This window comes from Muntiacus reevesi, chromosome 15 (genome assembly GCF_963930625.1).
Source record: "Muntiacus reevesi chromosome 15, mMunRee1.1, whole genome shotgun sequence".
NCBI classification, from domain to species: Eukaryota; Metazoa; Chordata; class Mammalia; order Artiodactyla; family Cervidae; genus Muntiacus; species Muntiacus reevesi.
Window position 1 is genome coordinate 7,771,524 of NC_089263.1, and position 72,089 is coordinate 7,843,612.

The window sequence follows — 72,089 nt, forward strand, 5'->3', positions numbered from 1 at the left end:
AGCCAGCACAGATGAGATAAGAGAAGCCTGAGCTCTGATGTGAGTCCGGATGGCCCACCTCTCCCGGCCTCTGCCTTGTCCAGAGTGAGACATAGTATCTGGGGTCCTCTGAGGTCACCAGGTTCTGTGAGCCCGTGAAGGACAAAAATGGCTATCACACACTATTTGATTTAGGACCTAAGGGAAATCAACCCTGAAAATTCACTGGAGGGACTGATACTGAAGCTGAAGCTCCAGTTCTTCAGCCGTCTGATGAAAAGAGCCGGCTCACTGGAAAAGACCCTCATTTAGGAACGACTGAGGACAGGAGGAGAAGGGGACAATAGAGGATAAAACAGTTGGATCACAGACTCAGTGGACGTGAGTCTGAGCAAGCTCAGGGAGATAGTGAAGGACGGGAAGCATGGTGTGCTGCAGTCCATGGGGTCACCAAGAGTTGGACGTGACTTAGTGACTGAACCACAACAACGAGGTAATGAGTCGCAGATATTTGTCAGACAATCCATTTGAATTAAAATAAAAAATGGTTGTAAGAATGAAAAAATATCAGACTAATAATAACTGACATTTGTCAAAAGTTCATAATGTGTCAGACCCTAGGCTTTAAGCTTTTCCTTACTGAGCCTTTCTTTAAATTTCGTGACAACCCAGTGGCAACCCAGTGACAACCCAGCATTATGATCTATTTTCGCACATCCATGGAAACTGAGGCTGAGAAAAGTGATACCACCAGCCAGAAGTGCTAAAGCTGGACATTGGCAGAAATAAGGCTCAAACCCAGGTGCTGGGCTGCAGCTGCTGCGTCCTAAGGAGGGAGCCTCGTAGGAGCAGTTACCTGCCCCAGGAATGGTCTCTGTGAGCTGCGTGAGGGGGCTTTAAGGTCATGGCTGTCTCTCCAGTTGTCACGTGAAGAAGCAGCCTCATAGATCCATCCCCCAGGATGGAGTTCCTGCAGGCAAGCTGAGACCTAACCTTACAGCTGACTGTCAGTTAAACAGAACCACCACTCACCCAGGATTTGGTGCCCTGACAAAGATGCTCAGACATCACCCTTATGGCCCAGGACTCATCTAATTGTCTACTGGTCAATGCCCTAGTCTTTGGACATTCTTAGATGTCTATTCATGTATCAGGGACACGTCTCTGAGATGTAGTATGTAAGGTATTTGGGGGATTAGGTGGTGTTGAAGTGGGCAGCATTTGAGGAAGGGTTCACTGAATGCCAGCCCTGGTGGCAAATGATTAGGTGGGAAACAAACCCCAAGAATGGATTATCTAGAAGAATAAAGTTTTAAAACAAGGGGATGGCTTAAAACAAAAGGAATCTCCTTTAGAAATCTGCAAGGGCTGCAATCATGAAAAGTTCAAAGGCAAGCTAAATTATTCATTCAGTCATCAAACATTTTCCGAGTTTTGTGTGGGGCTCTAGGGAGGCAGAGATGAGTAAGAGAAACTGCCTAGATTCATGATCTAGTTGGGAGATACTGCTTATCAGAACACTCCCCCAATTTTCCTGGGAAATACAAATGATATCGCACAGTGTATGTAACTCTTTCTTTGGAATCAAAGTATCAAACCTGAGTTCAAATCAGAGCTTCATCTCCCACTCTAGTTACATAACCACTCTGAACCTTAGTTTTCTCTTCTGTGAATCGGGAATAATCATTCCTACCTCATTGTATCATCCAGAGGATTAAGGGAGATTCTTTATGGGAAAGTCAGTTGCAGGTGATTGAATGTAAAGGACAGGGAATAAAGTGGGTGCATTTTTGAGCTTGATAAACAGTTTTCCCTCTGCCTTTCATGTTCCAAAATTTTACTTAGCACCCTTATAGACAACGGGTTCATTTTTTTAAAACGTTGATTAATTGAAACTATCTCCCACTTCTGTTCTTAAAATGATACATACTCCAATTTTTATTAATTTATCAGGGTTGCCAAGCTTAGGAATTCTTATGTGAGTTACAGCTCTTGGTTGATAAGCAGTTCAGTTCAGTTCAGATAAGCAGTTAGCGTTACTCTAATCTAAAAGCGCATTTCAGGGCCAAGGCAATGGGGGATTTTGGTAACTTGACTCTTGCAAGAAGAAAGCAGGAAGCAATAGAGCTTCAGGATTAGGGACCAAACCTTTCAACCAATTTCCTCACCCCTGTCAAAACAGAAATAGGCTTGAGTGAGAGACACAGAGATGCTTAGGTTTGCTGTAAGGCACTGTATGCCTCTCCCACCCCAGGAATGATCAAGGGCTGACTCAGTTCCCAGTGCTGCCGGCAGTAGGCATTAAGCAAGTCCTTCTGTTTATGAGCAGATCAGAGTGAGGTGGGCTTGGGTCTAACTGGCTTACTTTGTGCAGTCATATCCTTGGCCAAGCTGAGCCGCTTATCCGCAGAGCTGTCAATCTCTTGACCTTCCTACACCCTGGGTCCTCGTCTGAGCACCCTTTTCCCCGCCTGCCTCCTGATCCTCCGTGCCCATCTCTTACCTGCCTCACCTGGAGTAGACAACTCATCTAGTCCCCTGACTGATAGATTCTGAACGTCTTTGAGTATTCTAGCTTCCAAATATTCTTCAAAACCACAAAGCCCAAGTGCCCTGTCCAGACTTCTTTTTTCTGCTTTCTAAAATGGCAGAGGTAGTTGACAGCAGAGTTTTTCCAAATTTCTGGACTTGTGGAAGGAAAGGTGTGGCGATTCCCTGCCTTAGCAGATCTAAATGATATGATGCATGACTGTCCAGAAATCTGTACTTTAACATGTTCTTTAGGGGAGTCTTATGGTCAAGTGAGTTTGAGAAACAGCTTGACTTCCTATTGAAATGAGAAGAGTTGAAAATATGTTTACTTCTTCAAGTACACCTTTGTTTTGTCCTAGCAGCGTCTGGATTGCTGAAGGACTAACTGTATAGATGGTCTGATCAGTGTGGGGTGTCTCTAATGGAGCAATAAGGAACGCTGTTCACAGAAAGTTGGGAAAGGGGCCTGGATGCTGACATATTCCAGCTTCAACTAATTCTTATGAAGCATTTTTGGTGTTGGAAATATGAGCATGTGTTTTCATGGGTGGTGATTTAGTCATGGAAGGTAGAAAGGGAGAGATTTATGCTCAAATTTATCTCTTTTCTGCATAAAAAGACTGCCTGGAACACATAAAAATAATTAGCTTTATGAGCGTGGAGACAACTACATGCTTCCTACGGTGTCTGGCACACAATAAGCTCTCAATAAAACAACAAATGGATCAGTGAATGAGTGAGTGAACCCATGAATGCCCTCCATGAATGTGACTGTGGCAGAGCTCCTTTCTTCCATCTATATATCTTTGTCTTCCCCTCTGTGTGATACTGGGAAGATCTTAGCTGGACTTGCAAGAGTCGAGAGAGAAAACTTTGGCTCCTAGTACATCATCTGTAGGGCAGACATTCACTATCTGTGGGCTTCTTGAGCTTTATAGATAAAGCGGAGGACTGTCACCCAGGACTCTGGGTGGGGGCCAGTGGAGACTGTTAGGATTATCTTGTGCTTCCTCTGCTCAAATACTTCCAATTCTCTGCTCTTCGTGACACCATCATCATCCCTTAGTTTCATCTTCCAGAGGAGGATCTTTAGGAAGAGTCAGTGCCCAAGATCTGGGAGACACTGGTACATATTTGCTTCTTTTTCTCAGCATATGAACAGTCAATATACCTCAAGTTTATAAAACTAAAGGTAAACTCCAGTATTAGCAGTAGAGGATGGCCAGAGAGGAGAATGTGCTCTGTAACAAATTCTCTTTGGGCCTTAGTACCCTCCCGTATAGACTGAGTCACTGTTTCTGCCGTCCATGTGGTCCCTTCTGTGTCGGTGGGGAAGCCCCCTGGCCAGGAGCTGAAGGGTTGTTCTGTGCTCCGAGGATACATGGGAAGAGGCTCACATATGTAATCATAATAGAAGGAAAATGAAGGTTACGTCCCCTTCACCCCTTTCCACGGTGCAAATATGAAAACATAAGTATTGCTCAGACAGAAATGCACTTTTTGAAAGAAAACAGCAGTGGCCTGATCTGTTTCTCCTCTGTGCTGAAGTGCCCTTGGTCTGCTTCCCCATGTTGTGTGTGCATTTTTATTTTTTTCCTCCTTCGTCTATGTGCTGTGTGCTTAGTCGCTCAGTTGTGTCCTACTCTTTGCATCCCTGTGGACTGTAGCCCACCAGGCTCCTCTGTTCATGGGATTCTCTAGCGAGAATCCCCCAGTGGTTTGCCATGTCCTCCTTCAGGAGATCTTCCCAACCCAGGTCTCCCACATTGCAGGCAGACTTTACTAGCTGGGCTACCAGGGAAGCCTTTAGTTTGTACACTCTTTGTTTATACACTCATTCAAAAAACATTGATTGAGAAAGTAGAATTTTATTGGCCTTCTTATCTGTGCAATCATAGACACAGGCTTTGTGTTTCCTTGTTGCTAAGTTTTCATTTTCTCAGGTGAGAAAATGTGTTCTGGTTTCTCTGCTTGGCGTCTCACAAGGACTGACTGTGACACTCTCTCAGGCGATACGGCCCTGCCCAGCCTTTGCTCTCAGGAGGCTGAGGAACAGCTGCTTGGAGGCCATCAGTCCATGTGTCTGGGGTGGTGGGAGCCCTTCGCTGTCTGACCTACTCCCCTTGTTCAGTGCCCAGGTGGCAAGTGACCCCTGGACTCTACAAGCTGGCTTCCTGCCCCTTGAGCCATTGAGCGTAGTTGGGTGGCAAGATTGAAGGCTGTGAAGTCAAGGAAACCTGGGTTTTGCATGAAGTTCCAAAATGCCTGGCTTTGAGGACTTTGCCAAATTTCCTCTGCAAGCTCTCTGAAACTCGGGCTCCTCCTACATGGAAAGACAACAATCATAACTACTTTACAGAATTGCCTTAAAGCTAAAATGAGCTAAGATATAAAAATTGTTCAAAGAATGGATTGATATTCACTCATGAAATCTCTTCCAGCTCCATGTCCTGAACCCTGTCCTTGCATGATCAATTTCTGTACAACTTTCAAAGTCAAACTCTTTTGCCAATTTTACTGTGAAATATCCAGAAGTACTTCCGCTTTCAGCTGGGTTCTCTTATGGCCCAAATTACATTTTACCATGTATTTTAGGTATTTGTGTTGTTATCATATCCCCAACTAGAAAGTAAACATCTTATTTGCCCTTATTTTGCCCCAAAGCTGGCACAGTTGATTGCCCATGAGATATAGTACTCAAAATCATTTGTAAAATAAATTAGTGAGTGAACATTCAACGAATTACTATCTGAATAGGGTAGGAAGAGAAATTTCTACCTGTAAGAGCCCAAAGAGTTTTGAAAATGGTCTTTCTGTAAGATACTTGAGCCCATATAACTGATAAGAAGTTTAGGATATAAAATACATAAAGAATTCTATAATTCAGTAAGAAAGAAGAACTAATTATAAGAACGGTCAGAGTAGGAACAGAAGATGTCAGAGAAGATAAAATCCTGAATGGGCAATAGGCATATTGAAATGTTGTTAGACCTTATGTGTAATTATAAAGATGAAAATTAAAATAATGAGGGGCCATTTCATAAAGTGGAAACTTTGGAAGTACTAAGTATTAAAGAAGCTGAGGAAACAGCTCAAAAAATGAACTCAGTATTCATAGCAGTACTATTTATAACAGCCAAGACACAGAAGCTAACTAAATGTCCATCAACAGATAATATATATGTATATGCCTAATATATAGATATGCCAAGTTACCTCAGTCAAGTCTGACTCTTTGCAAGCCCAGGTTCTTCTGTCCATTGGATTCTCCAAGCAAGAATACTGGAGTGGGTTGCCATGTCCCCCTCCAGGGGATCTTCCCGACTCAGGGACTGAATCCAGGTCTCATATCTCCTGCATTAGCAGGCAGGTTCTTTAGCACTAGTGCCACCTGGGAAGCTCTCTCTCTCTCTCTCTCACACACACACACACACACACACACACACACACACACGTATGTATTATCCACACACATACATATGTATTATCCACACACACAAAAATGAAATGATGTCATTTGTAGCAATATGAGATGGACCGAAAGATTATTATAATAAGTGAAGTAAGTCAGACAAAGACAAATATCATATGCTGTCACTTATATGTAGAATCTAAAATGAATGATATAATGAACTCATTTACAAAACAAAAATAGACTTACAGACATAGAAAACAAGCTTATGGTTATCAAAGGGGAAAGATTGGAGAGAGGGATAAATTAGGATTTGGGGATTAAAATATACACTCTACTATATATAAAATAAATAACCAACAAGGATCTACTGTATGACATGGGGAACTATACTCAGTATCTTGAAATACTATATAATGGAAAAGATTCCCTAAAAGAGTATATATACATTCAGTATAACTGAATCACTTTGCTGTGCACCTTAAACTAACCCAACACTATAAATCAAATCTATTGCAATAATTTTTTAAAAAATGCATATGTAAACTTGATCATGGCATATTCCTACAGTGAAATACGGACACGTGTGAAAACTGTGAGCCTGGTCTTCATGTGTCATCAAGCATAGACATTGAAAACAGAACAGACAATGATAAAGACTGACAAAGGCTACTTGCAGAGGTCTGGAACAGTATGACCACATTTATGTGTAACGTCCACACACATATACACATACACAAAATGTATGAAAATACAGGCAAGATCGTCACACAATACTGGTGGCCTGGTTGACTCTAGGATGGAGGGAGGGAGGAAGTCATCAGGAGAATATAAGGGTGGAGAAAAACTACATGGTGACTAAGAGCATTTTTTTTTTTAGTCTTGTTTTCTCAACTATAAAGTCCTAATACTGGAAAATATTAAATATAGTATATAACTTTGGGGGACACAATGGGTTACTCAGTGAAATTCAGGTTTACCACGCACCAATCTGTCCCAAGGACTGGCTGACTCTCAAATGTTTATTTCCAAAATGTTCCAGTAATAAGCACAAAAGAAATGATCAGGGGTTTTATTGACCTATACAGAATCATATCTAACGTGATTCTGAAAATCCAGATACATTATTAAAAACATTATTTAGGTCCAGCTCTCCCTTGAGCTGGCCTGCTGTCTCCCACTCTAATAAACTTTATTCTCTTCTCATTCTGCCTCCTGTCTGGAAATTCTTTTCCAACTCACACACAGACTGCGACGTTTTGGTGGCCCATACGGGGATTCTCAGGGGTTTTCTCCTCCCTAATTCTCTTGATTATTTTTCCTCAAACCCCTTGTGAACAGTGAATAGCTGTGGAAGCAACTGAGGAACTCTGGCCAGGGTTACTCCCAGCGTGTCCAAAGGCCACGTAGCCTACTGTGCCCCAGTGGCTGCCACCGAAGCAGGTGAGGGCTCTCCTTTCCCCTTTCTTCCTTAGGCTGAGGACCAGGCTATATACAGTCGTGTGACACTTAAAATTCACTAGGACACCTGCCACTTGAAGATCCTTCTGGCAGGATAACGGGATGATGGAATGGACCAGACAATTAAGGTCTGCCCCAACAACAACAGAGACATTATGCAAAAAGCTTCAATTTTTGCTGAAGAAATAGCTTCTCCTATAAGATGACCTTTGTGTTACTTTTTTCTTCTTTTCTAACTAGGGCTGTTAGTATGGCCACTATTGATAATTCAGTGCTAAATGCTGAGTTTGACATAGACATTTCAGTTCAGTTCAGTTGCTCGTCGTGTCCGACTTTGTGACCCCAAGGATTGCAGCACACCAGGCCTCCCTGTCCATCACCAACTCCTGGAGCTTACTCAGACTCATGTCCATCAAGTCGGTGATGCCATCCAACCATCTCATCTTCTGTCGTCCCCTTCTCCTCCCTCCTTCAGTCTTTCACAGCATCAGGGTCTTTTCCAATGAGTCAGCTCTTCGCAGCAGGTAGACAAAGTGTTGGAGTTTCAGCTTCGGCATCAGTCCTTCCAATGAATATTCAGGACTGATTTCCTTTAGGGTGAACTGGTTGGATCTCCTTGCAGTCCAGGGGACTCTCAAGAGTCTTCTCCAACACCACAGTTCAAAAGCATCAATTCCTCAGTGCTCAACTTTCTTTATAGTCCAACTCTCACATCCATACATGACTACTGGAAAAACCACGGCTTTGACTAGACCAGACCTTTGTTGGCAAAGTAATGACCCTGCTTTTTAATATGCTGTCTAGGTGGGTCATATCTTTTCTTCCAAGGAGTAAGCATCTTTTAATTTCATGGCTGCAGTCACCACCTGCAGTGATTTTGGAGCCCTTAAAAATAAAGTCTGTCACTGTTTCCATTGTTTTCCCATCTATTTGCCATGAACTGATGGGACTAGATGCCATGATCTTAGTTTTCTGAATGTTGAGCTTTAAGCCAACTCTTTCACTGTCCTCTTTCACTTTCAACAAAAGGCTCTTTAGTTCTTCTTTGCTTTCAGCCATAAGGATGGTGTCATCTGCATATCTGAGGTTATTGGTATTTCTCCTGGCAATCTTGATTCCAGCTTGTGCTTCATCCAGCCTAGTGTTTCTCATGATGTACTCTGCATATAAGTTAAATAAGCAGGGTGACAGTATACAGCCTTGATGTACTCCTTTCCTGATTTGGAACCAGTCTGTTGTTCTATGTCCAGTTCTAACTGTTGCTTCCTGACCTGCATATAGGTTTCTCAAGAGGCAGGTCAGGTGGTCTGGTATGCCCATCTCTTTCAGAGTTTTCCACAGTTTATTGTGATCCACACAGTCAAAGGCTTTGGCATAGTCAATAAAGCAGAATCTACATCTGCTTTTTCTGTTTATCTGGAACTCTCTTGCTTTTTCAATGATTCAACGGACCTTGGCCATTTGATCTCTGGTTCCTCTGCCTTTTCTAAATCCAGCTTGAACATCTGGAAGTTCATGGTTCACTTACTGTTGAAGCCTGGCTTGGAGAATTTTGAGCATTTGCTAGTGTGTGAGATGAGTGCAATAGTACGATAGTTTGAATATTCTTTGTCATTGCCTTTCTTCGATATTGGAATGAAAGCTGACCTTTTCCAGTCCTGTGGCCACTACTGAGGTTTCCAAATTTGTTGGCATATTGAGTGCAGCACTTTCGCAGTGTCATCTTTTAGGATTTGAAATAGCTCAACTGGAATTCCTCACCTCCACTAGCTTTATTTGTAGTGATGCTTCCTATGGCTCATTTGACTTCTTATTCCAAGATGTCTGGCTCTAGGTGAGTGATCACACCATCGTGATTATCTAGGTCATGAAGATCTTTATCGTATAGTTCTTCTGTGTATTCTTGCCACCTCTTCTTAATATCTCCTGCTTCTGTTAGGTCCATATTGTCCTTTATTGTGTCCATCTTTGCATGAAATATATTCCCTTGGCATCTCTAATTTTCTTGAAGACATCTGTAGTCTTTCCCATTGTATTGTTTTCCTCTATTTCTTTGCATTGATCACTGAGGAAGGCTTTCTTATAGCTCATTTGTCTTCTTTGGAACTCTGCATTCAAATGGGTATATCCTTCCTTTTCTCCTTTGCCTTTTGTGTCTTTTTAGTGGAAATTGAAAAACAAAAAAACAAAAAAAAACCTCTCCCCAAGGTCCCGTCACCACCTTCTTCTGCCTGAATGGCATGCCGAGGGGGCTGGGTAGAAGTTGACCAGCAGGGACTGAAGTGGTGGCTACACTGGCCACCCCAGAACTGCTATAGGAGAGGGGAGGAGGGTGTGTTTCAGAATTACAAGGTAAGGGGTGCAGGTCGGGGAGGGGCAGAGGAGGAGACTAGATGTTCAGCCTCCTTGGAATGAAATTTAACTCATCTCACCACTCAACCTGGGTTCGATCCCTGGGTTGGCAAGATCCCCTGGAGGAGGCATAGCAACCCACTCCAGTATTCTTGCCTGGAGAATTTCATGCACAGAGGAGCCTGGCGGGCTACAGTCCATGGGGTTGCAGAGAGTCAGACACGACTGAGTGACAGAGCACACCACTGAAGTGAATGAAAAATGCAACTTTTCTGGATTCGTGGCCCATTTATTTAACATCCATTTTGACTTCATGTTTGATGGAATCTATGCTTTGCAGATGTTACCCTGTTATTTCTCTAAATGACCACTGAGGTTTTATTATGATTTCCTTGTGTTCAGACGAGGAGACTGAGGCCCATAGAAACTGAGTGACTTGCCTGAGGGTGTACACTTATGGAGCCAGAAGTTAAAGCTGCTGTCTCTCCCTTAGATAACCCTCTGACTTGATCTGTTTTATTCTCTTGTCTGTTTTCCTCTCTCAAAGTACGATCTCTTATCTCTGTTTCTGGGACAACCAGGAAGAACCAGGTGTCCTTCAGTCACCTGTAAACACACATTTCAAGAATAACATGACACTTTTTCATCCAGTATTCCACTTGATGACCTCACTGGACACAAACATAGAGACAGAACCTCTTTTGTTAACTTCGCAGACCTTTGTAACCTGCTCTAAGTCAGAGTCGAGGCTGATGTTACCCTCAGTGAATGTTTATTCAAGGGCTAACAGAAGAGAGCTTTTGAAGATAACTTTTAAAGGAGAATAACAAGTTTATCTTTCTTTAAAGTGTGTGGCAGCTTGCGATGGCTTGCAAAATGGTTTGTAATCTTTCCCCAGGGTCTCAGAGAAAACACTTCTTTTTAATGTTTTCTTTCATTATCTGCTCATTTATAACTGAGTAGCTTCTTCTCCAAGTCTTGTCTCCTGAAGGCATTAGTCATCAGAGTTGAGACAAGCTATGTCCAGTTGCAGAGGTCCTACTGTGTCTTCTGGGGTTGGACCCACAGGAAGGAAGGTGAGGGTTTCCTGTTTCAGACATTGTTTAAGAGGTTCATGGGTTTCTTTGGGAGTTTATGGAATTGGGGTTCCAAGTTTTTGGAAACTACCTGAAATTTCTCCAGTAGCCCTCTTTACCTGTTTCAGTTTTGCTTTCAAAGGAGAGATCCAGGGATGACTTGAGGGCATCATGAGGCTGGACAGCTTTGAAGGTATTTCTCAGTGTGGACTTCAGCATCTCAACTCTAGCTCAGCATCTGCCCACCCCCCAGATCTGGTGTCTCCTTGCCTTTTGTGTTGTAAAACCCATATGAGAAGCTCTTAAATTATTTCTGTTGCCTAGAAAAGAGAAATATTATCCCTGGTGACAAAATCATCAAATTTTATTATGTGCAAACCAGTGCTATATATTTCAGAGTTTTGCTTTAAAGGATATCATTTAGAAAAATGGCACAGCTTTTCATGGGCTTGGAAGTTTCTATTGTCAAAACATATTACCAGGGAAGTACAATACATTGTAAAATTACAAGAACCGCAATTCAGCCCTGTTTTGACTTTATTTATAAAAAACAGATTAATAGCAAATGAATAAAACTTTTAAACCATTCTCCGGGTAATAATACTAAACAAAACAACTAATAAAACAGCCGCATTCAAACAGCTGTTTAAGAAACCCCAATGATATTTCATCCATTGTCAAACTTGGCATTTGGGCAGAACAAAGACCAAAGTAAATATTTATTGATTCATGGGAGAACACTGAAAATCCCTCCTTTATAAGTAGAATAAGCAAATAAACCATGATTTATAAAAACCCTGGCTAACTAAATCAGCTAATGGGTCTATTCAAAAAATTCTTATCATGTAAACTGTGAATTGACAATTATAATTGAAAATTACCAGTTTCTCTATGAATTTAATATACATATAGTTAACCACCTGCTTAACTGTTATATAGAGCCATTTAAACGTGCAAATGGAAGTACAAATGTTTGAAGGCTTTTGAACCAAACACATTAATTGCAGTGTGTGTTAATGGAAGCAGACAGAATGGATGCTTGCTTCTCTCTGTAATAAATATAAAATTTCCCTGGGCTTCTGAGACTGTGTTGAGCACAAATGGAGGCCTTTCATAAGAGACGCTCATTGGAGAAATTGAGGCCCTCAACCCCAACAAAACAGGTGCAAAGGAGATAGGGTGAAAGCTGCATCAGCAAGATTTAACACAAGTGCCATACTCCGCTCACGGTTCTGTCCAAGCTGGGAGTCGGAGGGCTCCCTTTGAGCCCAGGGCACTGTGGAGTCGGCAGTGAGGACCGAGATGAAGTGTGAAGCAAAGCCGCGGGCCCATCCGTTCCTGCTTCACTTCTACTGACAACCTATCAGCACGTGGCCCTGTGCTTAGCTGGACCTGCCCTCATTGCAATCACCCATGTGTTCAAAAATGCTTCCTCCTCCAAAACATACACCAGTCCTCTGTTCCCCGCATACCTACTGGCTCTGGGATTTTCCAGATAGATGCACGCATGAGAACCTATAGATAATTGGGTGTGTCCCTCAGCCCATCTCTCATTGGATGGGACCACTGGTGCCCAAGACTCTGGGGCAGATGACACCCCGGTTCCCTCCTGCAGCTGAGCTCTGGCTCACCCTGCTTTTCCGTGACTCTCTGGTCACTGCAGCGCAGAGGGAGGGACCCAGCCTGACTCCGAGCTGGAGCTCACTGATGGATGCAGTTGCCTGGGAGATGGTTAGGGAACTTCTGGAGGTGAGGAAGAGCCATCCTCGGGCAAGAGGACACCCAGGAAGAGAGGCCCAAGTCAGAGCTTTAGTCTTAGAGGAGGTCAAGGCTGTGAGGAGTATGGGTCTCCCACCCATGCCAGCAGCCTGGTTCCAAGCTTTCACATTGGGGGTTACAGAGAGGGAAATACACCAAGTCAGAGCTTTAGTCTTAGAGGAGGTCAAGGCTGTGAGGAGTATGGGTCTCCCACCCGTGCCAGCAGCCTGGTTCCAAGCTTTCACATTGGGGGTTACAGAGAGGGAAATACACCAATCAGAAGCTGGAATTGCAGCTTTGATGGAAACTCAGCCATAGGTTCGGGCTCAGGAATCTGTTTTGAGGGAGTGGATTCTTACAAAACAAACTACAAAATGGCAGGAGTGGCTTTCTCTCCATTTGTTACAAATCAACCTCCCTCATTCTGGGTCTGTGAAGCCTTCAGAGCATCACAGGTGATACCAGAGCTGTGAGAATGGACTTACTCCTCGGGACCTTGGGACATTCCTGGGAGTAGGAGAGGGACTTGGCAAGAAGCTCATTTTTTGAAGAGCAAGTTGAGGTAATATATTTTCAATGAGACTGAGTTCTCCTCTACGGGCTGACGGGACCTGGGAACACCTAGGTAGAGGAGGCATGAACAAGGCATCACATTTGGACGTTTTCTTCAGAGCCAGCTGGTCAACACCCAGGAGGGCGCCCTGCGGACTGCTGTCCCTCTCCTCTGCTCTGGGAGGTTTAATCAGTGCCCTCTGAGCCATCACTCAGCTTTACACTCCAGGCTAGCTCCTGGATGGTCTTTGGACAGTCTCACAACATAAATCCCCATCTCAGAAGACAAAGACTTTTCACCTGGAGGATACTGAGAAGACTGTGCCATAGGCTCAGGGGGCAAGTTGCAGGGAAGCCATCCAGACGTCCTGTGGGCACAGTGATGCCATGGCACTTAATGATGGGTCCTCCTGTGCTTCCCAGCTCATCCCAGGGATTACCCAGCAAGGTGACTACTCTCTGAGAAGGCCCAGCTCATCCTGGACCCAGGTCTCTGTTGGGGTTGCTGCAAGTGGAAGAAAAGGACCCCAAAGCTCTTGGGAAATCAGGCTGTCCTTTCTTTGAAAAGAGAGAGACAGAAAAGGAGAAGTCAGCCTAAAAAGCACCACGGCGGCCTCTGACCACATGCATCTCTGCACAAAGCTCACAGCCTGGGAGGATGTGGCTGCAGAGATGTGACCCAAGGTCCAGACACTGGTCCTGGGAGCCCAGAGTCGGCCTCGGGCAGGCTGGTGCCTCTGCAGCAGAGCGAGGAGGAGATGGGGGAGGTGGAGTCTGGACCAGCTGCTGGGCTGGCCTCCATGGGGGTCCCAGTCCAAAACCCAAAGCTGAGCTGCCTCGCCCTGTGTGTCTGCGGAGGACCCTCTGCTGCAGGGAGCTGTTGGGTGACAGGAGAGGGTTTCGGTGCTCGAGGTGCCCAGGCTGTGACTCACGAGGGGGTGCTGTGCTGTGTTCAGGAGCACGGGTTTCCCCCCAATAACCAGGCAAGCCTAGGGGACCCACTGTGCCCTTGTGTCTGTGATTGAAGGGGTCCTGGCACCTGGGGAAAATCCCGGGTCAACAGGACAAGTTGGTATCCCTGGACGAGGACGAGCAGCCGCGGGGCAGGGCTCTGAGGCTCTGGCTGGAGGGAGGGGTAGCATCTGAGATGTAACCTTTCTTCACCAAATTCAGGGGGAAAATCTCATACCCCAAACCAAAACCACCACCCAAAGGGACAATTTCCTGTCAGCGAACTTATCTGATATAGGGAGCCTTCATTTCCACTGACGGCAACCACTTCTGATTTATCTCTGGGTTGAAGGAATTTCTTGTACCTTCCTCTCCCTGGTGTTGGGAGTGAGGTTCTGGGTCTCAGCTCTGCAGGCTGGGGAAGCGCTGCTTCCCAACATGAGTCCAGTCCTACGTGTGAGGCACACAGTTAGCAAGAGGCGATTGAAGAGACGGGATAAACCAAGCTCAAGGCAGATGTGGGGCAGTGAGAGACATCCCAGACCCCAGTATCTGCCTCGGAGCCTGCCGCAGGACAGCTTATCTTGGAACCAGCCAGACAAGGCTGAAAGGTCAAAGACCTGGTGTCTGTGACTGGGTTAACATGTAGAAGGTTAACATGTAGATTGCCCAGCTACCACCGGCTCAATTTTCCCCGTGAGACTTCTGTATTGCAATCCAAAACAAATCTGAGCCCATCAGGAATCCCTCTGATCAATGCAGATATCATTTAAAACATCTTCCTGTTGGCAGCAGGGATCATTCTTGTTTTATCTCCGGGAGGACAATTCTGAAGCTGGTTGGTTTAAGATGGTTTCTAGTACAACACAACTAATTTTCTGAAAAACATCACATTTATCAGATGTGATCCTGCCACTCTCTTAGAGGAACAGCTGTTGGGTTTGCATCCCTCTGTGTTTGAGATAAGCTATCTTTTGACATCATAACTGAGGTTTTTTGTTATGTCAGATGAGATAAAAGTGGGTGTTTGTTGCTACAGTTTCCCTTAGTACCTAGAATTCTGCATTTATTAAAATCTAAAAGTTCCATATGTTGATTTGAGGATGGAATAACAAACAATGTGATTTGCTTTTAAAGCCACAATTTTAGAAGTAGGCTCTCTTAAGGGATTTACAGGGAATCTTGGAGTTCATCCTTTTCTAAAGAAGATAAACTAGATTTTTGCTTGGTATTGTACTCCGGCTATATATACACATACTTGTGTTTTAATTTAGGAAAGAGAAACAGTTGTAAAAGTACTTAGTTCCTAAGCTGTTTTTCCATAATCTCAGATCTCTTGAAACTATTTAAACGAACCTGCATAAGGCTCTTAGATAGTGAATATTCAATGTGTAGTTTCTTACGTATTCTCACATGGGCTCCTGGATCCTTCTGAATTATGCCAGAGACTATTATGGTTCAGTATCAGGGTTTTGCTTTTAACTTTCCGAACAGTAGTGACACAGGGTGTGTATGAAATATGGAATTGCTTAGTTGAAAGCTTCCTTCACTCTTATCAGTTTACTGCCCACCAGTGTATCAGGACCAAAAATAAGGCTAATCCTTTGTCTTCTGGGAGAGGGATACTTGGTGATGGTAACGTGTCCTTTCTTGTGTTCCCAGATACATAAGCAGTATAATTCCTGATAGCTATCTTGCCTGCAGAGGAAGGTTTCCAGGTAAGAAAGTGTGTGTGTGCATGTGTGTGTGTGTGCGCATGCACACACGTGAACACACATGCACACACAACATATTTTGAAGTAAGCTAACTATAGACCATAAACCAGTTTATACACGTGGGCTTCCCTGGTGGCTCAGAAGGTAAAGAGTCCGCCTGCAGTGCAGGAGACCTGGGTTTGATCTCTGGGTTGGGGATGCCCTGGAGGAGGGCATGGCAACCCACTCCAGTATTCTTGCCTGGAGAATCCCGTGGACAGAGGAGCCAGGCGGGCTACAGTCCATGGGGTCGCAAGGAGTCATACATGACCGAGAACTAAGCACCGCACCTGTAGACCATAAACATTTATACTTTATGTGCATCAACTCAAAAAACCAGTCAGGACTGAATATTTGCAGTGAAAGATACTACAAATAAGCTATCATATACCACATGCTTATCATGTGGACTCAGATGGATTCTGGTATCTAAAAGACCAAACTTAAAAAATGGACATTTTTATGTTATGATAAGGAGTGTCTATATGGAAAGTTAGCATTTTTAGAACAGTTTATATCCTTTAGTCATCAAACAGATATGGGGCTGGGGTCCCAGTGGGGAAATGGCTATAGTATCAGGAAGTAAATTTTTAAAGAAGTCTTCCCCTAGATAGTACAAGACTTGTAGAGAGATATTTGTTGTTGTTCATTTGCTAAGTTGTGTCTGACCCTGTAGCCCACCAGGCTCCTCTGTCCATGGGATTTCCCAGGCATGAATACTAGAGTGGGTTGCCGTTTCCTTCTCCAGGGGATCTTCCCCACCCAGGGATCAAACCTGTGTCTCCTGCATCGGCAGGTGGATTCTTTACCACTAAGCCATCAGGAAAGCCCCGAGAGGTTTTGTGAGCTCAGTCATGCCTGACTCTTCGCGGACCCACGGGCTGTGTAACCTGCCGAGGTCCTCTGTCCACAGCATTTTCTGGACAAGAATCCTGGAGTGGGTCACCATTTCCTCTTCAGGCATCTGCCCGACCCAGGGATTGAACCCACATCTCTTGAGCCTCCTGCATTGGCAGGCAGCTTTTTTATCATTAGTGCCTCCTGGGAAGCCCCAAGAGCGGTACCAGGGAAATATTGTTAAATGAATTAATCAAGGGCAGTTGATGCCCTTGTGTTTTTGTATTTATGTTCACAGACTTCATGGATTTTGGCAAGCTGAGTCCCTAAGTTTGTGGAAAGCGGCAGTTATGTATTTTCTGCATAAAAGGTAGTTCTCAAATGTTAAACAAAAATATTTACAAAGGTAGCCTGTGCACATATGCGTTACATATTTTCTTTGAAAATTGCAAGCAAGATGACATTTTAAGCAATAGCCAATTTGTTTCTTTTGAAATTTTGTAGGTAGCTGAAACACAAAGGAAAAAACTCTCCATGTGAGTATGTACAACTTGTATGGATCTTCAGGGTGTTATGCTGAGTGGAAAAGGCAGTTGCAAAAGGTACATATCTAAGCTAAGCATTCTCAAAATGATAAGATTACACAGATGGAGAACAGTCAGGGATTAGGGAAGCAGAGGGTGTGAGTGCCTTAGGGCAGCCCAAGGGAGTTTCCTTGTGGTGATGAAGTTCTTTATCTTGATTTGTAGTGGTAATGTAAACCTCAACATAGAACTATATACAAAACCAAAAATATATATGCATACATCACTGCAGATGGCAATTGCAGCCATGAAACTAAAAGACGCTTACTCCTTGGAAGGAAAGTTATGACCAACCTAGACAGCATACTAAAAAGCAGAGACATTACTTTGTCAACAAAGGTCCATCTGGTCAAGGCTATGGTTTTCCCAGTGGTCATGTATGGATGTGAGAGTTGGAGGGTGAAGAAAGCTGAGCGCCAAAGAATTGATGCTTTTGAACTGTGGTATTGGAGAAGACTCTTGAGAGTCCCTTGGACTGTAAGGAGATCCAACCAGTCCATCCTAAAGGAGATCAGTCCTGGGTGTTCATCAGAAGGACTGATGCTGAAGCTGAAACTCCAATATTTTGGCCACTTGATACGAAGAGCTGACTCATTTGAAAAGACCCTGATGTTGGGAAAGATTGAAGGCAGGAGAAGGGGATGACAGAGGATGAGATGGTTAGATGGCATCGACGCAATGGACATGGGTTTGGGTGGACTCCAGGTGTTGGTGATGGACAGGGAGGCCTGGTGTGCTGCGGTTCATGGGGTCGCAGAGTCGGACACGACTGAGCGACTGAACTGACTGATCCGTGCCCGAGAACAATGAGTGCATTCAGAAACTGGTAAAGTCCACAGGCGGCCTGAACTCTCGTCCTGAATTATCGTCAATGTCAGTTTCCTGACAAGGTTATAGTTACCAGTGGGGGAGCCTGGGTGATGGGCACACAGGCTCTCTTTGTAGTGGTAATGCAACTTTTTGTGAGCCTGTAATTATTTCAAATTATAAAGTTAGACTCAAATGTCTCTGCTGAAGAAAGGATTCCAGCTACCAATCAAAAGTACTTATTTAAGAAGCGATTTAGTCAAAGACTGGTATCCTTTCAGGACACAGGTCTTTAGATATAAATGCTGAGACTCCTCATTTAGTATATGCTTGGTAGTACCCAGGTCTGTAAGTTTTAAACTGTGTCATTTAAAGCAGTTGCTGTTTCCGTAACTTCTATTAAAGCTGTAGAATCAGGAAGTTTTAAGAGTGAGCAGGAATCTTATAGAGAATGTAGGCCAAATTTTCAGGTTACACCTTTGGGTTTTGGTATTCCCATCTTTAATCTGTAGGTTATATCCTAGACTGCAATGCCCTGCCTCGTCCTAAATTTTATAACCCACAACTTTACAAAATAAATGACAGCAACTTAAATAGTGATCTTATAAATTTTTCCTTGATATTTAGTGCATGAGACAAACTTCTCAATTTATGGCTGACTGCAAATGTGGATGCAGAAGAGACTCATTTAACATCACCTCACACATTGTAAACACTTATAAATATCTGGGTTATGTTTGCCACTTACCTAAGGTTTATAATTTTCTAGGACAGAGGGTCAAGGCAGTTTTCTGAGGTGACATATTGTCACATATTCCCTGTACAAACGCATGACTTCTGTCCATTTGCGTACATATGTGGAGAGAGGAGGCTACTGAGACCTACCTAGCAGGTCTGCCACCAGACCGACTAAATTAATCCTGGAAAGATTCTGGCCAAACAAACATGACAACTCAGGAAACTTTAAAGCAGCAGTCATTATCATTTGAGAAAAAATGGAGATAATACTCTCTCAATGACCAATATAGGTTAAGCTTAATCTTTCACATCAACTTCTCTTTTTCCTGGAGTGCTAAAAGCTGATTATCCTTTGGGGAAACTGAGGCCACCAGAGAAACAGGCTCAGAATGCATCAGGGTTGTGTCTGGCCTGATGACAGCACACAGCTACAGAACTATCTTAGCGGTAACACTGTATCATGGTGATTTCCCTTAAGTCTGTAACAACCTGAGTCATGGTCTTACAAAAACAAAACAAGACTAGTAACTCACAGCATCAGTGGAATCATTTTATTAACAAAAGGAACCCATGGGGTTCAGACAAGAGTACAAAATACAATTTTTTTTTCTTGTGGGTTAAATTGTTACATTTTTATAATAAAAATAAAAAGCTTTGATAGTTAACTTATCAAAAACATAACCCCTGCCTATTGAGTTTCTTATTGTGCAAAACAAAACATGAAAGTTCTGCCCATGGAAGAATTTTGTGAGCCAAAAGATGCACATTCGCAATTTCAAAAATTTTGCATCAAAAAGAAAATTCTAAGGCCACGGTTTCTTTGCAAACGAAACAAGAGGAGAAAAAACAAGCAAATAGCAGCTAAATTTTTATCGTCATTCCCAAGTATTTTCTATTCCAATGTAGAATCTTCTACATTCATCAAATAACTTCTTTATTATAAAAAGGTATGCAGTTTCAACCTACTGCTTAAGGTCAGATATACCATATCAATTCAATAAGGCAAATCATACCTTTCAGCTATTCTCGTAAGTGCTAGAAAATCAGCTGTTTTAATTTGATGGGTGCACTTTATGATTTCTTTAAAAAGGTGGCAAGACAATCCAAGTGAAGACCCTAGTAAGCAGCTGCCTTTCTACCTTCACTCCGATAATTAAACTTTCTCTTCCTCTGTACAATTTTGCTGTTTCTTTCACTGTGTTTTGGTATCATGGAGATGGACAATGTCTTGATAAAACATGTAAACTGTAATTTAGAGGTCAAGAAATAGCTGGAGATGATCTTTTTTTAAAGTACAAATAAAACTGATGAGACAACGCATCAGACAACGTGTGTGTAAATTACTTACACACGAAAACAAAGCAAAATAAAAGATCACCAAAAAACCAAAGGAAGGAGTAACAATTCATGACAATTTCAGTACCGCAATTATTGGGAGAACAGCTTGCACTGTGATTTTCAACAGGGGCTTACAACGGAAGAACGGCTTAAGATGCTTACATGATTACAGAGAAGAGAGGTATGCCCAGAAGGATTAAAAGTGTACATTTAGCTAATGCTTGTATAAAAATCCCTGATCAAATGTCCATCTAATTTTTACATACAAAATTTAACCTTAGGACTTTTCTGAGTATACTGATTGAAAGAAAAGCTAATCGTTCAGTTGAGTGAAGTACAGTATTTGGCATGGGAAGCACCAGGGTTTCTAGATAAACCCTTAGGACGTAGAGAAAACCAAAGTACTGGGCTGGTCCAAAATGTCTATCATGGGGATCCCTACCTCCCTTCCACTCAGCATGCAGAAATACTCTTCAGCTCACGAAACCAACAGATTAAAGTAAAAACAAGTGAACGTTTGACTGACTAGGAGGTGAGAGAGGAACATAAAAACACTGCTCAGACTTTTAGCAGCAACACAATCTTGTTGGTCTGAATATCCTGAGGTTAAAGGATAATAAAATATTGCACCAAAATGATTAAAAAAAAAAATCACAGTTTAAACAGAATTACTAAAGAAGTTGAATAACAATGGACAACACAGTGACTGCCATCGTTATCAGTACACTTATGTCTCTTGAGAGGAATTAACTTTATGACTTAAAAAAAATGGTATTTCTGCCTTCTTGATTTTACATTAACTTGAAATACCCTTTGGTATACACATACTAACCTTCATCTAATGCTAACCTTACAAGTTTTGCCCTTAGTCCAGTTTCAGGTTTGGGGACAGGAGACTGCTTGCTATAGACAAATGAGCAGAAACTCCAGAGAAGACTTCTCAGGTCTGGAGCTTTAAACCGAATCGGATTCTGATAACACCGTTAGAGGTAGGTAAGAAAGGGCCTTTCCCCCCCCACTGTGCAGTTATCAATGCATCCTAAGGATGCAAGCTTTTTTGTTTTTTTTAACCCTTTTTAAACTATGCTCCTAGGTAATTAAGACATGAGGAAAATCAAACATGTACCCTGCTAAAGTACTTAAAGGGGGTTAAGAAGTGGCAACTTCAACAAAATGTGTTCTCAAGTTGAAATTCACCTTTCCCCTTTCAACTGACAAGCCTTTCAAGGAACTCATTCTTGGTTTCATAATACTGTAGAGCCAATTTATAAACTACTTCTTAGACTATCACTAAAAGAGTGAAAACTGTACTTCATTAGTACCTCCAAAGATCCTGACCTCAGAAAAGGATTCTTTTAAGGACCTTCAGTCCTATCGAGTATGGTAAGAAACCATGACAACCCTGACATGGGAGGGTCTCGCTTAGTATTTAGAGTGGGCCCCCTTCCGGCTCATGCACATTCTTGTGCTGCTACATTCTCTAAAGTCAAGTTTCCTCCCAATACGTCCACCTTGCCTCAAAGCTTAAGATACAGCTGCTCCACTTTGAGAAAACCTTCTAAAGACATGCTCACAGTGTTTCCACTCTTCACAGGCACCTTTCTTCCTCCTGGGTTGACACAGGCACCCCTCCAACTTACTCTATCACCATCTGGACTTTCAGTACATTCTGAGACTTTTCACATCATATCTTCATCCCACTGTTCAAAGGGGACACAAAACCACATCACAAACTTGCGCAACAATCCTGTTGGCCCACTGGAAAGTTCTTGTCGCATTTTTTTAATTTCTTCCACCTTCGGTCTTGACGTTATGTTCTTAAGCTAATCTTCCCTCCCTATTCTCCAAAAAGGCAGGGGGAAAGAATTGGCATTCTAACTTGATGATGAACACAGTGATTCCTGAAACATGTTCAAAGAATGAAGGAAACAGGCTGGGTCTCTTCTACGTCACTAGGATGCGGATCAACCTGCAAGAATGAGCAGACCAAGGTTACTACTGTGATGTTCTTTAACACAACTAGAGAATCTATTTCTAATTACATGATGATAGTTAAGCCAAACTGCTTAAAGCTACTATTAAGAAGTCCCAAAGACTTCTAAATTCTAAGAATACTATTAAGTTCTCTATATTCCAGGTCCTTAAAGGCAATTCATGCTACTCTACATGCATGCTAGAGAGTACCAAGAAAATACTGCAAAATATGGTAAATGGACCAGTGATAATCTATCATCATCATCATCATACAAAATTGTCGTTATGTGTCTTTTAATAACTGGGACTCAACAACAGACACAAGATTATTTACAAACAGAAAAACACAAACCTAGTTTTCTTTTAATGTGTTTACCTCTGAATAAAGTGGCGGAGGCTGAAATCGGAATTCCTGGATGCAGGCGAACATAGGACAGCATGACTCTCCCTCACAATTAGGGGGCTGAGGGTAAGGAGGAACGTGTCTAGAGAATTCTTCCTCTGACACCACGTCTGCATAATTTGGTGGTGCTGAAAAAAAACCAAAAAACAAACAAAAAAAAACAATTGGATCTAAGAAATTCCCAGGCAGAAATTAATTACATTAATGTCTTCTCAACTCTGATAAAAATACGAAATTTAGCTTAATTTGAGAATAAAACAAATGGTATTCTTCCCTCTAATCGGGAAGCTTTTATGCCCATTACAACAAAAAATATTCAGTAGATTCTGCTTTTATTAAGTACTACTAACACCGATACTATTCTACTCTTTTGAGTTGTGTATGTTACAGTCTCGGTAAAGAAAAACAAATCATGAAATGTGACTACAAAAAACACCTACATAACAAATCATACCCTGATTATTTTTCATTATTTAATTATTATGAACAGGAGTCGGGAGATGTGGATGGTATTCCTGGACGTGCCATTGGGAATTCTGTGTCTTGGGTAGGCTAAACTCTTTAAGTCCCTGCCTAGAATAATGTTTGCTGATTTTCAGTAATAAAAAGAGTGAGGACAGTCATAGTGGCAGTGGTGAGTATCATCTGAGCACTTTCTATCTCATATGTGTTCTTACGTACTCTGTATGTATGACTTCATTATGAAAGAACCTCAGACGTACTCTGTATGTGTGACTTCATCATGAAAGAACCTCAAAACATCTTACCTTCGGGCTGTTCTGGCAGAGTCAGTGTCAACCAGCTCATATCCATAATGAACTGGCTGGCAACGCTGGAGTTTCTGCTGCCAAAACCATTGTATGGAACTGTGCCAATCACTAAGGGCAGCTCGAGCATCAACTTTTTAGCACCAGGAATGTGAATATACACCTAATACGCCAAAAACCAAAACAACGAGAGAGAGAGGCACAAATGTAAGTGAACCTCAGAGTGAGTAGCCCGGTTATTTATTCATAAAAAAGCTCCTTTGTCTGCTACTATTCCCGACACAACCGCAAACTGTCCTGACAGAATAAAGTGCCCACACTGAATGAGGAGCCCACAAAATACAGCGCACACTCTGCGCTGGAGAACCGTGACCTGGACACACGTCACCATCGCACAAAACCACAGGAAGCTGGGGACGCATCTTCACCGCAACGAGCGGCCCCGGCGGCACCTTCACCCTCCCATCTTAATTAAACCGCTCGGGGGCTAGTTTTTGATGGAAAAACAGAGGCCGATCCCGTGCGTCACAGTTTGCTGTGACCCTCTCGGGGGCACAGCGCCCGGCGTGGCTCCACGCCACGTGCCTCACAGCCCCCGAGCGCCGCACTCACGGCTAAGGAGTAGTCCACGCGGATGATGCAGCAGTCCAGGATGGACGGGGTCACGGGCGGGATCTTGAGGGTCTTCCCGTTCCAGGTGTCGGTGCTCCCGGAGGCGATGTGGTTCCCGCGCACGTTGGCCACCATGAGCCGCACGGTCTTTGTCTTCCCGCTGGCCAGGTATGTCTGAGTCTGGAAAATGGCAGCTTTGGGAACAATCAGACGCGAGGAACAATTCTCTATTTCTGCATAGATCGGAATAGCTTCTCCTAAAAAGAAAACAGAAACACCTTCAGAGACTCTTCAGGAAGTTCTCACCGCAGTGGAACAGAGTTCCCTGAAGAAGGCTGAAATGTAGCAATGTGACTTTAAGAAATTGAGAAGCCTCATGGAAAAATCTGAGTCAGAGAAAAGAAAATTCACTGCAGCTTGTGCAGATAACGTTTTCTAATTATTGCATGATTCACTTTTCTAACGTAGTAGTATTAGGCTACCAGTTCTAAAGATCTATAAATGACCATGATCTATAAAAATTGAGAGAAGATATACAAATAAATGATTTAGTACTATCTTAAGTACCAAACTCATCAATGCTTAACAAAATCTGCCCACAAAAAGAACAAGGTTTGCATTTTAGGAACTGATGTTAAGCAATGGATGGCGTAAACAAGTTTCACACCCACATTACACATCCACTGTCATACTATCCTATACCACCCCCGTCTCCAACAAGCCAGAACCCAGGGGCAGGGCCAAATCCACTGGATGGGAATGGGCCTTGCACAGATGGTTGCTCTGGTATCAGTCTGACTGTTAGAAGTGTCAACGTTCTACGTTTTAGCCCTGCGTGGACAGTTCCCAGCGTGGAGTCAGAACGCCTAACAGTATTTTCATTTTCAGTATTTCATTTTCATTCAGTATTTCAGTATTTCATTTTCATTTTCAGTATTTCAACTGCAGAATATTCTTCTGCATCATAACATAAATGCTGGCATCTTCCCATTCTGGTGTCAGTCTTAGTTATGAACGTACCAGGAACTGAGGTCAGAAATATTAGGATTGTTGGGATCTACTCATCTATTTACAAATATTTAAATATCAATGATTTATACTAGAACCAGAAAATTGTATTACTCATGTTTTAAAATAGTACATACTTCATTAATCACAAAACATACTATTAAAAATTACTTCCAACTAGCTAATTAATGAATCTTGCATTTGGAATTTTAGACAGTTTGCTTACCATTGCAGTATCCCTTTCTTTCAATTTTGGCACTCAGCGAGACTGGACCAGAAGTGAAAAACCAACAGCCAACCATTTTCTCTTGAGTTTTCAATACAGGGGTCTTTAAAAGTTCAAATAATAAAATTACTTAAATTGATCTAGAAAATTCATACAACTTATGCCATTTTTTAAAATAAAATAGTTATAAAAAAAAAAAAAGTCTTCCAAAAAACAAATCAACCTTTTTTATCTTCCTGTGACATTTTATGCAACATACTGAAAGGAAGTATTAAAAATCACTCCATTTTCAGGAAAACTAAGTGATCTTTCAGATTTAAACTAGGACCTATTTTATTCTATATTTTCATTGTGTTTCTGGGAAATGATACATCATCCTTTAAAAAAGCAATCAGAACCTAACTGTAGCAGTACCTATTAACATGATAGAACTACCTTTTCTAAAAAAAGACTTTAGGTAGATCAGGAGAAGAAGAAACGGCATACAAATCAATAATCAGAATGTTCTATTTGTCTTGGCGTTTAAAATGTTGAATAAGCAAATAGCCTTTTGTCCTTATTTCAAATGCAATATTAGGCAGAAATTTCAAGTGTTCTTAGAATGATCTGGGGCTTTTGACAGTACAACACACCAGTGTAATGGATCTAAAGGATTATTAAACTCACCACCCACTTTCTACTCTATTTCAACAAAAGAAACAACACAAGGTTTAAAATACTCAAGTTTACAAGAGGCACAAGCCAAAATTCACTGTAAAACCCAAACTTGCAAAATATAGCTTTTTAATTGTTGAAGGATAGTAAAGGATAATTAGAATCTCTTTTTCCAAAAAAAAAAAAAAAATACTTTAAATTATTTTCCACAAAGCCTCCAAAAATAAATTAGAATTAGTTAACCACCCAATTCTAAGTAGTTTTTAAAAACACAAGGCAGTTATTAGCATCATCAATTTTCAAAATAGGTGTTGAACAGGTGATAAGTCACAGCTGGGTCAGGCTATTGCATGATTTTGGCTGAAAGGGATCATGTAGCTAGGGCTTATCTGTTACATTTTCATAATTTCACAACAGAGTAAATTCTACTTTATTTTTGTGTGAAAATAGAGTTTAGCAACTTCTCACTCCTGTTTTTTTCTCCCCTGATCTTTAAAAACACTGGCTAGAAAGAGGAACCTCCAGTACTAAAAATACATCTCTGCAACATCAGTATCATGATGGAAAGTTTAAATTATTAAGCAAAAAAAAATCATTCATTCATATTTAAATGAAGAACCATTAGGTCCTTACTAGCTATCATGAAAGTACAAGGTATAATTTTATATTATTTTGATAATATGGGTCTAGATAAAAGAATCTACCTCATTAGCTCCCATCTTGCCTATTCTGTTGTTACTTACAGCCTGATCTTTCTTATCAGCCTACAGTATTTCTGGTGATTATTAGAAGTTCAAAGCTTTAATGCAGCCAAATCTGTCATAAGGAAATGAGAAGTGAAAGGAAGTCCAGAGCAGCTGCACATCCTCACTTAGTGTTAGAAAATGACATGCAAAATGCACGGAGACACAGCATAATGGCCTGAGCGTCAATAACAGGCTGAGCGTGATTAGTACTCTTCCATAATTACTGTTCCTCACCCTGCTATTAGGGAAGAGTTTAGAATACCACAGCCCTGTGACTGTGGCTGCTCTGGGAAAAGTAACTACTCTGTGTGTGCGTATTATTATTATTAAGCCTTATTAATGCATTTCGAGCCCATGTAACTTTTTGGCAAAAGCAGCCCTGAATAACAGCGACACAATCAAGAGTATTACCGCACACAATTTGTAATTTGCCCGACTTAGAATCACGTATTTGTAGTGAATGCATAAGGGTTATAAGATTACATCAAAAAGTGACAGGACAGGCGGCCACTAGACTTGCTAAATGCAGGGATGATGGCTGAAAGCAAAGAGGAAGAGGGACGGGGCAGGGAAGGGGGAAGAACGTACTAGTAATGCTGGTGTGTTGACATCGATGTGACTGACGACCTGGAGTTCCCGCTTAACGCTCTGATCAGGTGCCTGGGGTCGCTCCAAAACCGCTCTCACACAGTACTGAATGCTTCCATATTTCCCAGTGAAGGAGGTTACCAGAGGTCTGAAAGAAACCAAAGATGTGATTTTTAAAGTTTCTTTTTCAGTTCAAAACAGGGGAAAGCTCTTAAAGTGTTATAGTGGTGGTTTTTAGTCGCTCAGTTATGACTCTTTGTGACCCCCATGGACTGTAACCTGCCAGGCTCCTCTATCCATGGGATTTTCTGGAGTGGGTTGCCATTTCCTTCCCTAGATGATCTTCCCCACCCAGGGATCAAACGTGCATTTTCTGCTTGGCAGGAAGATTCTTTACCACTGATCCACATGGGAAACCCCTTAAATTGTCAGTTTTGCTTAAAAAAAGAAAGGTGAAAGGGGTGGGGTCTATCAGGGGTTAGTTAGGATAAATATTTACACCTGAGTGTTAGAAGGTACTCAGTACTCATACAATGTACAGACATATTCCAGGGAAAGAAAACCCCCAAAGCTACACAGTTTCACTTACTCAGATGGAAGCTGAAAACTAAATGGAAATTCATGTTTTCCAGGCTGTAGTAAGAGGATACCTTCCCCTAAAAAAGACAATATATTTTTATTTAAGTTTCATATTAGATCAAGAATTTTCAGTGTAAACCATAATTTTTTTTAAAGGGAGGTTTTTCTGGCTGTACCACTGAATATACTTCAAAAAGTACATTAACCTGAGATTTAGAGAATTACTGATAAAATCTGAATCAACTTTTACCAAATTCAATCAATTTCAAATCACATATATATGTGTATATAGTATACTATTAACCTAAGATACAAATATTACATAGGACCGAAAACTAATTTAGAAAAAAAATAGATCTACTTATTTTAGGTATACCACGAAAATCAGACAATATACTCTTTGGGCAGAGCTCGAAAAGGAGGTGAAAAATTTCCTTGGTGTGTTATGAATATTGGGTATAATATGTAATAGCTAATTCAACAGGGCCAGTTATTAGGCAGGAATCACTACTGATCAATAGAGAATGTTGCTTCACTTGGGATAGAGAGGTGCAGATGGCCAAGCATGGCCACAACTCCTTCCTCCTGCTCTGGGGTCAGCCAGCCCCACTGCAGTCATACAGAAGCTTATCTCTGACAGTGAGAAAGCTGGGAGGCAGGCCGTGGATGGGCCAAGCAAGGCCAGAGGCACTGCCGGAGCGCCAGCTGAGTGCAGACTCCCGGTCAGCTTCAAAGCCAACGTCAGTGTTGGCCGGGTGGCCACCCAGAGACCTGTACACATTCTCTTCCTTCTGTGTGCACAGATCCAAGCACAGAACTAAATCCCCTCAAGGGTGGGGTGACTGAGAGCTTTCTCTGAGATCTGCCTGGTCAGCTGATACTAAAATGGAGATTTCTATTGTAGCCATTCATAAAAGAAATTTTAAAGGCAAGAAATCACTAGTGAAATGGGATAATTTTTTACTTAGTTAATAGGTCTTAGAACTTAAAAGTCTAAGCCCTTCATCAATTCAGTTAATATTTCAACCCTGTACTTTTCAAAGTTAAAAGTGTTAAGTCACTTGGTCATGTCTGACTCTTTGCCACCCTACGGACTGTGGCCTGCCAGGCTCTTCTGTTCATGGGATTGTCCCGGCAGGAATACTGGAATGGGTAGCGGTCCCCTTCTCCAGGGGATCTTCCCGACCCAGGGATCAAGCCTGAGACTCCTGTACTGAAGGCAGATTCTTCACCATCCGAGCCACCAGAGGCCCTTCTCCCTTCCGACCTTGTACTTTTAGAAAAAGGGAATGCATCATTGGCTCATTAAATCTCCTCAACCTATCTCCGATTTTCAATGTGTGATATATTAGAGGGAAAAAAATCCTAACAGCATTTGCCACTTAAGGTCATTCAAATAGAAATACTCAACAGGTGGTTAACTTGGAGGCAGAGTGATAAGCCATAGGGACAAGTTAAATGACATGCTAAATGACAGTGACAGAGTTAGTCCCAGGGCTCAGGTGTGTCTGGGGCCACCCCACAAGCCCCAGCACCGGAAGGCGGGAAAGCCGCTCCACTCTCTAACTATCAAGCACTAGGCTCGAGGAATCCCGATACTCCTGAGAGCTGGGCTAAAGTTCCAATTTGTAGTCATCAGATAACTGAAGATGACAAAGTACTTGGAATGTTTAAAGATGTGGATTTCATTACATCCAAAATTTACAGTGATTGTCAGGTACAAAGCTGATACAAAGCTAAGTAACTTCAACCTCCAAATAGACCTTGGGAGGAAAGATGGCTAAGACACTTGTATGCAAGTAATGACCCTAGGATGCCGAGTCTATTGGTGGTGGTTGGGGGTGGGGTGGGGCTAGCATCTTTAGAACCATCTCGGCAGTTGATGTAAGGGGCTGGCATGGAGACAAGGGTTAGGTGAAGGGAAGGGCATGGCAGGCAAGTGTGAAGAACAGAGTTGTGCAGGATATTGGAAGAGGATGAGAGAGAGATGAAGTTCTCTCTTCAGAGAAAAAACAAATAGGAACCAGAATATTTAAAATGACTTTGAACTACCTCAAAACATAAAGAGGGAAAAAAAATGTTCAGAAAGTTGGTAAAGAATCTGCCTGCAATGCAGGAGACCCTGGTTCAATACCTGAGTTGGGAAGTTCCACTGGAGAAGGGATAGGCTACCCACTCCAGTATTCTGGGGCTTCCCTGGTGCCTCAGACGGTAAACAATCTGCCCACATTGTGGGAGACCTGGGTTCAATCCCTGGGTTGGGAAGATTACCCTGGAGGAGGGCATGGCAACCCATTCCAGTATTCTTTCCTGGAGAATCTCCAAAGGACAGAGGAGCCTGGCAGGACACACTCCATGTGTCCATGGGGTCACAAAGAGTTGGACACGACTGAGTGACTAAGCGCACAGCACAGCACTGGAATAAAATCTTTGCTTGCTTTCTTCTTCTTTATTAATTTTTAATTAAGAAGGTCTATAAACTGAATCATGTGTCCATTTCTGCTCTCAAGGTTTATTATCTTTGCCTTATGCAATGAGACCTACAATGTCACAAGATGCTTCATTCACTCATGGTTCCTCAGCCCAAGCTCATAATTCAGGGCACTAGTGAGTCCTGGGAGCTGCCAGACCAACACAGAGGCAGAGCCTGGAGCTCAAAGGTTGAGGAATATACACAAGGTCATCCTCCTGGTGTGCTGCCAACACTTGAAACCAGCTCTCTGATGTGTCTTGTTTTTCTACCACTATTACTGATAAAAATATGAAGAAAATCAACCACCAAGATAGAAAGTAGGTAGATTAACAAGGCTAACAAATTATCCAGTAGATTTTTTGAAAACACATCCCATAGCCTAGATTTCTAAAAGTCTCTTCACGTGACTGAAATTCAGCTAGATTTTGAAATTAAACAAACCTAAGAATCTATAGCTATATAATGTTGTTAACTTCTCCCAGGCTGTAGATATTAGGAGTTGTTTTTTTTTTTTTTTCTCCATGAAGTCAACTAAAATAGACTTATGATTCCACTTTTCGCCAGTGTTTGTAATGGCATGTTCTAAAACAAGCTAAGATTTCTCAGGCGGTCTAGAATGAACCATTCTATTCCATCAGAATGACAAAAAATCAGACTTGTGAATCAGAACACTATTTGATAGTCCATATTTTGCCAAAGTGTTTTCCCACTGCAAATCTAACTTCTATTAATCTTACATCTATTTACTCAGTAGTTATGGGCACAGAGAGTCTAAAGTCCTGGACAAAAACCAATTACTTCCCTCTTCCATTGCCCTTGACTCCAGTCAGCCATCTTGAAAATCTGTGTTGTCTGTTACCTTTGGGGAAGGCCTGTGTGGGTTGATTCTGGAAACCATACTGATGAAAGGGCATAAAGCAAGAAAGAACTGTCACCTAACATACTGCATTTATTAATCCCAGGGAGGACTTTGATTCACATGTGCTTTCCTCACTGAAGTTTTGGAATTAGTTGATTCTCACAAACCTTGAGGATTTAACTAACAGTTTACTGCTCCATAGCAGGACAAGGAAAAACTGCATTTACTATTGATTTTTGTATAATACACAGCAAACAGTAAACACTGATACACTGCATTTTACTCTTCAAGGGTGGAGAATCTACATCACTGTTTCATTTTACAGATAAACGCTGAAGCTGATGAGGCAGAAAGGTAAAACAGTTTAAAGGAGCTCCTCAACTAAAAGACTAAGATTCACACTCCCTGGTATTTTAAAGGAATCTATTTTTGCACCGAACATTGATGGAATCCACGCTGTGAATTTCCAGAAGTACATGGGTACTTCTGGAAAATCCTACACTATTAACGACTTCACAAGCAGGGTCATCATTCCTCCACAAACTCTCTCAGTGGCCAGATCCCGTTGTCACTCAAGGTTTATAGGGGGTGCAAGGAAGGAAGAAGATGCAAAGAGAACAAAAAGAAGCGAAGGATATAGACAAAGGTAGAACTCTTAAACCCGCTCCCCAAAAGGGGGGAATCCAAGGATGACGGATCAAGTAAAAAAGCACTTCCTTTGAACTCCTAATGCTCAGGGAACGACTTCTCTCCTCCTAAGATTTGAGTTTTTTGCTAACTCATCATGAAGCAAGAAGGATGCGAGTTGTGGGGGTTGATGGCGGGGCAGGGGGAACGCAGGTGAAGGGAAGGCCCCTAAAACACCGGGCACATCAGGACACTCTGGTTCTGCCCTCCATTCCTTAGGCCACAAGGAACAGGGCCTAGAGCCCCAGATCCTTGGTTCCCATGGCAACGACTCATTCCCACAGCCTGCCTAGACGGTCCTGGGACCCCGATGCAGCTCAGCGCCCAGCGAGGCAGGGGCGGGGCGCCAGATGGAGAGCAACACCGTCTCCCCGGGGTTGGGAGGTGGGGGTGCGCAGGCATTGTTGCCCGCCCGTCACAACCCCAAGGGGATGCTGGGTCACCCCGCGAGCGGACCCCACCCCCGGAAACCTCCTCTCCGGCCCCCTGGCCGGCGGGCGTCCCCCGGAGCGCTCCTTCCCCGTCCCCCTTGGCCCCTCTCCCAGGACGGGGTCGCCGCTCACCGGCCGGGGGCTCACGCAGGCTGAGGCGCACGTTGAGGTACTCCACCTCCGAGGCGGCCGCCGGGGCAGCGGCACCGGCGCTCGGGCCCCAGGCGGCGGTGGCGCGGCCCTGGGCCTCCAGGCGCAGCGCGCGCAGGGCCACCGGCTCGGCCGCCTCCAGCAGCACGTGTCCAGCCACGGTCTCGCCGCTCGAGTAGCAGCCCTTGCGCTCGTCTTCGAACACCAGACCCAGGCTCTTCACGCGGCCCTCGAAGCCCGCCGCCGCCGCCGCGGACCCCGCCTCGCCGCCCATCCTGCCGGGCGACGCGGCCGCGCCGAGGCGGTCGGCAGCCGCCCGAAGCCGGGGTCGCGAGCCGAGCGGCGCCGCTGTCACGGGCGCCACGCGCACGCCCAGGGGCCCCGCGGCCGCCCTGCGCTGCCCAGTGGAGCCACGGCGCGCCGTAGGGCCTGTCGCTTTAACAAACCCAGCTGGCGAAGGCGAGGGGCCGGGACAGCCCACCCCCGGCGCGCGCCCATAGGCCGGCTGGGAGCCCTGCGACGTGCCGATTGGTTGTAAAGGGCTACTGAGTTATTTCATTGGCGCCCCCGCGCACGGGCTGGCGCAGGCCGGCAGTGCGTGATCAAGGAGTGGTGACCAATCAGGGCACGCAAGGGTGCACGTGCACAGGCCGCTTATTGGCTGGGGCAAGGCACGGTCCTGGGGCCCTGACCAATAGAGAGGCGTTGCGCCCATGTGGACAGCTAGTGGGAAACAATATTTGTTAGGGAGGGGGCGGAAACAGGAATCTCCGGCTTTCGGCGTGTCAGCCGTTCCCATGGTTACAGGTGGAGGCGGGGTTTCTAGTAGCCTGGGCTTACGGGGATTCACACTGGGACGTGAGGTGGTGGCTGCAAAAGGCTTGTGGTTCTGGTTACATCTGTATTACTTAAGAGGTTGTACGTGTCCTGGAAAAACGAACTCAACAGTATATCTTTGTGAGATCTGGGAGCCGGCCGCCTCGGAATTTAGTTTTCCGAGCCCCAGCCTCTCCCGCGTTTCAGAATTGCCCGCCTAAGATAAAGCTGCACATAGGGAGACTGAAAGCTGAGGTTCTCAACCTGAAAGGACCCTCTGGAGTTCAGCTGCCCATCTCCTCTTTCAGCCTCTTTAAACTGAGAATGCTTGGAATGGTCATTCTTCCAGCTGTGAATAAGGTCATCAACCAGGTTGTTTGTAAACGACGTCTGCCACCCAAGTTTCTGTCCAACCCTAAAGGAGTTCCTGACCTCCGTGTCGTAATTCACGAAAATTTCCAGTTGCCTTGATGACTTGTTCTTCTTGTCTGCAGCTCCTGTCGCCTCTCCTTAGTTTCGTTTTCTTCTTTCATCCTTCATTCCTTCTCAATTCTAATTTTATTATTGTTGTTATCTAACGTCTCTGCCACTATCTGGCCATCATTTTCTAAGCCTTATAAATTCTTCCCTTATAAAAAATACCAACGTTGTGAGCGATCACGGAATGACCAATCATATATTGAGATTTAAAAATCTTCCCCGATATCGGTGTTTCTTTTGTTTTTTAAAATAATCCCAAACTAAAGGTTGATTTTCTGCTGTAAATTTAGCGTGTTAACATGGAACTTTAATAAGGATTTACAAGGTTTACAACTTTTATCTCTTCCTAAAGAACAGGAAAACGGCCCCAAATCCATCTCTGCATAAATTCCTGAAATAACTGCTCTTCTCTTTTTTTCCAGTTTATCTAGATTTGCCCCCAGCATGCTCTTAATCTACCACTTTTCTTTATATCCTAACCTAACCTTGTATACACGGGCTTCCCTGGTACCTCAGCTGGTAAAGAATCTGCCTGCCATGCAGAAGACCCCAGTTTCATCCCTGTGTGTTTCGACCAACACAATCATTAATATGGTTGGTTTTAGGGTTTTAGGTGTATTATTTTATTATTTGCTTTAGTTTGTGCCTGTGGTGGGTGTTTCTCTATTACACTTTTCCTGTCTTTTCAAATATTCCTATATCTTTTAGTAATCTATTTAAATGTATCCACTGATTTTGAACTATATCTCTTTGTAGTGTTTTTGTTTTTTTAGCAGTTGCTCCAGGGGTCAGTAACCCTTTGATGCCATAGTTGGCATGTATATTACATCCACATATATTAACAACTCCATCAGACAATGTTTACATTTTTGCTTCAGGTAATAACATGTATTTTAAAGAATCTAAGAGAAAAATTGTCTAATATCATTTCTGTTACTCTTTCTTTATTCGGAAGTTCCAAGTTCCCACAGGGAATAGTTCAGGTTGAAGGATTCCTTCTAGTATTTTAGAGAAGGCCTGCTGCAATGATTTCCCTTAGTTTGTCTGAGGAAGTTTTATTTTGACATCATTACTGAAGGATATGTGTGCTAAATATGGACTTCTGGGCTGGCAATTCTTTTCTTTCTTTTTTTACATTACCACATACCTTATTTTTAAAATTGAAATACAGTTGGTTTACAACATTATGTTGGTTCCGGTGTACAATGTAACGTTCTTTCTTTTAGCACTTTACAGATGTTACACCATTGTCAGAACCTTGGTTTCTAATGAAAAACCAAACAATCCTTCCAATTCTTCTTCCCATGGACATACATAGAGGGAATTGTTTTTACTGTCTACTTTGAAGATTTTTTCCTTTATCTTAGTTGTCAGCAGTTTGATTATAATGTGGATAGGTTTGGTTTCCTCTGAGGTTATTTTGTCTTACAGCTGTCTATGTTTTTCAACAAATTTATGTTTTATTTGATAATGTCTACCTTTTTTTCTCCATTTTTCCCCTTCCCATCTCCTGCTGGGACTTAAATATCATCAATATTAGACCTTTTGATATTGTCCCACAGCACCTTGAGGGTGATTTTTTTCAATCTTTTTTTTTCTGCTATTATAGAAATTGGATAAATTCTGTTGATCTGTTTGCAAGTTCACTGACTTTTTCTTCTGTCACCTTCATTGTGTTATTGAGATCATCCCATGAATTTCTTTGTTTAAAATATTGTATTTTTTAGTTCTAAAATACTTTAAAAAATAGTTTTTATTTCCCTGCTAGGAACATCAATCTTTTTGTTTATTTCAAGAGTGTCTACCTTTGTCTCATTGATCATGATGATAATAGTTGTTTAAAGGTCTTTGAAAAAGTTTCTATATCAGGATAATCCTGAGCTTGACATCTGATTGTCTTTTCCTTTGAGAATTGGTCACATTTTCGTGTATTTTGTATGTTGAGTAATTTTAGATTATACCATAAACATTTTGAATCTTATACGATTATGAGTCCTGTTAAAATGCTCTGGAAAATGCCAGCTATTTTCTGTTGACAGGTAGTGACCCTGTGTATGTTCAGACTGCCCTGTGCTCTCCTTCTGTGGGCAGAAGTTCCTACATCAGTTCAGTTCTTAAAAGCTTTGTTCTCCTGCTATGGGTCTTTACCCTACGAAAGCAGCTCAGAGTGAGCCTGGGACTCTTACCAGTTCATACACAGAATTAGGGGCTACCTTACCCTATTTCTTTCCCCTTTATTATTTTCCCCATTTCCTGTGGCTCCCAGGGGCCCCTTCATCCAACCCTCTGGGAAGTAAATCTGGTGTTCTTCTAGGAGTTTTAGCTACAGTACTGCTGTGATTGGAGTTATGATCAAGACAAAACAGTGAGGGAAAGGAGAGAAGAAAGTGGGATCTTCACACTGCAGGGTGTAGGGTACTCCATCCAGATGGATAGGTTTTCTCCTTGGGTTTAGGTTCCTGTGCCACCACGGCATCCTCAGGGCAGGGCCAGGAGGAAAAAAAGATAAAGAAAATCCGAAATCGATGAGACTCAGTGCTGATCACAGCAGTTATGTAAACTAAAATATGGAGAAGAGACAAATCTTCCTTACAGAATTCCCAACCACTGCCGCAGATTCTCTTCTCTCCCCTTGAGCGTGCTCTAGACTTAGTCACTTGTCTCCAGCTAGCAAACACATTAGCCAGGTTAACACCACCAGTGATTCATTATGTTGACAGAAGTTACCCTTGATGTGAGAGCATGAAAAGTATACTTCACTTCTTTAATGTTCTTTGCTAAAACCCAGAACTCCAGTCTAAACATGAACAAAACATCCAGCAAACCCAATCTGAAGGACATTCTACAAAGCACTTGATGAGTGGGCCTCAAGACTCAAGGCCAAGAAAGCAAGAGAAGACCCAGAAACCCCCAGAGAACCGTGGAGACATGATGACAATGAAATGTGGTGTCCTGGAATGGCGCCTGGAACAGTAAAAGGACACAAAGCCTGGAGTTTAATCATAGTTAGATACCAGTATTATTTTCTTGGTTTTAAAAAATGGAACGTGTTAACATGAGATGTTAACCATGGGCGAAATAGAGTGAGGGGGGTGCTCAGGGACTTGATACTATCTTTGCAGTTTTTCTGAAAACCTAAAGTTATTCCAAAGCGAAAGTTTACTGGAAGCAACAATGACAGCAACAAGGATTTCCCCCATACTTTCCGGCTTGTGGAAACACCTTTTCTTAGTTCTCTGACTAAAAGCTAAGAATTCTCTCTGAATTTTTGCTGCCTGCGTTGTCTTTGTTGGTTTGACATAGGGGCCACCCTTGGTTTCAAGTCAGGAGATTAAAAAAAAAAACCCTCCACAAAACTCACTTTTAATATGGTTTGCTTTTTAAGTTTTGACTTCCCTCCCTAAGCTACTAACTGTTATTGGTGCTCAGACACTTGCTGTTATTATTATTGTTGTTGTTATTTTAACCTCATCAGAGTTTTAGTTGTCATCACTGTGAGAAAGGGTATTGTATGCTGACTCCAAGTTGCCCAGTATCTTTCCTGATCCTTCAGGTCTTATGGTGGCTGTGGTTTAGTCTTTAAGTCATGTCCTACTCTTGTGACCCTACTCTTGTCCTACTCTTACGAACTGCAGCCCACCAGGCTCCTCTGTCTGTAGGATTTTCCAGGCAAGAAATATTGGAGTGGGTTGCCACAGGGAATCTTCCCAACTCGGGGATCAAACCCACATCTCCTGCAATGCAGGTGAATTCCTTACTGCTGAGCCACAGCTACCTTTATTATTACCTTATGCTGCTGCTGCTAAGTCGCTTCAGTCGTGTCCGACTCTGTGTGATCCCATAGACGGCAGCCCATCAGGCTCCCCCGTCCCTGGAATTCTTCAGGCAAGAACACTGGAGTGGGTTGCCATTGCCTTCTCCAGTGTGTGAAACTGAGAAGTGAAAGTGAAGTCGCTCATTTGTGTCCGACTCTTAGCGACCCCATGAACCGCAGCCTACCAGGCTCCTCCATCCATGGGATTTTCCAGGCAAGAGTACTGGAGTGGGGTGCCATTGCCTTCTCCGATAATTATCTTATAAAGGTAAATAAATCACTGCGTAAGTACCAGCTCCCATTCATTCTTGTGTCATGCACACATTCATCTTGTTTTTGCCTAGTAAATTCAGTTTATGCTCACCCATACCCGGATCTTAATTTAGGGGTGGCACTGACAAGGTTGCTGACATTTGAAATCTGCTTGCTGTCTGAATTCCTGTTTCAGCACTGGAAATTGAGTTCACAAAGCAAAGATGTCTAGGAAGCAGGAGAAGGGCCTAACCTTTATGGCACACCATTGAATGCCAGTTGGGATGCTCAATGTATGCAGGCCCATTCAGTCTCACAGTAACCGGGTGGAAGGGGCGCCTTGGAATGAGGTCCAAGTGTACAGGGTGGGAGCCCGAGGTTCAGAAAGGTGGAGTCGCCTGCATCATTCCACAGCCAGTAAGTGCAGGGCCAAGGTCAGAACCAAGGCCTTCTGTCTTCATTAAACTGCCTTCAGTGTAAGTTAAGGGAAAAAGATAAAGGAAGGGAAGAAGGATGGAAGAGAGAAGAGAGGAAAGATGAACTTACTTTGGTAAGGAATGAGATCAGATGCTGACCGCTCCCGGCCGGGCTTCCCCCCCATCACAGTGTATGTGCGCTTGACTGCCGCGCTCCGCGCTGTTAGTGAGACCCTTTGGACGTGGCCGGCACTGTTCTGGGGCACCCTGTCCGTACTTGCATATTCAGCTGCTTCAGTCGTGTCTACTGTGTGACCCCGTGGACTGTAACCCTCCAGGCCCCTCTGTCCGTGGGATTCCCTAAGACAGGAACACTGGAGTGGGTTGCCATGCCCTCCTCCAGGGGATCTTCTCGACCCAGGGATCAAACCTGCAGCATCACCTGTGTCTTCTGCATCGCAGGCAGATCTCTTACCGCTGAGCCACCCAAGAAGCCCACCCTGTCCATCCATGGACCTAAATTGACCCTCTGCTTTCTTCCAAAAATGATTTGTGGCAACTGCAGAGGAAGTAACTGAAATGAACCTTTTTTGCTGCTGTTTGTTTGTTTCAAGGAAAGTTGGACGGGAGAAGGCATATGAGGGAAGAAGGCAACTAAGGACAGGGATATAAGAGAAAATAAAACACAATTCCATAAAGAAATACTGCAGACAAGTTTTATTTGATTCTCCATTTTGGTGGAGAGACTGGAATTCACATAAGGGCAGAAGGACTGTTTTGCTAAAGATATCTTATTCTAAACAGCGTAAGGATCCTGCCTTCTTTTTGCATGGTTTACACACAGGTAATGTAGTTGTGTTGTGATGACAACTGAATAGGCAGAGCCTGGAAAGTTGTCTCCTGTGGATGAACTTAATAGCAGATTACAATTCCATTATGAAACAGGCAGATCAGAAAGCAAGGCATGTGAGATAAGTAACCATTAACGATCTTCGGTAAATATAATTAGATCTATATTGAATGCAGGTTCAATGGGACAAGCTCATCGTGACCCAACATCATTCGTTCTACATGACTGCCCCGTACTCTGCCTTGGAGAGTCACGCGGTAACAGACTCTATTATTGATTTCACAAAACACCTCCTTGCAAATATTTGATGCTCAGGAAGAATTCTAATTAAATTAAGTAATAACATTATCATGAAAGCAATGTAAATGGTAATAACATTTAAAAATCACTTTGTGAACTGAGTCCAGAGAATCAAGGCTGTTTTCCAGTGGATTTGTGCTGTGAACTTGTGAACGGGGGCCCGTCCCATGCCCCTGCTCTGGTCCCATTCAGACCCTTCCGCCACCGGAGCCCTTCTCCCTGGTCTGAAGCCACACCCACTGTTGTCAGCTTAGTATGTACATTTGTCAGCTTCCCTGGTAGCTCAGGAGGTAAAATATATACCTGCAATGCAGGAGACCTGGGTTCAATCCCTGGGTCAGGAAGATCCCCTGGAGAAGGGAATGGCTATGCACTCCAGTATTCTTGCCTGGAGAATCCCATGGACAGAGGAGCCTGGCTGGCTACAGTTCATACGGTTGCAAAGAGTTGGACATGACTGAGTGACTAAGCATGCACGCATAGTGTGTATATTTAGTTTTATGTGTTTGTCTTGCACACACATACATAAATTATCTTATAGTTACGGGTCTACGCCTTATTTTTCTTCATGTCGAAGTATCCTGAAGCTTTTTTTTTTTTTGTCAGTACCTAAAGGCCTGCCTTTATGTAACTCACAGTTCCATTTTGTAACAGCACCATTGTTTGTATAATAGTAGTACCCCTAATAGGCATTTAGGTAGCTTTAGATTTGGGGTTATTAATAATAACAGTGCTGAACATCTTGTGTAATTCTCTTGTATATGTGTATAAGTATTTCCCCTAGGATAGAAACCTTTATAGTGTAGTTGCTGGGTCAAAGGATGTGTCATTTTAAATGTAAATAGATGCTGCTAAAATGTCCTTCAAAAAATTATATCCTCTTAATGAGTGGATGGCATCAATTTTTTATCTTGCCAACACTAGACATAACCAGTCTGAAATATTTTCCAGTCAGATGGTTGAAAAATGGTATTTCATTAGGGGTTAAATTTACCTTTTTTATGAATATCAGTGACAGTGAGTGAAACTGCATATTTTCACATGGCATGCTGTTCTGGGAGATGGCAATTCATCTTGTCCTTTTTCTCACTGAGTTGTTATTTTTTATGTATTTTGAATATTGAAATTTGGTGTTATATATTGCAAACATTTGCTCTCATCTTGTGCATTTTAGTCTTTTATAAATATTACAGATACTTTTAATTTACACTGAATATGAATTCATTTGCTGTGGTCACATGTATCAATCATTACATTATGTTATCAATTGTTTTATTCATAAAAAGACCTTCCCTTTCTTGCAACTATAAAGCCTTTCTCTATATTTTTTTCTAATTATTTTTTATCTTAAGCTCTTAAATAATCTGAGTCTCTTGTCAGGAAAAATACTTATTTTCCCCCCAAGAAATAGCTAATTCCTTCTACATAATTTATAGTAATTGATCTATCCCCATTCTTCAGTAAGAGAATATGTCTTTCTATCACACAATGAATTGACAAAGTCAATCAGTCTGTTTAAAAATAAAAATTCTCTCTTGTACTTCTCTGTTGGCTGTGCCTACACCAGAGCAGCATTTTTATTTCAGATTTTTCTACAGTATGCTTTGGTAACTAGTAGAGCAAATATCACTTCCTTCATGTTCTTTAAGCATTTTATTTTGGCTATTTTCATGCATGGTTTCTTCCAAAAGAAATTTTAGAACCAACCTGTCTGGTTTTCAGTAAAAACAGCAACAACAACAACAACAACTGTATATTCAATGGGGATAGCATTGGAGAATATTGAAGTTATGTTAAATTGTTGGGAATGAGCAAGTGTAAACACCATCCAGGAACTTATGTGTTCTTCAGTAAAATTGTATCTTTTCCTTCATATGGGTCTTACACATTTTTGGTGAGGTTTATTATATATATTTTCTCTGCTATTTTGATGTGATAGGATTGTTTTCCTCCTGTATATTTTCAGATTGCTTATTGCTAGTGTGTGGGCTTCCCCTGTGGCTCAGCTGGTAAAGAATCCGCCTGCAATGTGGGAGACCTGTGTTCGATCCCTGGGTTGGGAAGATCCCCTGGAGAAGGGAAAAGCTGTCCACTCCAGTATTCTGGCCTGGAGAATTCAATGGACTCTGTAGTCCATGGGGTCACAAAGAGTTGGATACGACTGAGCGACTTTCACTTTCTTTCAAGAATAGTAATGCAGATGACACCACCTGTATGGCAGAAAGCAAAGAAGAACTAAAGAGCCTCTTGATGAAAGTGAAAGAGGAGAGTGAAAAAGTTGGCTTAAAGCTCACCATTCAGAAAACTAAGATCATGACATCCAGTCCCATCACTTCATGGCAAGTAGGTGGGGAAACAGTGGAAACAGTGAAAGAATAGGATTCAAACCTTATTTCTAGCATTTGCTGTGTAGAGTTGAGGAAGGGACTAAGCTCTCTGAGCTTCAGATGCTAACACCTTCCTTGCTGTGGGTCACGTTATTGCATGAAAAGTGTGTGAAGGTGAAAGTGAGAGTTGCTCAGTCGTGTCCAACATGGAATTCTCCAGGCCAGAATACTGGAGTGGGTAGCCTTTCCCTTCTCTAGGGGATCTTTCCAACCCAGGGATCGAACCCAGGTCTCCCACATTGCACGTGGATTCTTTACCAGCTGAACCAGCAGGGAAGCCCTGAAAAATGCCTGCTATCCAATAAATGCCCAACAAATGGTGGACTTTGTGTTCCTTGGTAGAGACGGCCTTTGAGTCTGACAGGGCTGGTTTTGAGCCCTGGCTCTGCCACTTCCTCATGGCATGAACTTGGACAAGCCATTTGGACTATTTAAGCCTCAGTTTCTTCAAAGTCAGGCTGGTCATAATTAAAAGATTCAATGAGAACACATGTGTGTCAGTACTTTGTAATCTGTTTTGTAATATTTCATGTGACAGTAGCTGGTCGTCATGTCACTTCTGACAGTCTTCCTTCTCAAGGCAAGAAAAACAAATGCTCTTGTTGAGATGTAGAAGAGAAATGTATTTTACTGGTTAACATTAAAATCATATTTGTAATTAGAACATTTAAAGGAAGCTTCAAATACTATCTGTAACCAATGAAGAATTTCAGAATTTTGGGTGTCTGGAGCTGTGGGTGTTTTAAAGACATTCTCACCTAGGCTGTTTTCCATAAAGGTGTGTAATAAAAATCCCAGGTAATAATCCAAGCCATTTGCTCAGAACCTCATGTCTCATTTCTTTCTTGGACCTGAGCCACACAGGATGCTGCTTTTTGAAGACATAATGACGCTGACTTACAGCCTTGACTTCAGGTCTAAGTCACACCATCAAAGATTATTTGGGGGGGGGGGGCGGGCAGTGAAGACATCTCAGTTGCTTGGGTTCACTATTCTTTCTAACTAACAGAGTAGAAATAAATAATCCTTTTCTTTTATTCATCAAATGTAGGCTGGCATAAGAGGCATTTTGATTACTGTAAATAAAACGGATTAATTATCACAAATGTTGATTCTGAGTCAGAAATTCTTTAAAATTGGACACAGTGGGTCACAGTGTAAGAACATTTGATTGAAGGAAACCTTATTGATGAGACTTTTTTTTTTCATAATATCATATCCAGGCAGATTCTGTAATCAGGCAGTGGCTGATTTGAACATCCTAGAGGTGAAGCCCGATAAACCACATCCACCAACGTGACAACCATCTATTCTAACCTTGAAACAAATTATTTTGTAAAAAAGCTGTTAGAAGTAATGAACTTTTCCAAGTAGAACTTTTAAGACTGCCAATTAATTCCTCACAATTGTTGCCAATACCCTTGAGCTTTACATTTATTGCTCAATGATTTTCAGAGAAGTAACACACTTTACACGTTGACTGGAAAAATCCATGTTCTCGTCAAATGCACGTGGAAAAGATTTGCATATACAGACCAGAGGTGGAGTTATAGGAAGGTATCTTTGGGATACTGACACTTGTTTACAAAACACCAGATGACTCACCTGAAATTTCTCAACTGCTAGTGGTGATTCTGAGAGAGGTCAGAGACACGTCCCCACCCTGCTTGTGGAAAACCTTTGTACATCATATAGAGTGGGGGTGAAGGCTAAGATTCACGACTTATTGACAGGTATTTGTTTAACTTGGATTTTATATCACTGAATATAAACAGAAACAGACTCACAGACACAGGAAATAAATGTGGTTACCAAAGGCAAAAAGGAAACGGTGGGGGGGGGGGTGGTGAATAAGGAATATGGAACTAACAGATGCAAACTACTATGTATGCAATAAGTAAGGAACAGCGATAGAGCACTCAGTATCTCATAATAAGGACTTCCTAGGTGGCTCAGTGGGAAGAAATTCTCACAGGCGGTTTCAGTCCCTAAGTCGGGAAGATCCCCTGGAGAAGGCAGTGGCAACCCAATCCAGTATTCTTGCCTGGGAAATCCCATGGACAGAGGAGCCTGGAGGGCTACAGTCCATAGGGTTACAAAGAGTCAGACATGTCTGAGCGACCGATTTCTTTTTTAATCTTGTAATGATCTGTAACGAAATATAATCTGCAGAAGTATTGAATCACTATGCTCTACACCTGAAACTAATACAATATTGTAAACCAACTACACTTTAATAAAAACTTATTTATATTAGCATTTTTTCAGGTTTCATGTTTAGGATGTAAACAGGATTCTACATGAGGACAAAGATGACAGATAGATTTTCTTCATCTCACTTGACCCGAGGTTGCACACATGTGCTACCAGAACAGAGGGGTTGCTGAGAGTGGCCGGGGAAGGTACAGTAGGTAGAGTGACTGCTGATTACCCCAGATCCATCGTAGGTAGTCAGCCTAGAGCAGTGGTTCTCAACTTTGAATGCACTGTAGAACTTTCTGGGAGCTTTAAAAATACAGGTGCTCGGTGTATCGCTGACCCTGCTCAGAGTGGCAATTGTCTTGCTGTTCATACTGTTGGCTGAACCCAGGGTAGGCAAGGTGTGAGCTCAGAGGATGGAAGAAGCTAGGAGGAGCCCCAGGGACTGCAGACACGTTTCTTCTCTCCTGGCTGATGCAGCAGCCGTAGCAGCAGCCATAACATAGCCATAACGGAGCCATAACATAGCCTCACATGACAGAGTCGTGGGGTCACTCCAGTGTAGCCCCAGCACAGCAGGCAGGGCTTTCATGTGAAGTTCATCCAGGGGTACTGCACACACACTAGCCCACAGCCGAGCGAGCACCTCGTGACGTGCATGTGCAGTGCTAGAAACGATCTCAGCTGCTACATAGTCATTATTTACAAAATGTGGAGCAGGAGAGCCTGAGCACACCATCTTGGCTCATTTGCTCTCTCCCTATACTTGGGTTCCACCCAAACAAATTGAATCAAAGCCTCTGGCCTCGTCACTGATGTTTATTGTGAGCTTTCCCAGAAATCCCAGCTTAAGTAGCATATCTGGTGCAAGGACCATGGCTCTGAATATTTGTTGTCTGAAAGGTGAGTTCGTTCTCACTGGAAATGGAAAACAACCTGGTAATCCTTATTTGTTTAGGAACAATGGTAGTAACAGGGCTTAAAGTTAGGGATTCAAAGAAGAAATAAAAACGTATGGGAAGTGCCAGACTTGAGCTCTTAACCTGAGATCCCTGAAATCATAGGAGTTCTGTAAACCTCTGAAATTATGTGCCAAGTTTGGAGCATATGTGGATGTCTATGTTTAGGGGATAGGGTGTTAGTCACTCAATCGTGTCTGACTCTGCAAACCCATGGTCTGTAGGGACCCAGGCTCCTCTGTCCATGGAATTTTCTGGGCAAGAATACTGGAGTGGGTTGCCATTCCCTTCTCCAGGGGATCGTCCACATTCAGGTATTGAATCTGCATCTCTTATGTCTCCTGCATTGTCAGGCAGGTTCTTTACCACTAGCACCACCGGGGATAGGGAGAGAGGGGTAAAGATCCATCCCTTAGAGTGGATTCTCAGAAGAAGCCACAGAGGGAAAAGGCACTTTCATGAAATTCATACCCACACAAAGATGCACAGTGTTAAAGAAAATGTGGGAGGGTCCTGAGTACTTCCCCAAATTGTTGCTTTTCTTCTGTTTCTTTCACCTGCTCTGATTCCTTTGGTCACCAGTTCCTTGTTCTCAGGGGCTGCTGTGGCTCCCATCTGCCGTCCTGCCCTAGAGAAAGTCATCTTTCCTTAGAGCACCTTAGCACAGCTGAGTGGGTTCCATCTCAAAACTACAAATGATGAAGTAGACAGACAAGATGAGTCAACAGCAAAGACTGTTGACAAGATACTTCATAACACTCAAGGGTCACATGAAGCGTCTTCTAATTCTTACCATGCTCCTGCTCCAGATTTCTGTTCCACTTTCCAGAGATCTTAATATTTGACTTCCTCCTGATCTTCCATCTCCTCTTGGCTGGGACAGTCTTAGTTCTGGATACCGGCAACCTTCTCATGAGCCAAAAATCTCTGGCAGACCACTTGGAGATTCCCATCTTGTTTCTGAAATAAGGGATGTCTTCATGCCTTCAGCAACCCTTGATTTCAGTCTTTTTTCAAAGGGAGGATGGCAAATAGGTTTGAACTCACATGCTAAACCCCACCAATTGGTAGAAGCCTCCTCACAGAACTTCTTAAACTGAAACACGTGTGGGCATTCCGTGGGCATCTTGCTAAAATGCTGATATTGATTCCCTCTGAGGCCCGCTGTGAGTAGCAGGCTGTGGGAGAGTTCTGTTGAGAATGACTCATCGGCTGGGATCTTTTGAGCACATCTGTCCAAGGGTCAGGGAGAGGGTGGCGGAGGGTGCCCTGAGTTTGCCAGATGAGATAACAGCTCCCACTCAGGCGGGCAGCCCTGCTCCCGCCTGGAGTGCTCTGCGGCTGCAGCAGACATCCTGCTCCATGAGCCCCAGTTTTCCTTTTCCTTATTGACTTTATTCCTTCCCTTAGCACAGAGAGGGGATCTTATTGTCCCTACAACCCAGGAGCAGCTCACATTACAGCCCTGCCGTCACTGTGCTGGAGATCTGGCCTTGGCAGCCCTGTAAGGACTGGCTCTCTTCTGCCGATTGGATGGGTCTGGAGAGCTCTGCTGCCCCAGCTGGCCCCGTGTGACCAGAGCCCTGGGTGTTCCCGAGCTTCAGTCAGACCCTTGCAGTTGTCTTGTGTCTTGCCCAGGTTGAAGCATCCACTCCGGTTCTCTGCTGAGTCCGAAGCCCAGCCCTTCTGAGGGTTGGCTCTGCTTCAGATATGGTTAATCCAACCCAGACGGAGTGCGAAGGTGAGATGCTGACAGCATCTCAGGATGGAACTTGGACTCTGAGCCACAGCATTTCACCCTGCCTCCCTGGATGCTGCCCTTAGGGGCTGATGCCAATCCTGCCTGGGCCAGCATTAGCTCTGCTACTGCAACTTGGTGAGTCAGATGTTGTTGGGACTTGCTGTTCCAGTCCTGGAAGCTGCTGGCATGCTAGATTATTGCTATTAATAGTAGTGGTATTAGTATTAATAATAATGTTACAAGCACTGACAATTTGCATTTATTCTTTTGTATGTTGCAAGCTATAGGCTAAGTGTATTACACATAGTTTTTCCATATAATTCTCAGAAGAACCCCATGACATAGTTTCTCTTTTTGGCACAATCTTTGTAACAGAGAAACTGAGGCCCAGGGGGTTAAGGAGGTTGCCCCAAATCACTCAGGTAATGAGAGGTGGAGCGAAGACTGGAAGGCACAATTTTCATTCAGTTTTAAAACCTGGACTCCTAATCACTAGGCCACACTGTCTCCTGCTCACTGCTAAGTGCTCAAGCCCATCCCTGATTGACAGCTGCTATAACTTCAGCAGTGAAAACCCACTCATGAGTTTCCTTTAGAAACTGTTGAATGTCAGAGGGAGAAATGTTTGGGGGAGGCATCTGATTCTGCAACCTTTATGCGCTGGAACTCTGCATAAGCGACGTTCTTAAAAGTTCCTGGGCACACTATTTGCATATAAATGACTACTCACAGTTTAAATATTCGGGAAGGGAGTTGATACCTTCTGTCATCCCTGATTGTTTAGCAAATTAATAAGGAAGCATGACCAGCTAAAAGTGGAAATCATTTCGGGCTGGAAGTGACTATAAAGCTGTACTGCAGTAGATGGGTGGAGCCAGCAGCAGCCTGAAGCAGCCATATGTCAGTGAGAAGCAGGAGGTGCAATGCCATCGCCTTCATAGCCTGAATATGAGTATTTGGTCCAAGTGCCAGAAACTTTGACCTCTCCTGCTCCGTGATTTCCCTGGCAGACCAGTCACACTGCCGCATGGAAATGCTGCCAGGCAATGCAGTCAGCCCTTGCCAGATACAGCATTTCTTTACTGATACACAATCCATCAGGCTTTTCTGTATTTTTTTTGGCTGTGCCATGCAGCATGTGGGATCTTAGTTCCTTGACCAGGGATTGAACCCACACCTCCTGCACTGGACTGCGGGAGGTCCCCAGAAAACACCATTTTAGGGTAGTTTCTATACCATTAATTATGATTGCTTTGCATTTTTATTACATTTGTCCTTAAGGATGTTTAAAGAGTTTTCAAAGATATTTTTTGAATGCCAGTGATCATCTGAAGGATCCCCCAGTGCTTGGTCTGTGGCATCTTCCAGCCCCTAACTTTGGAAGAAATACCGGAGCTAGTGTGGTCCTGAGCGGAGTGCTGCCAAGGTCACTGGGTTCCTTGCCTGGGTTTCTTGATGGTAAACAGAAACTGGCTCCAGCTAACGTGGGCAGGAAAGAGTGAGCGTTTATAAGAAAGCATCTACTGGTTTACAGAAGGAGTGACTGAAGAGCCAGACGGGACAGGAAGTAGGAGAGCTCCAGAAACCTAGGTGTCAGGAACCAGTGCTCTGCCTTGACAAACTGCTCACTGTCAGGAAGGAAACCATCATTTTTCCTCTTGAGTCATACAGTCCCAGGGCGGAGAGCACTTGACAAACTTGCTGCAGTCAAGAGCTCGCTCCTGGGACCAAGGCAGGGAAACACCTTGGCTGACAGACAGTTCTGTTTGGGTAGCTTGACTGACAGTCCGGCCCCAATTATTACCCTCCCTTTATCTATGGCCCTTGTAATGACTTCACAGCTTTTTCCCTCAACGGGGAGGTATTGTTTCTTCACCCTTGAGCCTTGGCTGGCCTGCTTTAGCCAATAGTTGGTGATGTTTTGGGCTTCCTTGGTGGCTCAACAGAGAAGAATCCGCCTGCCACTGCAGGAGAGGCAGGTTCGATCCCTGGGTTGGGAAGATCCCCTGGAGAAGGAAATGGCAACCCACTCCAGTGTTCTCACCTGGAGAATCCCGTGGAGAGAGGAGACTGGCGGGCTGCAGTGCACGGGGTCGAGAAGAGCCGGACGCGACTGAGTGACTAACACAGCAATCACAGGTGACATCCCTGGGGCTGGCCACAGCGGGCTCAGAAGCTTCTGCTTTCTCCTTTGGGAAGCTTCAAGTCCCGGGAACAAGTCCGGGCCAACATGGCGGGCATGAGAGGCCGTGTGCCGTGCAGAGGGGCCGTCCCGGCTGAGCCATCCTGGCCAGCGCGTCCACTCACTCCGCTGGGCCTCGGACGGCTCCCCAGCCTCAGCAGTTCAAGGCGGGGTCCACATTTATTCCCTCACACGGCCTCTGAAGGTCAGGCGTCCACGTGCCACTTAGATGCGGGGGTTCAGGCTGGGAGTCTCTCACGAGGTTTGGACAAGACTTTGGCCAGCCCTGTAGTCATCTGAGGCCAGAGCTTTCTCTTCTGGTAAGTTGCTCTTACAGGCCAAGTGGCTCCCTCACTTGGCTGGCAAGTTGGCATTTCTTGTTTACTAGACACCTTCGTTACTCCTTGTGGGGGCGGCTCTCCACAGGCTGCTTGTATGTCCTAATAACAAGCCCACACCCCTCCCCAGAGCAGACAGTCCGGGAGAACAAGCTGCAAGCAACAATGCCTTTTGTGACCTCAAAAATCCCACACCATCTCTCTGCCGCATTCAATTAGAATGTAGAATCTCTACATCTGGCCAGTATCCAAGGGGAGGAGAATTATGCTCCACCTTTCAGAAGAAAGAGTGTGAAAGAATTTCCAGACACATCTTGAAACCAGCACAAAAAGCCAGCCTCTAGTCACCCGTCCAGCTGACCGCAGAGGCATGGGCCCGTGGGATCAGCCAGACCAGCCCACGTCAGCAGAAGTTTCCAGAACACCACATAAGCTTAAAAAAAAAAGTGTTTTAAGCCACAGACATTTACAGTATATGGTTTGTGATGTGTGTGTGTGTGTGTGTGTGTGTGTGTGTGTGTGTATTAGACTTTCAGTCCTGTCTGACTGTGCTACCCCGTGGGCTAGAGAGCCGGTCCAGCTCTTCTGTCCATGGAATTCTCCAGGCAAGAGTTGGGCTGGCATTCCCTTCAGGGGATCTTCCTGACCCAGGCATTGAACCTGTGTCTCCAGCATCGCAGGCAGATTCTTTACTGTTTGAGCCGCCAGGGAAGCCTCACAGTTTGTTATGTAGCAATCGTTAATTAATACACTTAATAAGACTGCATGCAGTGAGATGACTTCCCCGACGGCTCAGCAGGTGAATTCGCCTGCAGTGCAAGAGACACGCGGAGAAGGAAATGGCAACCCACTCCAGTGTTCTTGCCTGGAGAATCCCAGGGATGGAGGAGCCTGGTGGGCTGCCGTCTATGGGATCGCATAGAGTCAGACACGACTGAAGTGACTTAGCAGCAGCAGCAGGAGACCCAGGAGACACAGGTTCAATCCCTGGGTCAGAAAGATCCCCTGGAGTAGGAAATGCCAACCCACTGCAGTATTCTTGCCTGAAAAATTGCAGAGACAGAGGAGCCTGGAGGGCTGCAGTCCATGGGGTCACACAGAGTCAGACGTGGCTGAGTGACTGAGCGCACGCAGTGACAGAGGGCCGGCTCTCCAAAGGAATGTCAGACTGAGGTCTGCTGGCACACCTGTCTTCAGGAATGCGCAACTCTGTGATGGAGAGGCCCCGGCAGGTGTCATGAAGTGAGAGGACCACAGAGGAAGCATCGCAAGGCCCAGAGTCCTGTCAGACTCTAAGCTCCTACTCCAGGTGCTGAGTGATCCTGTTTTCAAACTTGTTTATGGAAGTAGAGCTGGTTTACAATGTTATGCTAATTTCTGCTGTGCTTTAAGTGACTCAGATATATATATGTATATATATGAAAAGTGAAACTGAAAATGAGAGGCAGTCAGTCGTGTCCGACTCTGCAATCCCATGGACTATACAGTCCATGGAATTCTCCAGGCCAGACTACTGGAGTGGGTAGCCATTCCCTTCTCCAGGGAATCTTCCCAACCCAGGGATGGAACCCAGGTCTCCTGCGTTGCAAACAGATTCTTTACCAGCTGAGCCACTAGGGAAGCCCTATATATACACATACACACACACGCACACACACATATATTCACTCTCACTCACTCAGTCAGTCATCTCCAACTCTTTGCAACCCCATGGATTGTAGTCCACCAGGCTCCTCTTTTCATGGGATTGTCCAGGCAAGCATACTGGAATGGGATGCCATTTCCTCCAGGGGATCTTCCAGATTCAGGGATTAAACCCGAATCTCCTAGGTCGCCTGTTTTGGCAGGTGGATTCTTTACCACTGTACCATCTGGGAAGCCATATTCTTTTCCAAAATGGTTTATCACAGGATATTAAGTGTAGTTCCTTGTGCTATACAGTAAGACCTTGTTTATCCATTCCATGTATAGTAGTTTGCATCTGCTGATCCCAAACTCCTAATTCAGCCCTCCCTCCATCTACCTCTTGGCAACCACAGATCTGTTCTCTGTGCCTGTGAGTTTGTTTTTGTTTCATGGATAAGTTCATTTGTGTCATATTTTGGATTCCACATATAAGTGGTATCATATGGTGCTTGCCTGTCTCTTTCTCACTTACTTCACTTAATATGGTCATCTCTAAGTCCATCCATGTGGTTGCAAATGGCATTATTTCATTTTTAATGATTGAAAACTATACAAAAAAGATCTTCATGACCCAGATAATGGCAATGGTGTGATCACTCACCTAAAGCCAGATACCCTGGAATATGAAGTCAAGTGGGCCTTAGGAAGCATCACTACAAATAAAGCTAGTAGAGGTGATGGAATTCCAGTTGAGCTATTTCAAATCCTAAAAGATGATGCTGTGAAAGTGCTACACTCAATATGCCAGCAAATTTGGAAACTTCAACAGTGACCACAGGACTAGAAAAGGTCAGTTTTCATTGCAATCCCAAAGAAGGGCAATGCCAAATAATGTTCAGACTACCTCACAATTGCACTTACCTCACATGCTAGCAAAGTAATGCTCTAAATTCTCCAAGCCAGGCTTCAACAGTACATGAACTGAGAAATTCCAGATGTTCAAACTGGATTTAGACAAGGCAGAGGAACCAGAGATCAAATCGTCAACATCCACTGGATCATAGAAAAAGCAAGAAAATTCCAGAAAAACATCTACTTCTTTTTTATTGATTACACCAAAGCCTTTGACTGTGTGGATCACAACAGACTGTGGAAAATTCTTCAAGAGATGGGAATATCAGACCACCTTATCTGCCTCATGAGAAATCTGAATGCAGGTCAAGAAGCAACAGTTAGAACTGGACATGGAACAACAGACTGGTTCCAAATTGGGAAAGGAGTACGTCAAGGCTATATATTGTCACCCTGCTTATTTTGCTTATATGCAGAGTACATCATGCGAAATACTGTGTTGGATGAAGCACAAGCTGGAATCAAGATTCAGGGAGACATATCAATAACCTTAGATATGCAGATGACATCATCCTTATGACAGAAAGAGAAGAGGAACTAAAGAACCTCTGATGAAAGTGAAAGAGGAGAATGAAAAAGCTGAGTTAAAACTCAACATTCAGAAAACTAAGATCAGGCATCTGGTCCCATCACTTCATGGCAAATAGATGGGAAAACAATGGAAACAGTGAGAGACTTCATTTTCTTGGGGTCCCAAATCACTGCAGTTGGTGACTGCAGCCATGAAATTAAAAGATGCTTGCTTCTTGGAAGAAAAGCTATGACCAACCTAGAAAGCACATTGAAAAGCAGAGACATTACTTTGCTGACAAAGGTCCATATTGTCAAAGCTATGGATTTTCCAGTAGTCATATATGGATGTGAGAGTTGGACTATAAAGAAAGCTGTGCACCAAAGAATTGATGCTTTTGGACTATGGTGTTGGAGAAGACTCTCTCTCTTTTTTTTTTTTTTTTTTTTTGAGAAGACTCTTGAGAGTCCTTTGGACTGCAAGGAGATCCAACCAGTTCATCCTAAAGAAAATCAGTCCTGAATATTCACTGGAAGGACTGATGCTGAAGGTGAAACTCCAGTACTTTGGCCACCTGATGCAAAGAACTGACTCATTAGAAAAGACCCTGATGCTGGGAAAGATTAAAGGCAGCAGGAGAAGGGGATGACAGAGGATGAGATGGTTTGATGGCATCACTGACTCAATGGACATGAGTTTGAGCAAACTCCGGGTGTTGGTGATGGACAGGGAGGCCTGGTGTGCTGCAGTCCATGGGGTCACAAAGAGTCAGATATGACTGAGTAACTGAACTGAACTGAGTATTCCATTGTGTGTGTGTGTGTGTGTGTGTGTGTGTGCATACGTGCATAACATCTTCATCCATTTATCTGTTGATGGACATTTAGATTGTTTCCATGTTTTGACTTAACTGTGAATAGTGCTACTATGAACACTGGGGTTCATGTATCTTTTTGAATTATAGTTTTGTCTTGATATGCTCAGGATTGGGGTTGGATCATACAGCAACTCTATATTTAGTTTTCTGAGGAACCTCTATACTATTCTCCTGAATGTTCATCGGAAGGACTGATGTTGAAGCTGAAATTCCAAAACTCTGGCCACCTGATATGCAGAACCAACTCATTGGAAAAGACCCTCATGCTGGGAAAGATTGAAGGCAAAAGGAGAAGGGGGCATAGAGGATTTGATGGTTATCCAGCATCCCTGATTCAATGGACATGAATTTGAACAAATTCCAGGAGACAGTGAAGGACAGGGGAGCCTGGCACACTGCAGTCCAGGGGATCACAAAGAGCTGGACTGAACAACAGAATTCTCCACAGTGACTGGACCAATTTGCATTCCCACCAACAATGCAGGAGGGTTCCCTATTCTCACACCCTCTCCTGGATTCTTTATTTATAGTTTTTTTTTTTTTAATGATGATCATTTTGATCTGTGTGAGGTGGTACCTCATTGAGGTTTGATTTGCATTTCTCTAATAAGCAGTCATGTTGAGCGTCTTTTCATGTGCCTGGTGCTCATCTGTATGCCTTGTGACTGACTCTTAATTAAGAGACTGGTCAACCCTAGAGGGACATTAGCCTCAATATTTCCTAAGAGATGCCATCTAAGCAGGGTTAAAAGCTTCATAGGAATTTCTGAAGTACTGAATTTTAAATACTGAACTATTCAGAGAGCTTGAATATGCAAAGCCTTAATGGTGTGAAGCAAGATGGCACAGTTTAGAAACCAGAAGTAGTTCAGAATTCCTAGAACCTGAGGTATAAGGAAACACTGGTGGAAATGCAATGTAAACAGGTAGAAAAGAGGCTGACCATCAAAATCTTCATATGGGGATGATCATCCATCTTACTGTTCCCAGGGCAGTCCTGGAGGAAGGCAGTCCTCCTGATACTGCCAGTATGACTCCCTTTCAATATCAAGTAACTCCTGGTTTGGATGATAAGTTATATGGTCAACACATCCCTATGCTGGGATAAGAAGAACCAGCTTTCACAGTTTAATCAGTGATGGTGCTTTTCACTCTATGATGAAATAATGGGGGGGGGAGGAACATAACTTTCTGTGAGTTGAGAATAAATTAGACAGAAAACTAAGAATTAAGAAAGTTATTTTTGATGAGTGATTAGAAAGGCAAGATTTTCCAAAAAGTCTTCTTAATCCTGTTTTTCAAAAGATGATATTTATTTCTACAGCTTCCTATTAGAAGTGCAAACTTACTGTTTAATAGGAACTGAAAGTTTTCTTTTCCTAGATTTCTACCATGTTTTCATGTTGGCTGTCTCTTCTTTTTAAGAAAACTGCTGATAATTTTAGTGTAATTTAAGGTAAATATACTATGTTGTTAATGTTCCCCATTAATTACTAAATTTACATTATTCTGAAAATAGAATTTTTAAGTTATCTTTTTCTTTTTATGTCTGATCACTAGTCTTTCATCACATACGACACAGATAATCATATGTGCTAAAACCAAAATACTTTTACACTGACTGAAAAAAACTTGCAAGCCTCTCTCTCCAAGGAAAGATTTTAACTCAGAAAATAGCAATTTTGTGATGAGCTACCAGATAATTTACATTATCTGTCAAAGGTGGTATTGCTTATACACTTCCTTTCAGATCCACAGTTACTAAAGATAGAATTCAGTTAGTGACTGGTTCTTGGGAAGCTCTGGCATTTATGAGTCAACTAAAAAAGATAGCATTACATGAACAGCAAGTGATTATATAGCAATACTTTTTAGTACATCAGAGGAATTTCAACAGTTACTGAAAAGAAAATAAACTTTCTCATTTCTGCAGGTTATACATTTAGATGTTTTCTGTCTTTAAATCAAAGATTTTAATGTCTCTTCAATGTCTCCAAGATATTAGTTCTTTACCTTGGTCAGACACTTTTATGGTTGTTAACTCATTTGTAAGTTGCTTATATAATTTTTGCACTCATAGTTATTTAATATTTATCTTAAAATTTTAGATTGCTACATCCCCCCCCCCCCCTAGGTTCAGTGTAAAACTAAAGCAGAAACTAAAGGGATAAATACAAATTAATGTAGTCCAGTATGATTTTATTTTTAATCCACTTTGTTGGCTTAATGATTTTACAGAGTTTTACCAGCTGAGCTACCAGGGAAGCCCAGTGGTTTTATAGAGTATATCTTTATTACCACAGTCTACTTTTAAGTGCTGTTTTGCCAGTTCATAAAATAGTTAAACAACCTCATGTTAGTATACTTTCATTTCTCTCCCTGCAGCCTTTGTTGTATTATCGTGATGAATTTTGCTTTTTACCTATTATAAACAGTGACCTACACTGTTACCAGTTTTGTTTTAAATAATCAGCTACCTATTAACAGTGGAAATCACTCGCCTCAGTGGAAATCACTCGCCTATGTATCCAGGCAGTCAGTTTCTAGTGCTCATCATTCCTTTGTGTAGACCCTCATCCCATCAGGTATCACTTTCTCCCTGCTTTGAAGGAAGTTCATTTTGTCATTGGCCATCATTTTTTTTTTTAGCCTTCGTCAGCCAGAAAACGTTTCTATTTCAACTTGGGTTTTTCAAACATGGTATTGGCGTACGGTTGATTTTCAGTGTGGCGTTGGTCCCGAGTGCATGGCAGAGGGATTCGGCCGTGCGAGCACACACAGCCGTCTTGTCTGGATTCCTGTCTCTCGTGGGTTGCTGCAGAGTCCCGAGGTCTATCTGTGCTATACGGGGAATCGTGGCTGTCTGCTACTACTTACCTATACCAGTGTGCGTGCGTCCCTCTCAAACTCCTGATTTGTCCCCCAGCCGCCACGACATTCCCCCTCTGGTTATCTTCAGCTCTTGAAAGCCGTTTTCATAGGCTATAGAAGTCTAGGTTGGCAGTGTTTTCTTTTGCTGCTTTGAAGATATTACTCCACCGGCTTGTTTTTCACATTGTTTCCTTGGAGAAATATGCAGACATTTCCTTCTGCTTGCTTTACACATTTTCTCTCTGCCAATGTTTTTGGGCAGTTGATTATGATGTGAGATGTCTTGAGTTCTTAGATCAATGAATTTAGAGTATACATCAAATTTGGGAAACTTTTAGCCATTATTCTTTTAAAATATTTTTCTGTTTATCCTCCTTCCCCTCGGGCACTGCAATTGCTGGCATACTAGGCTGATTGAAGTTGTCCTGTGGCTCCCTGAAGCTCTGTTCACTTTTGAGTCTTTCTGTGTCTCTTTTTAGTTTCTTTTGTTATGTTTCTAAGTTCACTAAATTTTCTTCAATGTCTAACCTGCCATTAATCCCATCTAGTGTTTTATTTTTTAATTTTATCTCACACATTGTAGTTTTTATCTCTTGACCTTTTATTTGGGTCTTCTTTATATCTTCTGTCTCTGTAATTTTCTGAACATATAGAGTAGAGCTATTATAAATGTTTCAATGTATTTTTTTCTGACTGTAGCATCCATGTTAGTTCTGGGTTGGTATCTGTTGAACTTTTCTTTATTATGGGTTATATTTTTCTGCTTCTCTGCATGCCTGGTAGCTTTAATTAGATGCCAGGCAGTGTGAATTTTATCTTTTATGGATGTTGTATATTTTTGTATCCCTATGGATCTTCTTGAGTTCTGTTCTTGGGATAAAGTTAAGATAATTGGACAGAATTTGACTACTTCACATCTCACAGTTTTAGGCGTTGTGAGAAGGGTAACGGTCAGTCTACAGCTAATCATTCCCAGCTGCAAAGCCCTCTGAGTACTCCACCCCATACCTTGAGGACCATGAGCTTTTCCAGTCCGGCCACTCGGAACAGGCGTTATTTCCAGTCTTGCGTGGATACAGACCCCTGTTGCCTCTCATCCTCCCCGTGACACTTCCCTCCGCTTTAAGCAGTTTCTTCACAAACCTGCATTGCTGTCTACACAGCTGAGTCCTGCAGGGAGAGCCTCTTCACACCTCAGTTCTGCCCCGCCTTTCGCCTTCTCTCTGTCCCTCTGTTACAGACTCTGGCCACCTGGCTCACCACCACCCCCCCCCCCCCCCCCACCGCCGACGGTTGATTGTGTCTCGTTGAATTAGGAAGTTTGCGTGCCTTCTTGTGGGTTCCTTGTCCCTGCTTGTTGAATTAGAAACTCTTCAGGCAGTGAGTATCAAAAGTGTAAGGGCATTCCAGAAAAGCATCTACTTTTGCTTCATGGACTAGGCAAAAGCCTTTGACTGTGTGGATCACAACAAACTGTGGAAAATTCTTAAAGAGATGGGAATACCAGACCACCTGACCTGCCTCCCGAGAAACCCATATGTGGGTCAAGAAGCAACAGTTAGAACCTTACATGGAAAAACTCAAAGTTGGCAAAGAAGTTATGTCAAGGCTGTATACTGTCATCCTGCTTATTTAACTTCTGTACAGAGTACGTCAGGCAAAATGCAGGGTTGGAGGAAGCACAAGCTGAGATCAAGATTGCCTGGAGAAATATCAACAACCTCAGATATGCAGATGACACAGTATGCAAATATGCAGATAATGGCAGAAAGCAAAGAGGAACTAAAGAGCCTCTTCATGAGGGTGAATGAGGAGAGTGAAAAAGCTGGTTTAAAACTCAACATTCTTTCTGGCTTACTTCACTCTGTATAATGGGCTCCAGTTTCATCCATCTCATTAGAACTGATTCAAATGTCAATGTATGACCAAAACCACTACAATATTGTAAAGTAATTAGCCTCCAACTAATAAAAATAAATGGAAAAAAAAAAAGAACATTTCTCCTTTTAAAAAAACAAACAAACAAAAAAACCCCTCAACATTTAAGCAACTAAGATCTTGACATCTGGTCCTAACACTTCATGGAAAATAGAAGGGGAAAAGTGGAAGCAGTGACAGATTTTATTTTCTTGGGCTCCAAAGTCACTGTGGACAGTGACTGCAGCCATGAAATTAAAAGACTCTTGCTCTTTGTAAGAAAAGCTATGACAAAACTAGACAGTATATTTAAAAGCAAAGACATCACTTTGCTGAAAAAGGTCCATATAGTCAAATCTGTATGTATAGAAAAGGATCTCTTAAATAAAACCAAGGAAATAAGGGGATTAAAGAGAGTAATTAAAGTGTATTAAATTTTGAAAAAGTCTCTTCATTACACAATAAGATGTATACTAGAAGAAGCTAATTTCAAAGAACATAACTTTCAAAGGGTCAGTATCAAAAATATGTTTTAGAAAAGCCTTCTAAAATCATTGAGACAAAGTTTATTAGTACAAATAAGGGCAAAGTCAGTGATTCTGATAAAATGTTTCTTTTAAAAAAAAAATCAAATAACCATAATATACCTTACTAGTTAGAATGTAAATTCACACAAGCATTTTGTAAAATAATTTGTCATTTTTTAAAAAATTGAAAATGCATATGCTAGTCTACAGCCCATTCCTAGGGATATACCCAATGCATTGAGATGTGTTTAGAAGTGTTCATAGCAGCAATATTTGTAATAGCAAAGTTTTAACAACAAGAAAAGTCCATTGATAGGAAGATGACTGGGTCGTGGTATATTCACGTAACAGAATTCTATTCAGTAACGAAACTGAGTTGAATACAGCTCTATATAACTCAATCAGGACAAGTGTCGTGATGGTGTTAAAGGAAAAAAGCAAGTCACAATAAGAACAAAATAGCATAATACTTTTTATATGAAGCTGAAAGGCACAGGAAGTATAAATAACGTATTATCAAGGGATTCATGTGTTATGACAGTAAATAAGAAACAATGTATATAAATTTTAGAAGATTAGTTGCTCCTAGGAGGTGATGAAAAAGAGAGAGGACAGTTGGTACAGAGAGGAAAGTTCAAAAGTATTTCTAATGCTCTATTAACCTTTGTGGAAGATTTGAGTATTTTACAATTATTTTTACACCTTATACCTTTATATTATTTATTTATAAATACTTATATTTATACTTATATACTTATATTTATAAATACTTATACTAATACTTATAAATATAAATATCTATAAAATACATGAAGCATTTTATAATAATAAAAATTAGTGAAATAATTTTTTATTCATACTAGCTATAGGGACCAGAATTTTAATTGTTTAACTTAATCTTATTGAGACTCTCAAAAGAGCTGTCCTTAAAACTATAATTTATTCAAATACATTATAAATTAATTGAATTTTAAGATAGTATTTGGAGGTCTCAAGTTCTTGAAAATAATTGTGTCTGTTGAAAGATAACTTATGAGCAACCAATTAAAACATTTAATTGAAAATATTAACCTTACATTGACATAAAGTGTAAACACAATCAACTTATTTTAAGATTCCTGTTTGAAATAATTAACACATCTTTTGAAAATGAAAGTTATAATTTTTATTCATTTAAAGATGAATTCCTAGCAATAATATTAAAATACAAATACATTTCAAACTGTTTTAATCATTACTTTTGTTTTTAATTGTAACATTACATTAAAAAAAAACCTCTTTATTGTTAGAACTGACAAAATTACCAGAAAATGTACTCATATAATAATAAGACACAAAATGAAACAAATTTGGTGTGAGTCAGTGTGTGTTTTACATGTAACATTCTCCAGAAGTTAACAACTTAAGGGACAAAGCTATCATTGTGAGTCCAGGAAGTCACCGTTTAGAGTTGAGAGGAAGAACTCAATCTTCTCTCACATCAGGCATGCTGACCCCAGGGCCTTTTCAGATGTTGTTGCCTTTGCCTGGAATGTTCTCTTTCCTTAGGTATCTTCATAGATACCATCTTCACTATATTTAGATCTCCATTCAACTTTTCAGAGAGATTTTTCCTCGTCATTTTACCTAAAATAATAACTTCAGTTCAGTCGCTCAATCGTGTCTGACTCTTTGCGACCCCATGGACCGCAGTACACCAGGCCTCCCTGTCCGTCACCAGCTCCCGGAGTTTACCCAAACTCATATCCATTGAGTCAGTGATGCCATCCAACCATCTCATCCTCTGTTGTCCCCTTCTCCCCCTGCCCCCAATCCTTCCCAGCATCAGGGTCTTTTCAAATGAGTCAGCTCTTTGCATCAGGTGGCCAAAGTATTGGAGTTTCACCTTCAGCATCAGTCCTTCCAATAAATATTCAAGACTGATTTCCTTTAGGATAGAGTGGTTGGATCTCCTTGCAGTCCAAGGGACTCTCAAGAGTCTTCTCCAACACCACAGTTCAAAAGCATCAATTCTTCGGCACTCAGCTTTCTTTATAGTCCAACTCTCACATCCATACACGACCACTGGAAAAACCATAGCCTTGACTAGACGGACCTTTGTTGGCAAAGTAATGTCTCTGTTTTTTAATATGCTGTCTAGGTTGTTTATCCCATCCTTAATAGTTCGTACCTCCTTATTTCTTTTCATTTTTCTTCCATTTCATTTACTGTATTCTAAGAAAAACTTTTAATTGTATATTGGAGTATAGTTGATTAACAATGTTGTGTTAGTCTTAAGTGTACAGTGAAGTGATTCAGTTCTACATATATTTATTTTTTTCAAATTCTTTTCCTATTTGGTTGTTACATAATGTTGAGCCGAGCTCCCTGCGCTGTACAGTAGGTCCTGGTGCAGTTGTCGTTTTCTAACATGCTATTCATTTTACTGTTTTTTACTGTCTGTCTCCAAAAGAAAATTTAATTTAACTTCTCAAGGATAGGGATTTTTGTATTTTCTTTCCCATCCGTTTGTCTATCTATCCAACCATCTGTCACTACATCACCGATATATTAATAAATACATTAAATATTTGTCAAATGAACACAAGATGAATGAATGTCATTATAAAATAAGAACTATCCATCTTTAGAAGATCAACAGTTGAGGTTAAAATAAACTTAAGTAACCGGGTTAAAGTATACAATAGACCTGTATCTTTTACAAGTTCATTGGAATCCAAATTGTTACAAACAATGCAAAATGCTAATTTCATCATAAAGTATTAAGAGATATACGTAAAAATCGTCACAAAAGAGTTTAGTGGCAAGTCTTATATATCACAGTTCTACCCTGATAAGTTTTAGAGATACTTTATTGTTGGAGAAATAAATAAATGTTTATATTTATTTTAATTAATATTTTATTTAAAGCCATATTACATGGCTTATCAATTTAGAATAGTTTAGGTAGAGAATTAAAAATGCAATTAAGCACACAATGCAGAAGGGTTAACAGTAAATTTAAAATACCAGTTTAAGCTCTACATTTTCTATCTCTGTCACGATATGGGAAAACATCACCTGTGTTCACAATAAATGACGTGATTTACACCCCTAACCCTAGGTTTGGGCTCTAATGCTTTCAATATACCTTATCTGGGCTGCTTGGAGAAAGTTGAATCCATGTATTGGAGTAGGGAGTTTTCAAGGTGGGCTGGGGTTTTTGTTGTTCAAAAAAAAGCAAAGAATGCTTTTGAAGTTTTAGTGGCAGCATAAGCAATTTTCAGAAACTGCATGAGAGGTGGCTTTCACTGGAAAGACTGTAGTGAAAAGTGAACGTGTGAGTGTGAGTTCACTCAGTCCTGTCCAACTCTTTGCAACCCCATGGACTGTAACACTCCAGGATCCTCTGTCCATGGGATTCTCCAGGCAAGAACACTGGAGTACATAGCCATTCCCTTCTCCAGGGGATCTTCCCAACCCAGGGGTTAAACCCGGGTCTACTGCCTTGCAGGCGGATTCTTTACTGTCTGAGTCACCAGGGAAGCCCAGAAAGACTGTGCTAATTTGGCTAATTCAGATAAGAGTAAATTGTAGATTAGACAGCTTTCATCTGTGAAAAGTAGGGGCCAATAATGATATTGGAAATAAAATAAATTTCTTTACAGATAACTAGTACTAAAGTTTGTGTGATTACATTCAAATAGAAAACTCTTCTTCAGTTTAATCGTATGTGACCACCTGCATATACTCCTGTTCTGTGACCCAGGGTGTGCCCCGGATTCTACAGAATACATTCCTTTTCTGTCAGATGTCTTCACGTCAGGATTTTGTCACTCAGGGCCCTGATGAGAGCCTGCAGGCTTGGTGGAGGGAGACTTAGCAGATTCCTTCACCTTTGCTCCTGTGGGTTTTGCATCCAGTTCCTTCTCCTGCCCTTGTAGAAGCAGTTGATGAAGTTTGCGCTTTTTCTCAGATGTGAAGAACAGATGCCGTGGCACCCCTCAGATTCATCAGCTGGCTAGCATCTAGTCCTGAGACATGGGTCCCAGGTCCACAAGAACCCACTTCTGAGCAGTTTCCTGCGATTGCTCCCCTGTGATACCTCAGAGTTCTCTTTCTGCCTTTTCAATTAACCTTATACCTAGTTAACATTTTTTCATATTGCATTCTTTAAAATAACTTATGATTCTGTCTTCTAACTCATCCCTGACTGATATCTCTCATCCATTCCTACTCTCGTCTACAAGGTAATATCCATCAAAAGTTGCTGTGAATCCTTCTGTACATTTCACCCTGCTTTTTGAATTACACGTACACACACACACACACACACATGCACGCAAATATAGATACACACAGTGTGTAATCTGCAGAGCCTTGAATATTTTATCATATAATGTTTAGAGAAGTCCAAACTTCTCCCAGATTCTTTTTAACTTCTTGGCCCACCTCTTTCATCTATCTTTCTCCTCTGTGGCCCATGGTTTTACTGCTTGACTCTGGACCATGTTAACCCAATGCAAAGTCCAAAATCTCCCCGAGTTCTCCTTAGAGAGAGAGTGAAGTCATACAAAAGCACCAGTGGGCAACAGACTTTGCTTGTGATTCCACATGGGGATGAAAGAAAGGTTTCCAGTAGTTTATACTAAAGATTCTACTCCCGAAAGTTTCCTCTAATTTGTTTTGTAAATGAAGGTTTCACTTTATAAGTATGTGTAAAAGCTGTATTGTTCAGGGCATAGAGATTCATGATCATTACATGATTTTGGTGGGTTGTACCTTTTATCTGTTTTAAAACATTCCTTCCAACGTTCTTTGTTCATGCTAGACATTTGTGTCCGCATGCCCATTCCTTGCCCACCTCTGCTCTGTATTACGGTAGCTGGTGTGTGAGTCCATGTTTCCCACGTTCCCAGGTTTTCAGGGGGGGTTGTCGGTGGGAGAGGGACAAGAACGTGCAGGAAAAGAAGAGTCAAGGTGTTTATCCCCCTTCCTCCTCGCCTGCTGTCTAGGCTGCTTCTCCCGGTGACTCCAGCTTCTGCCCGCCAACCCACAGCGGTTTTAGTGACAGGGCGCTGCAAACATTTCCTCCTTCCTCTGTCCCTCAGTCTGGGGTCACCACACCCTCTTCCCTTTTGATGCCTCAGCAATTAATTCCACACCTATGAACCGTTCTCTCCGTTAAACTCTCTATACTGAAAATATTTGCAGTGATTTCTATTTTCCTAATTAGACACGAGCAAAACACCCTTTCAAGGCTTCTACCTTGTCTGACTTGAACATTGCTGTTTTCTCTTGTTTTTAGTATTTGCCTGACTTATCTTCATCTGCTTCTGTGTTATGTCTGTCTTCCTTTAGTGCTTTTCTTTTAAACAGCACAGAACTGGGTTTTACATTTTAGCTTATTCTAAGAGGATTTTTACCGCTAAAAGGTAAAGTTAACTCTTTTGCATTTATTGTGATCACTTTTTTTGTTATCCTATTTTATAATCTTCTTATTACTCCTTCTATTGTTCCTTCAGTCCCTTTCATGACTTTTGACTGTTTAATCAAAATTTTTTTTGTTCCCTTTAACAGTTTGAATTTTCTAATATTGTATTTAGGCATTGAGATTTTTTTCCAGACTTTATTTTTTAGAGCAGCTCTACATTCACAGCAATATTGAGAGGAAGGTACAGATTTCCCATATTTTCATGCCCCTATATATGCATATATTTCCCCCATTTGCAGCATCTGCCAGTAGTACATTTGTTATAAAAGATGAACCAACATTGACGCATCACAGGTGTCCAAAGTCCACAGTTCACATTAAGCATCACTCTTGGTGTTATGCATTCTATGGGCTTGCTTGGACAAATGCATAAGGACATGTATAAGGGTGCTTAGCATTGTAGTATCATGTAGGATATTTTCACTACCCTAAAAATGTTCATCTCTTTCCTTATACTGCTGATCTTCTTACTGTCTTCATAGTTTTGCCTTTTTCAGAATGTTGTATGTTTGAAATCAGTAGCTCATATCTTTTTCAGTGCTGGATAATATTTCATTGTCTGAAATTACCACAGTTTATTTACTCATCTACTGAAGAATATCTTGGTTGCTTGCAAGTTTGGGCAACAATGAGTAAAGTTAAAAACATCTAAGTGCAGGCTTTTTGGACAAAGTTTTCAAATCCTTTGGGTAAACACCAGTGGGCACATTGCTGACTGGTATATTGTTTAGTTTTGTGAGAAGCCACCCAACCATCTTCCAAAGTGGCTATGCCATTTTGCATCACACCAGAAACGAGCAAAAGTTCCCGTCGCTCCCACATCCTTGCCAGCTTTGGTGGTGTCAGTGTTCTGGATGTTAGCCGTTCTGCTAGGTGTATAGAGGTGTTTTTAGAAATTATTTGTTTATATAATTTTGGCTGTGCTGGTCTTCATTGCTGCATGCGGGCCTTCTCTAGCTGCAGTGTGTGAGCTTCTCCATGTGCTGGCTCCTCTTGTTGCAGAGCACGGGCTATAGGGTATGTGGGCTTCGGTAGATGTGGCCCATGGGGTTTGCTGCCCTATCCCATGTGGAATCTTCCCAGACCAGGGGTCAAACCAATGCACCCTGCACTGGGAGGCAGACTCTTAACTGCTGAGCCACCGGGGAAGTCCTCTGTTGTTGTTTTGATTTGCATTTTCCTGATTACATATGATGTAGAATATCTTTTCATATGCTTATTTGATATCTCTATATCTTCTTTGGTATAGCGTCTGTTACGATGTTTGGCTCATTTTTCTCACCAGGTTGTTTATTTTCTTACTGTTGAGTTTAAGTTTTTTTTTTTTTTGTCTATTTTGGAAAGCCATCTTTACCAGATAGGTCTTTTACAAATATCTTTTCCATCATGTGACTAGTCTTATCATTCACTTGGCACCACCTTTGACAGAATAGAAATTTTAAATTTTAGTATACTCTAACTTATTTCTCGGGGAAGCCAATGGCACCCCACTCCAGTACTCTTGCCTGGAAAATTCCATGGACAGAGGAGCCTGGTAGGCTGCAGTCCATGGGGTCGCAAAGAGTCGGACACGAGTGAGTGACTTCACTTTCATGCACTGGAGAAGGAAATGACAACCCACTCCGGTGTTCTTGCCTGGAGAATCCCAGGGACGGCGGAGTCTGGTGGGCTGCCGTCTGTGGGGTCGCACAGAGTCGGACACAACTGAAGTGACTTAGCAGCAGCAGCTGCAGTACATATTTTGCTAGATTTATACCTAAGTATTTCACTTTTTAGATGCTAATAAAACATTATTGTATTTTTAATTTCAAATTCCACTTGCTGGTATATAGAGAAACAATTGATTTTTATATGTTAACTGTGTATCTATCCTTCAAGTTTTATTTAAAGTGTAGTAATTATATAAAATTATAGTACTATAATAATTATATGTTATTAATTATGATAATAGTATATATAATCAGTCAAATCAAAAGTGTAATAATATAATTATATGATTATTATTAATTATAAAGTATATATAATTGCTCAAATCAAAAGTATAGAGCATGATGAATTTTTTAAATGTGAGAACACTGTGTAATCAGCACTCCAGAAATTTCCTTGTTCTTTTTCAGTCATTTATTCCCCCAAAAGTTACCCCTAATTTTTGACAACCTTTTTTCAGTTTATGTTTTTCTGTTACATCAGTGTCTATAATCTCTGAAGCAAATAAAACATTTAGCATTTCTATAAGCTTGTTGCCTGCTCCAAGACTCAGTTTTTTCATATTATTTGTAATTTTAAAAAAAAGACTATTTTAGCTCCAGAGTTTTTAAATTGTTTTAAATTTTTTGTTATACCTCTTGTTTTTATAAGTATCTGTTCTGAACATTAAGCTTTAGAAGTGTATTATCACCATTGTTTTGTTGTTACTCTAGGATTTACTGATTGCTTTTCTCTCCAATGTGTTTTATATCCAAGGATTTTCTCTTTTTTGGATATATACATGTAATTCTTTATTTGGCTTGAATATATAATTGGGTAATTTTCCTTTTCAGAAAAAACAAATTTGCTGGTATATTTTTGAGTACTAGAAGTGTTTAGCTTGTCTTCATGTGCAAATGATAAAATGCACTGTTAAAAGATTCAAGGATCACCAGTATTTTCTTCTGAGAAATATAGACATTTCTTCACTGTGTTTTAGTACTTAGCATTTTATGATACATTCAGTATATGTTTATTTCTCTTTCCTTTGTACTAAAATTGTTTTCTCATAGTATTTTTTTTACTGCTCTGAACCTCTGAATTCAGAAACAATAGCAAGATATGTTTGGGAATGTGTATCTACTTTCAGCATTTCTTTTTAGTGTTTAGATGACACTTTAGTTAAGAAAACTCAAGTCTTTCCCATATAATCTATACATATCACTTGTCTTTTACTTTACATTCTTAAATTGGACTTTTAAATAAACCACTTTGGATTTGAGTGTATGTGCATTTTGTTATTCTGTCTCCCTCTGTGTTTCATTTATGCTAATCATATTTTTATTTGTTTAAGAATTTTTTTAAACTTTCTAATTGTACTTCTTTTTCAGCTTGCTTTTAATATGTGGATGCAACATTGTTTTCACTATCACAAGGAATATTTCAATTTTTGGCAGCATTTCCTTCTCTTCTCTACATTAATGCTGTTTTCTTAAGAAAACATTTGTTTTGCTTTTACAGGGTAATACCTCACTTTCATGCCATTATTTTTTTTTAATTCCTGTTGATTCTTGCTTGTCTAGAATAGTCGATGATAGTAGCTGATATAGATCTCTAACTTAACATATGCTGAATTTACCTGAAAATACTAAATACTAAAGCATAATGAAGAAATTCCTATATAACAATCTTAGGTCCTTCTTCCTCCAGTCATAAACAGGAATGTTATCTATAGCTTTATGGGGTTAGGAGATGTGGGCCAGTTTCTTTTAGGCTCTATGGGCTCACACTGTGATGGCCTGAAGTTGCCTATAACTGCTGCATTTCTCTTTTTGGCTCTGATAGCCACTCCAACTAGAGAGCCTCTTGATGAAAGTGAAAGAGGAGAGTGAAAAAGCTGGCTTAAAACTCAACATTCAAAAAATGAAGATCATGGCACCTGGTCCCATCACGTCATGATAAATAGATGGCAAAACAATGAAAACAGTGAGAGATTTTATTTTCTTGGGTTCTTGCTCCTTGGAAGTAAAGCTATGGACCAAACCTAGACAACATATTAAAAAGCGGAGACATTACTTTGCCAACAAAGGTCCGTCTAGTTAAAGCTATGGTTTTTCCAGTAGTCATGTATGGATGTGAGAGTTGGACTATAAAGAAAGCTGAGCGCTGAAGAGTTGATGCTTTTGAACTGTGGTGTTGGAGAAGACTCTTGAGAGTCCCTTGGACTGCAAGGAGATACAACCAGTCCATCCTAAAGAAATCAATCCTGGATATTCATTGGAAGGACTGATGCTGAAGTTAAGCTCCAATTCTTTGGCCACCTGATGTGAAGAACTGACTCACTGAGATGATACTGGGAAAGATTGAAGGCGGGAGGAGAATGAGACGACAGAGGAAGAGATGGTTGGATGGCTTCACCAACTTGATCGACATGAGTTTAAGTAAGCGCTGGGAGTTGGTGATGGACAGGGAAGCCTGGCGTGCTGCAGTCTGACTGAGTGATTGAACTGAACTGCACTGAACCCACTCCAAGAGTACTCCAGCAGCCCACAGCTTACTTCTGCTCCCTTGTCCTGCTGACTCTGTATTTGAAGATTTGGGGGACCTTCTTAAAAAAAAAATTATTATTCACTCCTTCAGTCACATCCTTGTTTGCCTTGATTAGGTTACAACTCACTTTGATCTCAACCTCAGTTCTGTCCCACTATTTTGTGTCTTGTAGATAATTTCCAATGCTTCTTGTCTTCTAGTGGAAAAGTTCTTGGCCCTTTATTCTTCTATGAAATAATTACTATTTTTGAATTTTGTGTTTGTCATGCAGTGGGATTTTTTTGGAAGATGGGTTGGTAATTTTTAAAGTTTGGTGTTCAGGGTACTAAATAGGATGCTCTTTGGTCAGTTTCAATGAATTTCTGCTACCTGAGGTGACTTTAATCCAGTACGGTTAGTCTGTCTGATGAAGGATCAATACCTGACTAATAAAAACACCCTTTGAGAATTTGGAAACACAGCAAACCTGAACCATTCTCAATGCTTACCAAGTGCCAGCAGGATATTTACCAGTATTTTAGTATCATTCAACTCTGGATATTGAGGGTATCCAAGCTGTAGTCTGTCCTACCTAATTACTGAGTCTAGAGAACCAAGGTTGGCTGGATGAGGGATCTGACACAGACCAACCATTAGACATATCCAAAAATTATCTCTTGCCAACTTTTTGAGTGGTTCTCTGAAATCCAGTTTCCTTACTCATCTCTCAGTGATAACAATCATTCAGCTAGGTTCACGCATGGTTCATCCTTGCCTATGACGCAGGCTTTGGCATTCAGCTGGTTTGAACGGGATCCTAAACCCATGACTGGCCTATCAAAGGTGTCTTTCTCTAGAGACATCAAAGCTATCCCAGTACTTAGAGCTACTACCTGGGATCATGTCCGAATCCAGAGAGCTGCTTGAGGAGAAAGTTCTTTTTTTTTTTTTTTCTTGTTACCTCTTTTGAGAAAGTTCTATCTGTTTGTCATTGACCCAGAGGCTTCAGAGATGGTCACCTAGTTGTTCAGGCTGGTTCATTGGGCATCGAATACAAGCTTTATTTCTTTGGAGGTCAAACTCTATTTCTACATCACAAACAGCCTTTTCCAACAAAATTCCATATACTTTGACAGCCTATATTAGCTGAGATCCAAGCAAATCTCTTGACTAAGGAAATTTTATGGCAATTCTAAGGTGATTGCTTCAATTTAAAAAATGTAGTTGATGGTTAAAAATTGTTATATATAGCTGTTAGTATTGTAAAAGATTCTCTTTCTTCCCTTAAATCTATAGTAAGTATATACTACATTTTAAAGAAATTAAGCCCCAAACTTATTTTGAACTCCTGTTGATAATAATTACATTTCTACCTAAGAATGGAATGCAGGGATACTAAAAGATGATATAACCATTGAAGGAAGCAGCTTTGCAGATTGCGAATCAGTTACTTGGGGTGCTTTCCCACCTCCCACTGCTCCTCTCCTGATACTCCCAGCCTATTTTTCTACAGAAAATTATTAGGATCGAATGATTTGAAGTATATTTCATTAGCGAGAAGGCAGAGATTTAATGTGTTATAAACAATTTTAGTGACTGCGCTATTTGTTACTTGTGTTTCAGTTGTAGAAATGTTTAAATATTTAGATTCTTGACTTTGATAAATTGATTAATAATGTATAGTATATTGACATTTCTTTGAAGCTCTGTTCAAATCACAGTATCAAATCCCTGTATCTGCTGAATAATTAAGTGTCCAAGGCTTTATATTCTTCTCCTTGTTCCTTCTCTGGTATCATTTGAGTTTTGGACCATAGTTGGTACAGTAGAAATAACATGCACTTTAGTAATATTCTCATTTGAATTTCAGTATCACCAGTTTTTAGGCTGGTGAATTTGGTCAAGCCACTTAATAGCTTCAAGCTTCTTTTTCTCCATGTATATAATCATGAGACGAGTAATATGACATATAATAATGAAGGGAGTAATACATACTTCATAGAGTGAAGATTAAGAGAACAGGGTCTGGAATTAAATTGCTTGAGTTTGAATCCTCATTGAATGCCTGCCTATCTAACCTGTCAAAGCCATTACTTTCTCCAAGGCTGTTTCTTCACACATAAATTGAAAATACTAGTGATATCTTCCTCATAGGATTGTAGTGAAACATACAGGTATATTTTATTTCAGAGTTAAGCATGTTATAAATATGTAATGCATTTAAATATTTTATGATTATCACAATACATTAAAAATATGGTTATTGGCTTTTCTTTCTCTCTTACTCCTCTTGTCGTTACACCTTTTATTTTACCGTGGTATGGAACACATTCACATTCCGCTAATCTATTGTTTATCTACATCATACATTGGAGGGAAATCTAGAAATAGTCAACACAGTTGTGAAGCAGGTGCACAATGGAAAAGGGCTTCCCTGATGACTCAGCTGGTAAAGAATCCTCCTGCAATGCAGGAGACCCCGGTTTGATTCCTGGGTAGGGAAGATTCCCTGGAGAAAGGATAGGCTACCCACTCCAGTATCTTTGGGCTTCCCTTGTGGCCCAGTTGGTAAAGAATCCGCCTGCAATGAGGGAGACCTGGGTTTGATCCCTGGGTTGGGAAGATCCCCTGGGGAAGGGAAAGGTTACCCACTCCAGTATTCTGGCCTAGAGAATTCCATGCAGACTTGACAGTTATTGGATATATTGTGATTGAACAGTTTGCCAAACAAACAGGCACTTATTCAGTTTTTATTCAGTTGTTATTGCACATCCTTTAAAGACGTTTTTTGTAAAGTTGTGACATTTTTCTATATGCCTTATAGTTTGCTTATTTATCATTATTGTTTATTTTTATTTTTTCATTATTGTTATATTAAATAGTTGTTCTTTTTGTGAGATAGCTCTCAATTAGATCATGCTCGTTTATAAAGATGCTATTGATTTTCTGTACACTTCTTGAGCCCAGAAACTATGTTAAGTTTTTTTTTTTTTTTAATTCTACTGGTTTGTTTGTAGATAAGAGGTGTTTAAACTTTTTCTGGGAAAGGTCAAATGGTGAATATTTTTTTGTCAAAACTACTTAACTCTGTAGTTGCAGGATAAGAACAGCCACACGCAATGTAAAAAGAAATAGATTTGGACCATGGAAGTTACTGAATTTGGATCATGATAGGTTTGATTTGGCCCGTGGACCTTATTTTACAGACCTCTAATGTATGTAGTCATTTAGGGCATTTTTGTTCTTAAAGGTATACCCTAATCCTCTTATTCAGGTGGTGCTAGTGGTAAAGAATCCACCTGCCAATGCAGGAGATACAAGAGATGCAGGTTCAATCCCTGGGTCAGGAAGATCCCCTGGAGTAGGAAATGGCACCCCACTCCAGTATTCTTGACTGGAAAGATTCCGTGGGCAGAGGAGCCCAAAAATTCCATGGGCAGGCTACAGTCCATGGGGCCACAAAGAGTTGGACATGCCTGAAAAAGCAATGCATATAGTCATTTAGGGCATTTTTGTTCTTAAAGACATATCTTAAGCCCCTTACTTCTTTTTCTTATCATATTTTATGGTCTAGGATTTCTATATTATAGTATTGTTCAGTGACACCAATACCAGTAATTCTTGCCCTTTTCTTGAATTTGTTGGGATTCATTACAAAATTTGAGGTTAAGAATGATGTCATCTTTAACTTAAGAGAGTTTCTCTCTATCCCTACCTTGTTAAAAGATTGTATTCTAGATAAATATTTTTATTTGAAAATTTTCTACATCTGTTGAAATAATTATATTAGTTTGTCCTTTACTCTTAGTGTTGACTGATTTTATAGTTTTGAAATATTTTTGTCTTTCTAAAATAGATCCAGCTCATTCATGATGTATTATTTTTATACATTATTAATTTAACTTGATATTATTTTGTTATTTTTGCATTTATACTTGTAAGTGATTTGGACTTAATTTTCTTTTGCACTGCCCTTGATTGGTCTCAACCTAGGGATATAATAACATCAAAGAATGAGTTGAAGAAGTTTCACTATTTCAGTGTTTTTGGAAAATTTTGTAAAGCAGAGAGAGAGGGGGAAAGAGAGATTTTTGGGGTCAGGTTAACAAAATTTTCCCTTGAAATTGGTTGGGGAGA

General features: G+C 41.7%; 1 protein-coding gene across 2 annotated transcripts; it reads right to left on the bottom strand.

Moving 5' to 3' along the window:
* Positions 1–19,334: 19,334 nt before the first annotated feature.
* On the bottom strand, positions 19,335–32,694 carry ARRDC4 (arrestin domain containing 4). 2 transcript variants are annotated; one of them, XM_065906356.1, is made up of 8 exons: positions 32,272–32,692; positions 27,700–27,766; positions 27,111–27,258; positions 25,123–25,225; positions 23,889–24,145; positions 23,277–23,439; positions 22,483–22,637; positions 19,335–22,101 (listed from the first exon to the last, which is right to left on the bottom strand). In XM_065906356.1, exons 1-8 carry the CDS (start codon positions 32,561–32,563, stop codon positions 22,045–22,047), a joined length of 1,242 nt encoding a protein of 413 aa, XP_065762428.1. In that variant the 5' UTR covers positions 32,564–32,692; the 3' UTR covers positions 19,335–22,044. The 2 variants fall into 2 exon arrangements, with proteins under 2 accessions (XP_065762428.1, XP_065762429.1); XM_065906357.1 differs by lacking the exons at positions 19,335–22,101; positions 22,483–22,637 and adding an exon at positions 22,657–23,220 and having other exon boundaries at positions 23,262–23,439; positions 32,272–32,694.
* Between the last annotated feature and the right edge of the window lie 39,395 nt (positions 32,695–72,089).

What these genes read in the sequence shown, in the direction of transcription:
- ARRDC4 (XM_065906356.1), bottom strand. Translation starts at nt 32,563, where the DNA reads ATGGGCGGCGAGGCGGGGTCCGCGGCGGCGGCGGCGGGCTTCGAGGGC. An exon ending in AGTTTTCAGCTTCCATCTGA is followed by an intron (nt 27,259 to 27,699) that starts GTAAGTGAAACT and finishes GGTTTCTTTCAG; the next exon opens with ACCTCTGGTAACCTCCTTCA. An exon ending in TCTGCCAGAACAGCCCGAAG is followed by an intron (nt 22,638 to 23,276) that starts GTAAGATGTTTT and finishes GTTTTTTTTCAG; the next exon opens with CACCACCAAATTATGCAGAC.